Here is a 72,089-nt window from a genome sequence, read left to right as displayed (position 1 = left end):
TGAACATAACTATTTTTAATAAATGTTGTCGGTTACAAATTAATGTAAAGATCGAACAGTGGATGTTCAGTGGCACGAATAGCAATAAAGTTCAGTAAAAGAAACTGCAGTGTGAGCCAAGTATAATAGTGTGGTGTAGTGGGCATTTAGTATGGACAGAAACGCAGACGGGGTAGGTGCGCCAAGCGAAATGAAGAATGCGGCTGGCAGTAGCCGGAGTTTACGCGGCCAGATAACAGATGGCGTTAGCGGAAGACAATTGGCGTACTTACAATACCACGAACACGTCAACGAACAGATTGAAATGTCGAGATCGTCTCGAACACAGCAAGGGACAAAACAGAAAGAAGAGGGTGACTTTGTAGATGATAGTGGGTACGTGAACGAATCCACTGACATGTTTGATTCACAACAGATAAAGAAAGAACGGAAAGAAACTTCTGAAGTAGAATCGGAACACATCGATCCTGTAGAACAAAACAGTATAAAAATTTTAAGTATGAACGACTTATTTGAACAATTAACCAAACAAATTGCAGGACAGAATGAACAGCTTAAAACACACGTTGACGAGCAACTCAAAACACAGGGACGTCAGCTCAAAACACAGAATGAACAGCTTAAAACACACGTGGATCAAATTAAAGCACAGGTCGAAGGACAGGGAATTAAAATTAGTAAACAAATAGAACAGGTAGAACAAAAAGTGGGTAATTTAAGTTCTGTGGTAAATACTCTGAAATTCGAAATTGATACCATTAACAAAAATATGGATACTATGCAGGAGGAAATTGGAAACATTAATAGTAGATTCGATGTTGAAATTCTCAACATCCAAGAGAAAGTAGAACCTCTGGTTGAAACTAAGGTAGACGAAAAAGTTCTCGGTCTTAAAACTGGGATCGTAAACGAATGTCAACACGGAATATCACAGTTGAAAAAGGTAGTTTTAGACATTGAAAGGGATTTAGATAAAAAAAGTAACTGGATGTGTTCAAAATTGTGAACAAAATACTACGAAAATTCAAGGCAGAATTTTCGATCTGGAGAGCAAAATTAAAGATAGGCCTGGTGTTGTCTGTAATGGCACACCAATTACGAAGTTGTTAGAAGGCGAGGAACGCTTCGATCTAGCCGAGAAACATAACGGGTGGCATCCGTTAGATTTTATTAAAAATTGCGAGAGAGTATTTCCTGAGCACTTGTCTGATCAGGAAAAGATAAACGTTGTAATTAGCGCCTTAGCAGGTGATGCTAAGCGCTGGGGGATAAATTTAAATACCGAACGAATGACGTTCGAAGAATTTAGGCAGAGATTTACGGAAGAATATTGGTCTGAACAAAAGCAGGACCATTTGTGGCGGGAGTTTATCATGGCCAAACAGCATGATAACAGGGGCAGGAATTCTTTGAAAGATTTCTGCGAGCATTGGTACCGGAAATTGACGCATTTAAGAGGCCAAAGATCAGATTCAGAAATTATCTGGGAGTTATATAAAAAGCTTCCAGAAGATTCAAAGAGGTATGTAGGAAGCAATCATCGCAGCTTCCAAGCATTTCTAGAAAGGGTCGAAGACGAAGACCATTGGCGCGCAAGTCGTGCCAATTATCAAAACTTTGGTAACCATAATAACCGACACAATGACGAACGAAACGACGGCGATGGATTTCGCGTCAATGTAATACAAAGAGGAAGAGGCAGAGGAAGAGGCAGAGGAAATTATTCAGGTCGCGGTAGAGGGTATACCGCGCAAAATAATAACGACGCGGGAAACTAAATTCCGCGAACGTTGCGGGCCAAACGGAAGCGGACGATACATACCGGCCCCGATTTAAGAAGAGATACCGGACCGACCGTAATGTAATGAAACAGGTTAGGGACAGACATGGAACGACGCAACGTGTTGTGGAGAAACAAGCGTCAGGTGCGAGTCAGAATGAGTCATCTCTGCCGCACAGAGCGCTACATGTTAACAGGCGAGTGGAGCATCAGAGGGCAACGGCCCAGCCTAGCAGAACATCTGTTCGGAAAGAAGCCGCTAGCAATACGGCAGCAGTAGATACGAACATAGCCGTCAGAGCTAATGAAAATTTTACGAGTGATAATTCCGTGGCAAAGGAAACAATAAATGAAACTGTGAATACACAGAGAGGTGCGGTTAGCGATGTTTGCAATGAGATAAAAGGCGAGGATGAATTAGCAGAAGTAACTGATTGGCGTGTGCAGATCGCTGATCTGTACAAGGGCCTAAAGCAATGTGAGTGGGAGGATTTTAAGAAGGAGGATGAGGCGAAGAAATTAGTTGGTGGAAAGAGAGATAGTAGGGACGTCCATAAAGTGACGTGGCCCAAATTTGAAGAGGGGAGAATAAATAGCGCCGCGCAAAGTACGCGTGCTGCCGATAGGAGGAAGGTTAATGATAGGAAGGATTTGGAGGATGAAATCCTCAGCATTGACGAAGAAATAACTTCTGCTAACAGTCCGCCAATAGTACAAGCTGCTACCGAGAGGCACCGTGGAGAAGGGGCAAATGATTACCTGAAAGTAATTAAAGTCCACGAGGATTACACTGGATATGAAGTCACAGTAGATGTAAATAAAGCTGAGGATGAGGCCGTGTTGCCAAAAGAGGAGATTGAGTTAAAATCCAAGCCTGACGACAATACAGAGGAAGAACTTAGTGCCTGTCTCAGAAAAGCTTTTATGTTAGAACCTGATAGCGATCCAGAATGGTCGGATTCCGACGATAGATGATGAAAGATACGCAAATTCAGACGAAAATGAATGTACTAACTCTCCCTATTGTGCAAAAGTAGCGTACTTAAGTGAATCTGATGGTGAGGAAGAGAGTAGTGATGACTCTAGTGAAGATGAATTTTCAGGTGTAAATGAAAATGAATATACTTTTACTGAAAGAGGATATGAGAAAATCAGTGAAAATAATAGGGATGCAGTTAATTGCTATATTGTACCTAACGATGACGACGTATCAAAACAAAATCCAGACGTTGAAACAGAACAAAGAAAGAAAGAACCACCAGACGACTCAGTGTTTATTTTGCGAAGAGTTCAAGTAAGCAAAGACTTTGAACTCCAGAGGCCTAAAAAGCCACCAGACTTAAGTGACTGTTTGATGAACCATAAAAGACTGCCTTGTTAATAAAGAGACTGGGGGCAGGGTGCTGTATTTGTATATATTATTATTATTATGCATGACTTTATTATTACTGTAACTCAGTGTTATCTGGAAGTGAATTATTGTTTTGTTGAAATAGAGCCTGGGGCAGATTTATATCGTATTTTGAGAATGTCATGAACACTCTACATCATGAAACTACAGGATTTCCACCGGAAGAGATTTTGTTAGGTAGAAGTAGTAAAAGTTTAATTGAAGAAAAACTAGAGTTTCCACCTTGTACAAGTTTGGGATTGGATCAAAAGAAAGAATTGGTGATAAAAAGGGCAAAGCAAAAAGCTGAATCTAGATCAAAAAGACACGATAAAAATTTAAAAGTTTCAAAATTTAAAATTGGAGATTATGTTCTTTTAAAAACCCACGAAAAGTCTAGTGAGAGAAAAGGACTAAAAAGAAAGGATAAATGCTATCAGCCAGATAAAAGATGGGACTGTCAAAAAATGAAAATGGGCAGTGTATGAACCATAATATGAAGGACTGCCAAATACCAATGAGGGCAGATATATAGTCGATGGAAAATTGTAAATGAGATCCAGGAGATGTGACAATATGAAGTGAAAAGGACTGCCCAAATCCGCATAATAGGCAGCAAATATGTGTAGTTAATTTTCTGAATATATGTGTGTGTGTTTTGTTTAGTAAGTAAGGAAATGGATTGCTATTCAAAGCAAGCAGCGACAAATTATCTTATAGTGTATACAAAATATGCAATTGTTTTTGTAGTTAAATGTTTGTATTCCAGAAATTTGAATTATTTCTTTGAGAAATTTAGAAAAAATGAATAAATTGCTATTTTAGTAATGTTATGATGGGAAGCTGGACTGTGCAAAAGGCACTTGCGTAAATGACAAGTAATTATTCTTGATGTGTTAAAAAAGTGTAAGCCTATATACAGTGAGTAAAAGGAAATATGTAGTGTAAATCTTTTTGGACATTTAAGTAAAGATTCAGAACTAGTGTATAATTGTAAGATTTAATGTTCCCATAAAATTTGGACTTAAGAAAATTTTCTGGAAACAGTGGCATGTGTAACGACAACTGTACATACAATAATTTTTTCTTTATGAATTTAGATAAATTAATGTAAGCAATGTTTTGAACTTCTTTTTCGGTTCGTATCGTTATGTTAAAGAGACTGTGAGCAACTTTTGAAATGAATATTATTATTTATGTTAGATTTCTAGCAATGTGATAATCAAAAGGGAAGTATATTTAAGGTTAAAACTGTTGTAAGATGTGAAAATTGTAATTTATACACATGGTCCATACGTAGGTAATGCAGTAGGATATGTGTAGTTGAAAACCTGTGGTGAATACCCTACCTGTAGGGGAGCGGGAAAAGGTGGAGGCAGGCGAGGCGGGAAAACGCACACTGGCGCGGTTCGGCACAACGGGCTCAGTACTACAGTCGGAGGCGAGAAACAGTCGGAGTTGTGAATCGTTCAGAAGTACACGTACTGTACCGAGGCGGCTACCCAGGAAAAGTGGATTCCATTGAGCCTCGGATGACCGACGACCACTTGGCATGGCTATATTCTGAGTCACAAAATTGGAAAGATTACGACGCTAAGAAGATGGAAAGTGCCGATGTAGTGTGAGCCTTAGCCGTGCTTGCATGTGTGCCGTGCTGCCCGCTATCTCGCTGCCCGCCATCCGCCGCACCGACTTGCACAGGTCAAACATTTACTTCATCTTTAGAAGTGTATCTGTGTGGACCAGTGTCGAAACTGTTTCTAACTGTTCAATAATAACGTGACTTTTACCAGAATTGCCTTAGCCGTGACTTATCCTGATCACTGACCTAGACAGGATCCTTACCTCGTATTGTGCAACCCGAGTATCCTGAACTGAAAGTTTAATGTTAGTGTTAATGAGAATTATCAGCAGATTAATCTATGCAATAAAAGAGTCTAAAGTTCTGTGTGTTATTGCAAATGTTGGTAAAGAACAAAAGTATGACTAAATTGGAAGAGAGTTTTTTTGAATTGAGTTAGTGATGTTATTTAATTAATTTGAGACAGAAATAATGACAGTTAAATTATTCAGAAGTAAGACAAAAGAGTACCATAGATTGATAATTTTGAGTGTGAATTTGCCTTCAGTACTTAATAGTTTCAGTTTAACGACCATAACAGTTTCAGGGTCCCCCCCCCCCCTTCTCTTGTCCATTCTTTCAAACCTTGAAATGTGCTGATCAGATTTGACCAGTAAAGCTAAATTCTATATTAATCCTAAGTGTATTAGTGTTTTTCCATCCTTAATAGTGACATTGTGTGTGTACTTTCAAGATTGTCGATGCTAGGGCAATCTATGCCCGATTTCAGTCTGATCAATATACAAAATGCAGTTCGTAGTAATCATTGCAGTGTGGTGTTGTGTAAATTTAGCTTGTCCAAATTAGTACAGAAAGAGAAAACTTTAGTTCAGTGGATTTTTCTGGTTCGAAACTTTGCCATATAACGCATCATTACTACGTGTTACTATACTTGTACATGCACCCACTTGTACAAGGAAAAACTCACTCATTGCCTAAGTAGGCTGGCGACCGAATTATTAATTATAGGTAGCATCTACTGTGTGTACTTCTTGTCCATGCGGAAGAGTGATTATACTTTGCTTTTGCTTGATGCATCACTGTAGTTATTGACTGAGTACAAGTCCGATCTTGCTTCTATTAGGTACACGCGGTCAACTTATGTACTAAAATCCTTGTTTATAAGGTGAAGACCGTGAACTTATTACAGTACAGGCTTTATAGAGCTAACGTACGTCCGAGCAGGGAGGTAGCGTTACAAGTTGCCCTTGACCTAGGTTTCGATTTTTGTAAAAATACCCTCTTCAGAAGTAGTGGGCCCTAAATATGTATACAACCAGTTCTAAAATTATTTTTCCAAACATGGTAAAATTTTAATAGAAAAACATTTGTGAGGTAAGCGTACTCACTTCTTACATCACATGATGGTACATCATATGAGATAAAGTCGAGTGGCTCTTGTCGTATACAAAACTGACAAAACAAGAATTATCGCAAGCCATGGCTTTATATAGCAGCCAGATTATATATACTGTACTCCAGAATGAATGCTCACTAGTAAATGGCCACATGTAGAGGCTCTTGTCAACATAACACTGTAATAGGCATCACAGGATAAAATACTCGCATAATTTATGTGTACATCATGCCAAAGACTAAGACCGGCTGCTACAAATATACAGGCTCAAGCGACCAGGAAAAATTGGGCTGCAGAGGATGCTAAATACATGCACATAAGAACTGCGACTTGGATGTGTTGAACAGCAGCATTTTATATTGAAGTGAGCACGAATTTTTTCTCTACAAGACTACTGAAAATGTAATACACATACATTACGTATAAAATTTCTAATACATTTGCTGACAGAGCTGTATGTAAATACAGTGTGCAGAAGGTACAGTTCTGTTTACAAAAGATTACTGTTACAAATGCATGGGGAAAGAAGAGCAAATATAAGATAAAACAACGTCCTAAACTAACTCTAAACTCCTCCCCAACAGGCCATGAAGGCCCAACGGTACTGACAGGGCGCCGTGTCATCCTCAGCTCATAGGCGTCACTGAACGCGGATATGAAGGGGCATGACCGCTCTCCCGGTCGTATGTTAGTTTACGAGGCCGGAGCCGCTACTTCTCAATCAAGTAGCTCCTCAGCTTGCCTCACAAGGGCTAAGTGCACCCCGCTCGCCAACAGCGCTCGGCAGACCGGATGGTCACCCACCCAAGTGCTACCCCAGCTCGACAGCGCTTCACTTCGGTAATCTCCCGGGAACCGGTGTTACCACTGCGGCAAGGCCGTTGGCTAAAACAACGTCACTATAAAGAAAAGAAAAAACTCCCGCTTAACACTACGGAAGCTTAAGCGATAAGGAAAATGAGAAAGTAGTGGGCGCTATATACGAGGTATATTCGCGTAAGCACTGCGTCTTGCTGGTGTTAGAACAGCATAATTTTACATTAAAGCAATATGACAATTTCTTATAGAAGGCCACTAACAAATGAAACAATTTTGGACGTTTACATCAAATATAAAATCTGTAACACATTTATGTAACAAAGTGATACTGGGCTTTCTCTGGCTCACAGGAATAGATGTAACATTTTGCCACCAGAGCAACATATACGAACCGTTTCTTCCTTCCACTCCAATGCATTACAGTATCTTCATTTTTTATCGAACCCCGAAAGATAACTAATTTATGATTAACATAGGCAATTAGTAGATCATGATAAAACGTAACCTTAACAAAAGCATCCTACGTTCCACATGTAAAGTAACGACGTGCCTCTGTATGTCGTACAGCCTTTAAATGGCGCCATCGATACGAGTCCTCAAACGTCTCAGAAGCTATAAGAGACGGGTGACGATCAGCTCGTAAAATGCGGTGGCCTTGTGATTGTTCTTGCGTGTCTGTAGCTCTTAAGCCGCTCGACGTTCTACGTCCCAGTTCCGGCAGACCTGATACTGCTCCAAGGTTTGTTGGATTCTACTAAATTTCGCAGCTCCAGCTCTCTTAGAACCACACTGGTGTCCAAAATTAAAGTAACAAACCACTGTTTCCCCGTCATGTATCTAATTCACGGTATAATCATGTAAACTGTCAAGAGATGTCCGTATAATCATGTTCTGCACGGAAGGCGGCTTTCCGACCAACAGACAACCACGCCAACTGTAGTAACCACAACCAACAGCGGGAACGCTTTGGGCTGCGGATCGGAGCCGCAAGGTGGGGAAGCTGCCGGCCGTGGAGCACGCACCACCGGGTAAACACAGGACAAGTCGGACAACAGACCAACGACAACTGACAACGACCGACCATGACCGACTATGAGCGACATAACAAGGAAGAGATAAACAACGGAGGCTTGTGGAAACCACAACACCAAACACCAAATGTAAATCCACTCGGAACCAGAGCCAGGCAAATGTCAACAACGAGCAACGAACAGAACGCAGTTCCGCCGAGATAGAAACGAAATCCAGAGCGAGTACCAGAGTGGCTGGACTAGGGCAGAGCGGGTCCCTATATACGAAACCGGAGGGAGCGGCTATTGGCCGCTGTCTGCACGTGGCTTAGCGGTGGCGCCCTCGCTGCGCGAGAGCCGCTGTGCGGAATAGCCGCCTTGGAGGCGGAGCCCTCTATGGGCTGACCACGTCCATTTGTTCTGCCGCGCGTTCGACTTCCGCGGCGGAAGGTACTAGATCCCTCCCCCCCCCGAAATTGGTGCATAGGGGAAGAAATGCCCCGGACGATGCCGAGGCGGGCGGAACGAGGGCACGGGTTGTGAGGTGTCCGGAGGGACCACTGGGGGAGGGGAGGGCAGGCTGTCTGTGGCATCCATCGAGGTGTCACCAGAGGGCAGGGGGTCAGTGGGCGTCTCTATACCCCGGTGAGGCGGAAGGGGTGTCTGCAGAGCCGGCGAGGAGATGGAGGTTGAAGGGAAGCGCTCCACCTCGAGGGACGTGTCCGCACCAGGAAGCAGGGAAGGCGGTGGAGGAGGAATCAAGGCAGGGGCCCGAGGGCGGAGTTGGTTATGGTGGCGGATCTCGAGCCCTCTGTGTGTACGGTCGTCACTCGCCGCCCATGAGCCGCTGTCACCGTAGCGGGCGTCCATGCAGGTGTGCTGCCATAGGAGCGGGCCCACACGGCCATGCCCAGGGCGTAGCGCTGGGAGAAGCGAGAGCGGGGCCCAGAAGGGAATGGTGTCAGCAGGTGGAGGAGGGTCCGAGGTTGTCGCCCGTGAAGGAGTTCGGCAGGGCTATTACCGGCCACCGGTATAGTGCGGTAGGTGCTTAGAAACAAGGTGAGGGCCGAGGTGGTGGCCGATGGCTCCACTGATTTCATCAGCTGCTGTTTGAAAGTGCGGACCAGGCGTTCCGCCGCGCCATTGGATGAAGGATGGAAGGGGAGAGAGCGAATGTGTTTGATACCGTTAGTGGAGCAGGTGGTCTGGAACGAGGACGCCGTGAATTGGGGCCCATTATCTGTGACCAACGTCTGAGGAAGGCCTTCAATGGCCAACACCTGGGCCAAGGCGGTGAGGGTGGCGTCAGTGGTGGTGGACGCCATGCGAACCACATATGGGTATTTGGAATAGGCATCAATGATGAGGAGACACATGGAGCCTAAGAAGGGGTCTGCAAAATTGAGATTGATCCTGTCCCAGGGTTGACTGAGTGTTGGCCAGGGCGCGAAAGATTGTGGAGGACTAGCCTGATGACACGCATACACTGTGCAACCACGGACCAGGTTCTCAATGTCTCCATCGATCCCTGGCCAACAGACATGTCGTCGAGCCAACGCCTTCATGCGAGACATCCCCCAGTGTCCATGGTGTAATAAGTGCAGGACGCGGTGGCGTAAGTCTGGAGGGATGATCACCCGATGGGCGTCCGAGTCCGTGGACAACAGGAGGACGTCCTCCATCACCGAAAGTCTGTGTGAGATGTGACGCCACGGGCTGAAGTCAGTTTTCAAACGCCGGGTAAGGTAGGGAGGCCAACCATGGGTCACATAACGGAAGACTTGCTGCAGAATGGGGTCCCTGCGCGTGGAAGCGGCGATTTGCGTGGCTGTCAGAGGAAATCCATCGAGAGTCTCCTGGCGGGCAGAGTCGATGTGGAAGTACAGGACTTCCTGCTGGTCGAATGCCGGATCGGGTCCTGCTGGGAGACGTGACAAGGAATCTGCATTAGTGTGTTGACTGGTGGGCTTATAGCGGATGGTGTAAGTGTAATTACGCAAGAACAACGCCCAGCACTGAAGATGCTGAGCCGTCCGTTCTGGGAGGTGCGAATGGGGCCCGAAAAGCGACACTAAGGGCTTGTGATCCGTGAGGAGGGTGAACTGCGCCCCAAACAGGTAAATGTGAAATTTCTGAACTGCAAAAATAATGGCAAGAGCCTCCTTTTCGATCTGAGAGTAATTCCTTTGCGCAGGCGTTAACGTCTTGGATGCATATGCCACAGGTTGTTCCGACCCATCCTCATTCCTGTGTGCCAGGACTGCCTCAATCCCGTACGCTGAGGCATCGGCCGCCACCACCAAGGGACGATCCGAAGAGAAACGCGTCAGGCAAGGGGCAGGTTTCAGCATCGTCTGCAGGCGGGTGAAAACCTGATTGCAGGCAGAAGTCCACATGTAAGGTACCCCTTTGCGACACAGGCGACTTAGGGGATGTGCGATGCGGGTGGCTTGCGGTAAGAACTTTAAGTAATAATGGACTTTCCCCAAAAATACCTGAAGTTCGGATAAGTTTTGTGGACGGGGAGGGGCATCGATGACTGCGACATTGTGGTCCGAAGGACGAATGTCATCTTTACTGAGCCAATGTCCTAAGTACTCCACTTCTGGTTGAAAAAAACTGCACTTCTCCAGTCGACAACGTAAACCCGCAGCCTGCAGGGCGTGAAATAAGGTACTGAGGTTGCCCAGATGTTCCTGGCAGGCACATGCGCCCTGTGACTAAGATATCATCGAGGTAATTGACACAAGCCGGTATTGGTTGCGTAAGTGGCTCGAGATACCGCTGGAAAATCGCAGGGGCAGAGGAAGTGCCGAATGGAAGACGCTTGTATTTATAGAGACCGAAAGGCGTGTTGATGACGACGATGGCCTGCGATTCCTCATCCAACGGCAATTGGTGATAGGCTTCTGCCAGATCAATCTTAGGAAAAAGTACTCGCCACCTGCCAGTTTGGCGAGAAGGTCTTCCTGTCAAGGAATGGGATAAGTTTCGACCAAAGACTGAGAGTTGACCGTAGCCCAAAAATCCCCCACAAAGACGAAGTGATCCACTGGGTTTCTTGATGACCACTAAGGGCATTGCCTAGGCACTCGATTGTACTGGCTCGATAACCCCCGCAGCCTGGAGCCGATCGAATTCCTGCTTGACGGCTGCACACAAAGCTACCGGGGTAGGCTGAGCCCGACAAAAACGAGGCCGTGCGTTCGGCTGTAAAGTGATGTGTGCCTGGAAATCGGAAGCGCAGCCCAGGTCTGCCGAAAACAGGGAGGAAAAGGACGCGCACAGATCGTCTAGGTCCTGAAATAGAACCGTAGTTGAAACGAACTGCACTTCGTCTTGAATGGAAATGCCAAACCGTGTAAACGCTTCTAGTCCAAAAGTGTCCGAAGCTGATGGGTGGTCCTCCACAAATAGGGTAAGGGGCCGGGGAACGTTTTTGTAGATGGCCATGACAGAAAACTGCCCACGGAGAGGGATGGAACCGTCGCCATAGGCGACCAACCTCCGAGAGGGTGGGGACAATTCTGGAGACCCGAGACGTGCATACGCCGTCAGATTGACCAAAGAAACTGTGGCCCCCGTATCGACCTGGAAACGGATGTCCTCGTTAAAGATGCGTAGGGTGAGGAATAACTTTTGAGCCAATGTGTCGGTCCGAGGGGCGACGGCGTGTAAAGCATGGACGGCCTCCCGTTGGCCCACAGGGGCGGGCTGGGGGCGGGTCGAGCGGCTACGACAGACAGATCGAAGGTGACCCTCTTTCTCACAGAGCGAACAGGTCTTCCAGCGATGGGGACAGTCAGCTCGAGTGTGGGCCGAGAAGCACTGGGGGCACGACGGGAGGGGGCCACGTGGCCGACGTCGAGGAGCGATCGGCGGTTCGGACGCCATAGAGACGCCAGACAGCGAGGAATCTCGACAGCGGTGCCCTCTGGAGACTGCGCCCCGTCGACGGCGATAAGGAGTGGAGTGGGAAGTGGACTCGACCGCTGCCACCTGGGGCCGCGCCACGAGACGTTCGTTCGCCGCATGAGCAATTTCGAAGGAATGGGCAATACGCAGAATGTCTTCCAATGAGGGGTTGTCCAACTTTAACACCGCAGTGCGGACCTCTGGATCGGGCGCCAGTTCAGCGACCACATCCCGAATTAACGAATCTGCATATGACGCCTTGCACTGCTGATTGGTGCACGTGAAGTTGCATTTGCGGCTGAGGCCTTGCAAATCCGTCACCCAGGAACGGTAGGACTGACCCGGCTGCTTGTGGTATTGATGGTATTCCAAGCGAGACGCAACCACGTAGTATCGCTGGGAATAATAGTTAGTTAGCAACACACAGATCTCGTGAAAGGAGAGAGACACGGGGGGTCCGCCAACGGTGCCAACTTGCGGAGCAAGAAAAACGTGTCTGGTGAGGCCCAAGACAAGAACAACGACCGCTGCAGAGAGTCATCTGACACCTGAAAGGCCGTGAAATGTTGCTTCAGACGATGCAGGTACGTTTCCCAATCCTCTTTTGCGTCGTTGAACGGTGGGAACGACGGCGGACGTGGGAACGTATCTGAAAGCGGGGGACCTGGGAGAAGAGGTGGGAGGGAATCCCGTTTATTGACCCTTTCTGAGAGCAACTGCAGTGAGGTCTGTAAGACCTCCAACTGCTGCTGCTGCTGTCGCACGGGCTGCTGCTGTTGCTCTAAGAGAGTGAGTAATTTCTCTCCCATACTCCTATGTTCCATTTACCTCGTCGCCAAATGTAGAAACCACAACCAACAGCTGGAACGCTTTGGGCTGCGGATCGGAGCCGCCAGGCGGGGAAGCCGCCGGCCGTGGAGCACGCACCACCGGTTAAACACAGGACGAGTCGGACGACAGACCAACGACAACTGACAACGACCGACCACGACCGACTATGAGCGACACAACAAGGAAGAGATAAACAACGGAGGCTTGTGGAAACCACAACACCAAACACCAAACGTAAATCCACTCGGAACCAGAACCAGGCAAATGTCAACAACGAGCAATGAACAGAACGTAGTACCGCCGAAATAGAAACGAAATCCAGAGCGAGTACCAGACTGACTGGACTAGGGTTTTTTTTTTCTTTATTGTAATTTGAACACCCCATACAAGGTGGGCTGGCAGCGGAAAAGTGTACTCCGCTCTTCAGCCATAAGCAGTACAATAAAAGAGAAAGGGAGACAGAAAAGTAACAGACTGGCGGTTTAAAAAACAGTAGATACAATAATTAAAAAACATGAAGCCGTTCACACTCGACGAAACAAACAAGAAAACTGTCGGCACTGTGCACAAACACTGACGAGTTAGGCGACACATGTGAACGAAGGAGCGTGGACGGCGAAAAACACTGATGCACAAACACGACAGCACAGACACTAAACCGAGGGCGATGATCTCCGGCGCGCGAATGTTCACTATGCGTGTGCGAGTCCGGGGACCTGCCAAGAGAGGAGGAGGAGGAGGAGGAGGAGGGGCAGTGGGAAAGCGAGAGGGGAGAGCAGAGACGCTACAGGCAGGGGAGAGAGGGGGGAGAGAGGAAGGGGGAGGGGAAGCCTGAGGGAAGAGGGGTGGAGGGAGGGGGCGGGGGAAAAGGAAAGAGAAGGGAGGGGAAGAGAAGGGAGGGAGGGTGCCTAAGGGAAAGGACACCGGAAGTGGGGGGGGGCAGGGTCAAAGTTGATAGGAGGGGTAGATGGAGGGGAGGAGGACATCATCAGGGAGGGGGAGCTGGCGGAAGCCACCTTGGGAGAGAGTAAGGAGGGTGGAGAGATGGAGACCAGGTGGGACGTGGGAATACAGGCGCGGCAGCGGGCGGGGGTGGGAGAGGATCGAGGATACGAGCGGGTGAGGAGGATCAAGTTTACGGGAGGTGTACAGGATTGGACTAGGGCAGAGCAGATCCCTATATACGAAACTAGATGGAGTGGCTATTGGCCGCTGTCTGCACGTGGCTTAGCGGTGGCATCCTCGCTGCACGGAATAGCCGCCGCGGAGGCGGAGCCCTCTATGGGCTGACCACGTCCATTTGTTCTGCCACGTGTTCGACTTCCGAGGCGGAAGGTACTAGAACAACGATGACGTCAGGGCACCTGTCAAACTGGGTAGTGTGTGCCGGGTAGTCCCACATCCACAGTCGCTGGTATACAGTCACAGACAGGGCGGTAAGGCACAAAGAAAACGCTTAACAGACTCTCTGCGCTGGAAGGCCATGAGAGGAATGGAAGCAGCATGGTCACAAACTGATTTGACCCGATGGCTTAATGTGAATCGTTCTGTTGTTTCTCGGACGCGACGACAATTTCTAGAGACCGAAAATGTATCCTGAAGACCAGGGCAGGACCGATCATGTGTGGTATCAGAAAGAGGGGTATGTTATTTGGCTGCAAGGGCACGACGGTATCGCAGTAGTACTGCACGGCAGCTGGCATCTGACCTCGCAGCATCCACTGGACGAGTCGTATCGAGACAAAAACAGACAGAAGGTGTCGGCGAGGTGGTGCTTATTGTCGGAGACTTGCTGTATGTGTGCCTCTCTTCTGTCTTCACAGAGGGGATGTAACACCTATTTTTGACCTGTTTTGTATCCGTATCGATATTTCTATGTCAATTTGTAGTACTGCTTAAGTATAATGTTGCCTCTGTCATGGAAGTTCTTTGACTGTGTATACATGTTTCAGTTATGTGGATTTTTGAACGATATTGTTTAAATTATGCTTGTGAATTTAAATAAGTAATTAAGTGATTGTTCTGTAATGTTCTGTAAATGAATTGGCCCATAATTAGGGGTCGTAGGGTTGAATGTAAAAGATGTAGGGGAGCCCCGCAGCTACGGAAATAGCCTGATGGAGTGGAGAAGGTGTGGCTGGCGCACAAGTGGCAACTAATAATTAATGATAAGATGGTTCAAATGGCTCTGAGCACTATGGTACTCAACATCTTATGTCATAAGTCCCCTAGAACTTAGAACTACTTAAACCTAACTAACCTAAGGACATCACACACACCCATGCCCGGGGCAGGATTCGAACCTGCGACCGTAGCAGCCTCGCGGTTCCGGACTGCAGCGCCAGAACCGCACGGCCACCGCGGCCGGCTAATGATAAGAAAACTTACCTTTTCTCATACATACTCGTGTAGTTTTGTTAATGCGCATGGTTCCTAAAACCATAAAAGTTTAAGGGTCCTCATGTACCAGCCTAGTTATTTAATGAAGCAATTCAAAGCCTCCTTCAGAGCCAGTACAGTTAGATTTGCGTGCTGTTTAGTTGCTTCAAACCGAGTTTAAGAAAGAACTGTTTACTGTGTTGTCTATTATAATGCAAGCTGGTTAATGCACGGGCGTAGAAACACTGTATTAGGCAATGAAGTTATAGATTATGACCATTAGTAGACCCCCTGATTTAAATTCAGAATCATTTCAGATTTTTCCCTGTTCAGTATTGCTGTTAGTTTCATGTGTGTCGGTATCTGGTTTTATAAACTGTTGCACCTAGTCCATTTTAGGTACGTATTGCTGAGAGACATATGTTGCTGTTTACTATCTCATTGGCCATTTGCTTATCTGACTTACTAGTTTGTCTCCAAGGTTAGGTTACTTTCTTGTAGTGTAAACAGATATAAGGAAAGAATTTAGTGTCTGTGTGTGTTAAGGAAGGCTAGGTTAGCCTTAGCACTGCCTTCTGGTTTATCATTTTGCTTCACACAAGAATGCCTAATTAAGCTGGTGACCTGTTTTAATACGTAATGTAACAAATTGCTTTTTTGGCTTTTTTGCTGGGACAAGGTGTGTTCCTGACCCACTGTTTATTCTTGTTTGTACTCTGCTGGAGTGTTTCGGAAATGAATCCCAGTTTTATTGTTCTATTTCCATTACCTTATCACACGGTCACAACTACTTAAAAATTCCTCCCAGAGGTATAACGTTGGCATCGATTATCTTTTAAAGTGGCCGGTGTTACCGTTACAGGAAACGTCTAGAGTCGTCAACGTACCACCTGGACGTCGAACAATGGCCCAATGTTCTGGTGGTGGTTGGTTGGTTGGGGATGGAGACCAGACAGCGTGGTCATCGAGCTCATCGGATTAGGGAAGGATGGGGAAGGAAGTCGGCCGTGCCCTTTCAGAGGAACCATCCCGGCATTTGCCTAGAGTGATTTAGGGAAATCACGGAAAACCTAAATCAGGATGGCCAGACGCGGGATTGAACCGTCGTCCTTCCCAATGTTCTTTTCACACACAAGTCCCGACTTGGTCCGGAAAGTGATTCTCCAAGCATTCGCATCTGGAAGGAACGTGATTTCGGGCGGGACCCAAACATTGTGGAAAGAGACAAATATTGAGGAGGATCCATAATGGTGTAGGCAGGCATTATGGGGACCACTGGAACACCTCTTCAAAAAACAGTATGGGTGAAGATTTAACTGCTGTCAGGTATCCTAACGAGATCTTGGGACTACAAATGCGGTTGTTGCAAAGAGCTGTGAACCCAGACTTCCTATTGATGTACTATAATGCACGACCTCATAGAGCACAGATTGTTAATGTTTCTTGGAAACGGAAAATGTTGCACGCATGGCATAATCTGCTGGCTCTCTCGATTTGTATCTCAAAGAGCATGTCTGGGATGCGCTAGGGAGGCAAATTGCTTCACGTCAGCATCTAGCAACCACTCTCCAAGGCTTGCAAGGATCTCTGTGGGATGAACAGGCGTTATTGCCTCAACATGGCATCATTCACAGGGTGCCCCGTCGTGTTCGAACCGGTATTGGTGCCAGAGGTAGTCACACCCCATACTGAGCACATTAACCAGTTGTCGAAATGTGTGTGCAAATCCGTTAATTTGAAAAAAAAAGCACATTTTCATCCACCGCTATGCATATAGGAGTTATTTATGTTCTGTATTCTATACACTGTTTCTATTTTACTATCATTTGTTTATACTATTTCGTGGCAAAATAAACGCAACCTTGCAAAATTTCCATTTGTTACCTTAGCTTTGGACACCAGTGTACGTGTTAAATAGACTTACATTGGCAATATTATTTAGCGTATGGCTAATACAGAAATATCGTAAAATTAAATTACATATACATATGTTCATATTTACAGCCAAGAAAGTTAAGTTTGGCTTTACAACTGAATATCCAGTCTTCGATTCAGCGCACCGCATCTGAAGTTGTTAGCAAGAAGTCCTCTTCGGCACCGTGATAGGCTCGAATCTTGCATTCACTGACAATGTGGCGAACAGTCTGGTATGGAGCCCCGCAATCACAGGCTGGATTAGGCAGCTGCTTCCACTTAAAGAGAGCATCCCTGCATCGGCCATGGCCAGTACTGATTCTGTTGAGATTAGTCCAGGTCTTGCGTGCTAGGTCGAATCCACTTGGAAGTTTAGCACCAGAGAAGATGTTATGCAGGCGCACCTCTGCCACTGCTTCCCGCCGACCTTTACATTCTTCAAGGGGTTTGAAATCCTTAGCAACCGTGTCAGCAGGATCGCACATAGTTGGATGTCGTGATTTCAGTCTCTTACGATTTAAAAGTGGCAGGTCGCTATGCACGGGTAGGTTAGAATTCCTGGAGATCTTGTGGGATTCCCTCATAATGATAGTACATCGGCGTAGATCAGGAGGCATTACACCGGTTAACAGTGGAAGCTAATAAACTGGAGTAGATCTGATTGCGCCAGATATTATGCGCATTGTCGTATTCATGGCATTATATTGGCAAGACTCATAGTCTTAAACGCGATTCTCGGGTTTACCGTCGGGTTTTATTGGTGTGTCTCCACAAAAGCTCTCCAGCTGGGCGAGATGGTTTCGCAACTAAACATCATAAACAGCGCGCCCAATAACATCGTATTTGCATTGTCGTGGAATAATCTGCAAATGCTATGACTCACCGAACTATCCCTCTCACATACAGTACACCATATTTAAAAATGTTAATAACACTCAAAAAGTTACAACTCCCTAAAGTTGCCTATAAGTTCCTGCGGGTCAAGCTACCTCTAAAACCAAATTTCATCGGAATCGGTAAAGCTGCAGCATCGTGAAGACGTGACACAGTTACTTTCGCATTTATAATATTACTATGGAAGTATGAATTGGTATGGATTAAACGCGTTGAAGATTTATAAACACAACCGTTGTATTCTAGCTGTTACACGACACTGCCCTCGCATATCAGTAAAATGAAATGAAGTGCGTGTATGGAGGTATTGGCCGGGAGACGCCGGTCGGGATGTTGGTGTGTTTGGCGCAAGTGTTTTTATTTGACGCCACTTCGGCGACTTGTGCGTCGATGACGACAAAAAGATGATGAGGATAACATACATATCCATTCGTGAGCGGAAAAAACTCAACCCGGCCGGGAATCGACTCTTTATTTCCCACAAGAGAAGGTAAACTTTTATTTACAAATTTGAAGAATTACACTGCAACTGAAGAGTGCGCCCTGCGGTATCTCATATGATATCTGTGGATCGGTACAATTTTATTACTGTCAAAGATTTTCTGGACTTTTCCTTCGCACTTTTTTCCTCTAATTGCTTTCGTTGATTTTGTGTTGTAAGAGGTCCATGATTAAGGAATTTGTTGCTAGCGCACTCGAGCAGATGTAATTTCGGTGGATTGCTCACGCGCTGCCTGCGATATGTAAGGTATAAGAGAATCTCAGACCAAAGAGCAGTGTTGACTGCAGTAGGAACTGTGTACCAGTAGGAATAAGTAGTTGCTAGAGAGCAGTCATGTGTATCGTGTTGGCTGGGCCGGTCGTGTGGAGCGATGGCGGAGCCTGAGCGTTGTAGTACAAGGTAAAAGCAGCCTCGCGCATATGTAGTATTGTTATATCAAGTCCCGTGTAAATGCTTTTAAAAAGAAATCTCTTAATAATAATCCTTCTCACAAAAGGTAACTTTTGACAATCATTCATTTCAATTTAAAGAATTTACTAATTTCTCCAATCCTTGGTCATTCCGATTATTGAAAAGAAAACTCAGTTGTTTCTTTTTATACATGGCAAATGTATCGGCCAGCATTGCACTCGGCTGTGCCAGAAAAATTTCTAGTAGGAGCAGATATATATGCTTTATCCGGCGACCTTATTGAGGTAAGAATTTTCAATTTATTCAGAATGATCTTTCAGGGCCATGACGCAGCACTGCTGACGTCCAAAATTTACCAGTTTAAATTCACAGTCAGTTATTGAAAGGTTATAAGTGAGCCACAATTTTTTTATAGAGGAATTAGTCACATTTTATTATTGATAGGTTACGCAATTCATTTATTGGGAGGTTACGCTGAAAGTGAATGATATAATTATTTTTACTGTTGGGAGGTATTTTTTAACTATGTTACGGAGAATGTGAATGATAATTATTTATATTATTTTATCTGTGGGGAGGTTACACTTGTCGACAACCGGCCAGGATCGTATTTTTGTGAATTTCTGAGAAGTAGTCAGTTATATCTCTGCTCTTATTTACTTAATGTTAGATGGAGCTTGCATCTGGCGCAACTCATTTACTAAATTGTCACTCTTTCTTTCACAGATCATCGGCAATTTATTGCTCTTTGTTGTAATTGTATTTGTTCCATTTTTGCTTTGTCTTTGTTTGATTTTGTGCTTAACTCTGAGTTGTGAAAATGCCGCGAAAAACTGCTAACAGTACATTGCGATGTGCAATGAGTGAAAAAGCCGACTCGTATAATTTGACCGATAATACTAGTGACACTCAGTGTAATAGTGATAGTCCTCAAATTACAGATAATCAGTGCGTGCCGATCACTAGTAATGATTTTGATCCTAATGATGAGCAAACAAATTCAATTATGTCCACAGTAAATGTAACAATTGATAACGCGGCACGTTCCGTTACAATGAACGCTGTCCAGTTTGACACACCTGATTTGCAAAATTTACGTAGCGAACAGATAATTGTTTCTAACGAAGGTGAACAATGTACTCAAAATATGTCAGATTTATTTGATTCCGGTGTAGTGACTAACAGTGCACATCAAATTGGCAAACCTTTTCAAGAATCAGAGAATGGCCAAATGGTTACACAAAACGTGACAAATGCATATACGCCATCAAACAGCACAGAGAATAGAGTAGGTAATATTGGCATGGATCAAGTTATGGCATTATTGCTACAACTACATGAATCGAACAAACAACTTAATGAAAATCTCAAACAACAACTTAATGAAAATCTCAAACAGTCGAATGAAAAACAAGACAACAATTTCAAACAACTTAATGAAAATCTCAAACAGTCGAATGAAAAACACGACAACAATTTCAAACAACTTAATTAAAGTTTAAAACAGTCGAATGAAAAACACGACAGGTCGATCAAACAAATTAATGAGAACTTTAAACAGATTAATGAATAAATTGCAGCTGTTGCCGTGCAGTGTCATAATACTAAAGAACAATTACGTGAGGAAATTAAGGCTTGTGCTAGGAATAGTAGTGAAGAAATTAGATCCGTTGCAAAGGAATTACATAATACACATGCAGACACAACAAATTTACTTAGAGATGAAATTAGTGCAGTTGCTAAACAATGTTCAGAAAACGCAACACAGTTACGCGATGAGTTTAATGTCAGCAGAACTTTTACGCACACTGGATGCGAAAGTAGATAAGAAATTTGATGAACAAAACAGCCAAATTGACGAACGTTTTAATCACCACCTACAAAACAGTGAAACGCGTTACCATAAATTCATAAAGGAACAGAACAAAGTAAAGAAACAAGTCATGGAAACAATTACTGCACAGAGACAGGAAGATAAGCGTAAATTGTTTACGAAAGCAAAAACATACGTAGACAACAACATTGCCACAGCATCAGACGAAATTAATACTATCAAACAGTTGAACGCTGAACTGCATCATGAAATCTCCGCTCTTAAAACAAAAACAGACACACACATAGTAGACTTTCAGACAATGACCAGCAGACTTGAACAATTGGAATTAATAGAGGATCCCGATGCCATTAAAGCAGACGTTACGAAATTGAACAAAACCACCCGTAAAATCGAAAAACAAGTTAATGTTTGTGACACTAAAAATGACGATCAGGTAAAAGCACTGACTGAAAAAATCGATGAATTGGCCAGTCGAATTGACGTTATCGAAAATAACAATGACACCAAATCAGACGATACGTCACCAATTTCTTTCAATCAAACACCCGAATTCCAAAATTTACAGCAGACAATCAGTGAGATAAGTTCGTCCAGTTATACATTGCGTAGGAAAGTGTCGTCTTTACAGCAAGAAGTGACAGAAATGAAAAATGTTTCAGCCGCCAACACGTCACAGCATACGCCACATTGTGAACATTTGTCACATTCACACAGCCAGTGTAATTGAGGTAATTTACAGAGTGTACGTGACTTAGATTCCGAACAGTCACAGACAAACAGATTATCATACAATCCTGAACCTGCTCAGACATACAGACGATAATTTTGATTATAAGCACTTTCTATCCGTGTGAAAATTTAAGGTATTTAAGAATGACAGAACACAGATTCACCTTTTTGACTGGATACGACAATTTGCTTTTGACTTTTCACCGGCATCGCCTGTAACGCAGAAACTAAAATTTATTTGCAGCGCGTAAGTGACCTCAGGGGATTCATTACACTACGATGAATGTGTGCCGTAGCGTGCACAGGGCCCCGAGCTGTAGTAGTGCTATTTCATCTTTAGTTTTCTGCACTGCTGCCTTCTCTTTTACTATCCTTTATATCTATCAAAACAGCTCTTCAGCTATCGATCTATCTAGGATTAAGAATGAGTGAAGAAAACCTGATATGACAAGTTTTACCTGAAAGTGACAGTTTTCATTATACGCCCCAGAAATGACAAGAAATACCAGCATAATTTTAATAACAGACAAAATTTTAATCAACAGTATGTACAAAATTTTCAGCAATCGCACACACACATTTTGGCAACAATAGAGACTTTTCCCCACAACAGCAACAAAACCAGCCGGTTAGCATACCTAACCAACAATGTGGTTTGCAAGGTCAACCAAGCTATAATGTTTCGCCGCATACACGTATAGCGTCAGCTCCGACAAATTGTAACGCACCACAACAAGGAAATCAGTACGTACAGAAAACACATCATTTCAACTCCTATCGCAATGCGCCGTATACTAATGACTATTATGACAGACGTAAAAGTAATGAGCACAGTTTTCAGCGTAACAGTCGGTCTTACCAGCAGCAGAAGCATCCGCAACAACAGATTATCATGAATGAACGAGCTGGTCGGTATTATCCCGAACCTAATACGTCAGGAAGAAATAACAGAACAGTACAAATAGTTGAAATGCCACAGCATCCTCCTGCAAATAACAGCACGTCAGAAAGAATTTGACTAAACACAGTACAGGTTGCATCTTCCAGCAACGTAATCAATACTTTTGACAAAGAGAATCTTGTTCACGAAAATGTTATTACTTTGGATGAAAAGTCAGTTATTAAAAAAACCGTTTCCCACCCTGTCATTGAGTAATGATTGGATCGTCCACATTTTCAGCAGTAATCGACTCTGGATCACCTATGTCAGTTATAAATGAAGAAATATTCAGCGAATGTAACAAAGAGAACACCTATCCTACGTTACCATTAGGCAAAACTAAAGTAAAAAAATGGTTCAAATGGCTCTGGGCACCATGGGACTGAACATCTATGGTCATCAGTCCCCTAGAACTTAGAACTACTTAAACCTAACTAACCTAAGGACATCACACAACACCCACTAAAGTAAATGATGCAGTATCTGGTAAAGGAGTAGATGTAAAATTACAGACACACTTATCATTTTGTATTGCAGGTCATACGTTCCACTCAAATTTTTGGATCGTTCCCTTATTGACAACAGATGTTATTTTAGGTACGAATTTTCTGGTACAACATGACGCAATTATTGACTTTCAAAATTCCTATGTAATGTTAAAGGACGAGAATGCACAACTGGCATTAGAATTTCAGTACGCTTTATCTGCAGATGAACAGGCACTTAATCGAACAGAGGTCTTTTCTACATCGCGTAACACGGACTGTCATTCCACATTTTTCACAGATACGTATGTTCACAACTACAATACACCAGACGAAGTCGACAATGACGTTACGGAAATGATTTCTGATAAAGTAAAACAGAGCAACGCAAACACAGATGACGAACGTACTCAACTACGCAAAATTCTTTTACAGCAAGCTCCAGTTTTTGGCAACATCCCTGGTACTATGTCCGGTTCCTGTATTAATTTCAAGTTAAACAGCACGACACGTTTAAAGCCAAGCATTATCCCATTCCGTATATTCACAGAGAACAAGTTAAGAAAGAATTGCAAGCTATGCTTGACCAAGATGTTATTGAACCGGCAGTTAGTCCGTACATAAACCCGCTCCATACTGTTAAGAAAAAGGATGGATCACTTTCCCTCGTACTTGATTCGCGTCACATCAATGACATTATTATTAATGAAGCAGATCGCCCACAGACACTAGAAGAACTTCTACAGAAATTTCATGGTACTGCTATTTATTCCACATTAGATTTGAAATCGGGATTTTGGCGAAGTCAGCTCCATCCGAACTGCAGAAAGTACACAGCACTTCTCTGTTTTGGTGACTATTATCAGTTTTGCAAATTACCGTTCGGTTTAACAATTTCTTCAGCAGCATGATTGTTAAAAGGATGTATATGACACTGGACAACATGTACAATAGACAGTTTTTAAATATTTCAGTCCTCTGATGCAGTGAAAATAAAATAAAATAAAGAAATGTATATGAATTAATATATTTTTATTCCGAATCATTTTTATTAATTTATATGTTCTGATCCTATTTTTGAGCTTTATGATCCTTTTTAAACCAATACAGTTCTTTCTGCCTTGTTGGTTCTTGTCAAGGTACTTTCGAAGCAGCACCATCTGCAACTCTGCTAATTCTTTCTCATTTGAGAACAGCTATTTTTATTCTGAAAACAAAACTGACAGTTCTAAGCTGAGATGAGATGAAAAGAAGGAAGAACGCCGTGAGGGTGCTAGGCCGGGGGTTACTTCCCCTCCTCCTCCCGGATTACATACATATACTAGAGACGACTGAACAACCCAAAATTATGTATGAAACAGTTTCTCAACCATTTAAGGTGAGATACAACAACAGTAGCCTCCAGTTTGGTATGTACCATAGACCCCAAGATTATAAAAAAGATAATGGATGCTTATTGTAAATGTTGGCATCTTATTCTTCGTATATACCCTCAATATAATGAATATGCATCACATCACAGAAACGTTATTTATGTATACCCAAGAACTCCAAGCTGGCTGGTGTGGCCGAGCGGTTCTAGGTGCTTCAGTCTGGAACCACGCGACCGCTACGGTCGCAGGTTCGAATCCTGCCTCTTGCATGGATGTGTGTGATGTCCTTAGGTTAGTTAGGTTTAAGTAGTTCTAAGTTCTAGGGGACTGATGACCTCAGGTGTTAGGTCCCATAGTGCTCAGAGCCATTTGAACCAAGAACTGCAAAAGTGGATGCAGAGTGTTCAACGATTTAGCAAGGGTATTTTCTGTATACCTTCCATTGCTGCTGTAATGAATGTATCATTTTAAGACGTACATACAACAGCGAGCTAGCCAGTAATGCTTTTCAAAATTTTCAGTCAAATCAGTCTCCATAATGTCTACGTTGTCACAGTTTGTTGGAAAGACAAAGCAGGCCGCATTTCACAGTTGCTTGTATTTATGTGCCTACTTACAGTTCAATTCACGATCTACCCTACAGCTATATTTGATGGAATACTATAGTGTAGAAATGTTGCATTTGAATCGAACTGAATGTGGCGTCCTTCTGTTGACAACTTTACCAAATCGTGTAGTTCATTGTACACAATTTGAAACTTACATTCCACGTATGGGGCGCCATCAATCTATAGCCCCTGCTACCTTTCCTCTGCTTAATATTTACGTGTTTCTTTCTTTAAATAATAATAATAATAATAATAATATGTCTCTTGTAGCAGCTCTGTCGATATATGTAAGTTGTTTGTGAATGGAAATTGTTGCATATTTTTTCGTATACTTTATTCTGAAATCTAAAAAGATCTCTTACTGGTCAAATATCAAATACCTGATCAATTATCTAAATTCAACACAGGAAGTTATGCATATATGTATCCTACCAATTTCTTTAAATGTTTTGCACTAATATTTTCACTGAACGAGACTGCAACAGTCTTCGTGTTTTCTACTACATTTTGAACTTATTCAGAGTATCTACCAGCCTCAAAGTATTCTCAAGCGACAAGTTTTTCTGTCTGGAACGTTTATCACTCATCTTTTACACGATATTTCTGCAGACGACGACTACGTAAATATAAAGTGACGTACGCGAAAATACCCAGATTACTCTTCAGTTGTTGCCAGCTAAACTCGAAATTAACGCTCTTCCGGGAATAACTAACAGAAGAATAAAATGGCGACGTACAACGCGCTCTCCAAGTTAATCAGTGGTTAGCTTATTTCTCGCTTAGCTAGCCCTGGATTCATTCCGTGATTATGCAACTGGCCGTTAGACTGTGTTATTAGCATGTATTATTATTGCGTTTTGACCAGTGGTGACCCCAGTACAGCAGTCCAAACATAGGCCTAGTTATAAATGCAAAACAAAATTCGGGCACGTGGTGATTAACACGGAGACAAATATCCGGACACCCCTAAAAATATACGTTTTTCATATTAGGTGCATTGTGCTTCGACCTACTGCCAGGTACTCCACATCAACAACCTCAGCAGTCATTAGACATCGTGGGAGAGCAGAATAGGGCTCACGAACTTCGAACGTTGCCAGGTGATTGGGAGTGACTTGTATCATACGTCTGTACGCGAGATTTCCACACTCCTGAAGATCCCTAGGTTCACTGTTTCCCATGTGATAGTGAAGTGGAAACGTGAAGGGACATGTACAGCACAAAAGCGTACAGGCCGACCTCGTTTGTTGGAAATGGAAATGAGCGTTTGGCGTCATAGGGCGGCAGGCCCCTTGCGGGGAAGGTCCGGCCGCATTGGTGCAGGTCTTATTACATTCGACGCCACATTGGGCAACCTGCGCGCCGGAAGGCGATGAAATGATGATGAAGACAACACAACATCCAGTCCCTGAGCGAAGAAAATCTCCGACCCAGCCGGGAATCGAATCCGGGTCCGAAGGCAATCCGTCACGCTGGCCACTCAGCTATCGGGACGGACACCTGGTCTGTTGACTGACAGAGACCGCTGACAGTTGAAGAGAGTCGTAATGTATAATAGGCAGACATCTTCCCAGAACATCACACAGGAATTCCAAACTGCATCAGAATCTACTGCAAGTACTATGGCAGTTAGGTGGGAGGTAAGAAACTTGGATTTCATGATCGAGTGGCTGCTCATAAGCCACACATCACGCTGGTTATGCCAAACGACACCGCGTTTGGTATATGGAGCGTAAACATTGGACTACTGAACAGTGGAAAAACGTTGTGTGGAGTGCAGAATCACGGTTCACAATGTGGTGGTCCATTGGCAGGTTGTGGGATTGGCGAATGCCGGGTGAACGTCATCTTCTTGCGCACGTAGTGCCAACAGTAAAATTCGGAGGCTGTGGTGTTATGGTGTGCTCTTGTTTTTCATGGAAGGGTTTGCACCCCTCGTTGTTTTGCGTGGCACTACAGGCCTACATTGATGTTTTGAGCACTTTCTCGTTTCCCGCTGTTCAAGAGCAATTTGGGGCTGGCGACTGCATCTTTCAACACGATCGAGCACCTGGTCATAAGACACGACCTGTCGCGGAGTGGTTACACGGCAATTAACATCCCTGTAATGGGCTGGCCTGCACAGAGTATTGACCTGAATCCTACAGAACACCTCTGGGATGTTTTGGAACGCCGACGTCGGGCCAGGCCTCACCGACGGACAGCGATACCTCTCCTCAGTGCAGCACTCCATGAAGAACAGTCTGCCATTCTCCAAGAAATCTTTTAGCACATGATTGAACATATGCCTGCGAGAGTGGAAGCTGTCATCAAGGATAATGGTAGGCCAACTCCACATTGAATTCCAGCATTACCGGTGGATGGCGCCCCGAACTTGTAAGTAATTTTCAGCCAGGTGTCCGGATATTTTTCATCACATAGTGTATTCTGTTAGGGGACGAGAAAGACGCGGTGCAGCCAACCGGCAAAATATTCGTAGGCTACACGAAACCCGTAATTTCCGGTGAATGTCTCTCAGTCGGAAGCATTTGTGAAACGGGATTGGTAGTCACTCCCTTCGGTTTACTCAATAACTGATACAGCGAGACGTTGCAGCTTGTAACAGGTGTTGAAGATCCACAGTTGACATGTCTCTCGCTATGCATAGCTGTTGCGGGCAACCACTTGTGGGAACGCTATTCACAGTGAAAACAATACGTAGCTGCTCCAGGTAAGATACCGCAATTTATTTTTCAGCACTAGCAAAAGCATAAAACGTGAGACAATATAAAACATCAGCTACGTGGAAGAAAGACAACAGTCGGGAATACCAAATAAGAACAGCACGAAAGATGTTACACGCTCAGTGCGCCAGTTTGCACTGTTGTCATTATTTCTCCGCGTTAGCGAACTCAGGTGACGTCCTATTTATGTTAATAAACTGAACACATGTTTGGTAAATATATGTACTTAAAATTTGTTCTTTTTGTGTGTTCGTTCTACGTAATGAAAGGAGAACGCCGACAAGTTGTTCTGGCGGTGTCCTCCCTGTATGGCCCCACCATTTTCTTGAACGACCGTATTCATTCATAGAAAATAGAAATATGAAAATTACTGTAAAAAGTAGGAAGTTATTGTTTGACTCTCGAGCTGTTAACATGTATCATATTTTTGAGACATCTATTCAATGTGACAAATCAAGCGACCAGTTATATCGTTAAAAAAATAGTGTGTTGAGGAAACTTTTCTTGAGAATCGTAGTCAAGAGTTATTTACATCAAAACATTTTTTTTTTTGCTTGTTTGAAACCATCACTTTGGGAACTGATACTGAGAATTCTTATTTATTAAGTATTTTTGCAAAAGTATTTTATTATGCAAGTCACAAGTTTGACGAAACCGAATTTTTCGTAGTTTTGATTTTCAAGTGTTATGAAGAACAGTGCTCTGAAAGCGGTGAATTGCTTGAACTCAGTAAATCCAAAAGTGATACAAACAGAATTTTTTTAAAAAAAGTGATAAATAGTCGTAAATTAAAAATCTCTAAAAAGTGGTTGAGGTCAGTTTTGATCGATTAGCAGCTTGGTTTTGATCTCAACATACACATATTATATAAACTTTACCGTTGATTTTTAAGGACGTAAACTATTTCGGTGCTTAGAAAGTAGCACTCGAAGTTAATTAAATGCGTACTCAGCCGGCTCTATCAACGTTAAGTGACTGAAATATTACGGCTAACGCTGTTTCAATATCTGATGAAAGACATTACACTACAGCAAAGTTGAACAGTATCAATGATCGAATTTTTTTCAAGTCGACGCCCCATTGTTTCACGTAACTTTCTGCAGTTTGTAACGTACGTCGACGAATTATACTCCGCATTTTAAGCCATCCCTTCTCTCTAGACTAGATAAAACGATACTGTGCAATATATTCAGCTTAATCGAGAATGTTAATACCAGTATGAAGCAATATGTGACGTCTCCTGGCAAGACATTTACAAAATCGTTATAATACACTCCTGGAAATGGAAAAAAGAACACATTGACACCGGTGTGTCAGACCCACCATACTTGCTCCGGACACTGCGAGAGGGCTGTACAAGCAATGATCACACGCACGGCACAGCGGACACACCAGGAACCGCAGCATTTGTGCACCGCCGCAGTCAGTGTCAGCCAGTTTGCCGTGGCATACGGAGCTCCATCGCAGTCTTTAACACTGGTAGCATGCCGCGACAGCGTGGACGTGAACCGTATGTGCAGTTGACGGACTTTGAGCGAGGGCGTATAGTGGGCATGCGGGAGGCCGGGTGGACGTACCGCCGAATTGCTCAACACGTGGGGCTTGAGGTCTCCACAGTACATCGATGTTGTCGCCAGTGGTCGGCGGAAGGTGCACGTGCCCGTCGACCTGGGACCGGACCGCAGCGACGCACGGATGCACGCCAAGACCGTAGGATCCTACGCAGTGCCGTAGGGGACCGCACCGCCACTTCCCAGCAAATTAGGGACACTGTTGCTCCTGGGGTATCGGCGAGGACCATTCGCAACCGTCTCCATGAAGCTGGGCTACGGTCCCGCACACCGTTAGGCCGTCTTCCGCTCACGCCCCAACATCGTGCAGCCCGCCTCCAGTGGTGTCGCGACAGGCGTGAATGGAGGGACGAATGGAGACGTGTCGTCTTCAGCGATGAGAGTCGCTTCTGCCTTGGTGCCAATGATGGTCGTATGCGTGTTTGGCGCCGTGCAGGTGAGCGCCACAATCAGGACTGCATACGACCGAGGCACACAGGGCCAACACCCGGCATCATGGTGTGGGGAGCGATCTCCTACACTGGCCGTACACCACTGGTGGTCGTCGAGGGGACACTGAATAGTGCACGGTACATCCAAACCGTCATCGAACCCATCGTTCTACCATTCCTAGACCGGCAAGGGAACTTGCTGTTCCAACAGGACAATGCACGTCCGCATGTATCCCGTGCCACCCAACGTGCTCTAGAAGGTGTAAGTCAACTACCCTGGCCAGCAAGATCTCCGGATCTGTCCCCCATTGAGCATGTTTGGGACTGGATGAAGCGTCGTCTCACGCGGTCTGCACGTCCAGCACGAACGCTGGTCCAACTGAGGCGCCAGGTGGAAATGGCATGGCAAGCCGTTCCACAGGACTACATCCAGCATCTCTACGATCGTCTCCATGGGAGAATAGCAGCCTGCATTGCTGCGAAAGGTGGATATACACTGTACTAGTGCCGACATTGTGCATGCTCTGTTGCCTGTGTCTATGTGCCTGTGGTTCTGTCAGTGTGATCATGTGATGTATCTGACCCCAGGAATGTGTCAATAAAGTTTCCCCTTCCTGGGACAATGAATTCACGGTGTTCTTATTTCAATTTCCAGGAGTGTATATAAAAAATAATAATAATAAAAATAAAGATTTATCTGTATTATTATTATTATTTCATTACTGTATGAATGGTTGTAGATTATGTATAAAAGGAAATAACAATTTTTCATTTTTATGTTTGTGCAATATTTATGTATCTATATTTCACAAATAACGTCTGTGGTCGGCGAATGTATGTATCGAAGCAGACAATGCTAATTAAAAATAATTACAAATATACATATGAAATTGATATAAATAGTGAAGTTTAAAACATTACTGTCTCTGTCTTCTTGCACCGTTAAAGTTATAAGAGCCTGCAACGCTCTCTTGAATGCTTAGGTAGCCTTCGCTTGTCCTTTGATCGAGAAAGACGCCATTGGAGGCTGATATTTATAAAAGGTGTGTACTTTCAATTTATGTTGATTTTTTGAATATAGAAATTGTTAAAATTATTACCTGTAACAATTTATTGCTTGCTTGCCCAAGATTTCATTCCACAGTCTTATCCGTTTTCAGCATATTAGGAATATTTCATGACGAAGAGCTGTTCAGCGATCGCCGGAACCGCTGTCGCGGCAAATTCAATTTAAACTGAATGAAACCAATTTTCCCGCAATATAGCGGACGGGTAACGGTAAGTTAAAATTATCTCTTTCAGCTTCCTGGAGACTTCAGAGGGTAATTGTGGATTTTATTATGTCATTTTCAGGTGGACATGGGCAGCTGTTATTATGTTATCAATTACGTAAAGAATTCATGAGTGATAAAATTTTACTTGTTTGTGATCAAAGACTGCTGTGCTAAACCTGTTCTGGCTAATAACATAAAAATGAAATGTCATTTTTTTTTTAGTTTCCACTGCAGCTTTTACGTTTAGTGAACATAACATACTATAACATCCGTACAGGTAATAAGAGTAAATTTCAGTGTATACAAGAGATGAAAGTAGCGAAGGGCATTTTTTTATTCCATAATTAGTTACAGTAATGATACCATGTTCCATATCTAACACGCCAGATCAGTGTTATGAAATGTCGTGTGGCTAGGGCCTCCCGTCGGGTAGACCGTTCGCCTGGTGCAAGTCTTTCGATTTGACACCACTTCGGCGACTTGCGTGTCGATGGGGATGAAATGATGATGATTAGAACAACACAATACCCAGTCCCTGATCGGAGAAAATCTCCGACCCAGCCGGGAATCGAACCCGGGCCCTTAGGATTGACAGTCTGTCGCACTAACCACTCAGCTACCGGGGGCGGACTATCGTACATCCACAGCAGGAAATCTTCCAGTGTTGTGCGTAATAATAGGTCAAAGTGCATAAAGTTAAAATATTTTCAACTGCAGAAACTAATAGTGAGAATCGTATTTTATCTATTGTGCTCGCAACAATAAGCAATATAAAATTAATTAAAATTTTATGCCATATAAACTGCATATAAACTAAAAAGGGTGTGCGGTGGGGATTACGCGACAAATGTTAAGGAGAAATAAAACTTCGGAGAACCTTCGTCCCACCCCGACAACAACGGTATCATTTGTCAGCTGAAGAGTAGTCCTCGAAGGAAGGTAGTTTATTCACGTTTTAATGCATCACATAACGGGACGAGATAGCTCAACACCATATTCTTCTAGAGATGGTCTTTATTTGTGTCGCCTCACAGTGATATTCAGCTTACAATTGATTTTAGTTTCAAAGACGAGTAACAACAACGAATAAGTCACTACCAACCATTCAGGATAGCTCGTTACGGACAAGGCTACCAGTTTACTGCTGTTTGGTCTGTCTAGTGCCGTAAATGTGAGCTGTTGCTTCGCAGAAGCTCAAGTTCACCGAAGCTGGGTTTCACCGCTGGCTGCGCAAACAATGCTCGCCCTTCACGAAGCGTCGTTCGCTTGGCGGATACCGACGTAAGACGTTTGCTGCGCAATTAAAAGCCGCTAAACTCTGCGGCGATGAAAGGCAGCAGGTGAGATGATTTGCTCGGTGGCACTTGCATGGCGTCGCCGCTAGCTGAACGACGGATATGGCGCAACTGTTGAGTCACGGCAGGAGGCATGGTAGTGACACGCTTAAGCCCTGCAGAGACGTAGACATTTCTTGCGCCATTACTGGCGTAGCGAGTAAATTGCTGCGTGTGAACGGTTATCTTGCGTCCCATCTGGTGACGTAGCATCGCATAGCTAGTAAATGGCATGCAGCCAAACGAAGCTACTGTATAATCCGCACCATATCGCTGCCATTTGAGTGCATACGTCTGTTTATGTTTGCTATCGGTTGTGCATCGTGTGATAATGGAGTGATCTAAGGAAACTATAGAAGTTCTTACTGAGGAAAACAGACACGAAACATGTCTTTATGACACAAAATCACCCACATACCATAACAAACATGCTAGGAAACACTCACTCTTCAAAATAGTTCATTCATTGAAGGAGGTTAGGTATTCGTCTCATACTGAAACTACAGCAAAGATGAAAAGTTTGTGCACGACGTTGGTGTCATAACTTAATTAAAAAAAAAAAGCTTCGACAAAGAGTTGTCTGCTGACGTGTATGAACCCACGGTGTGGTATTTTAAGAAGCTTATGTTTTTGTGAGACCACGTTCAGGCAAGGAAAGGAACATGGACCGCAGAATTCATACAAGAAAGCGTGGACTACACTAAATACAGTAATGTCACACTCTAAGTAATTTTGTTTCCCTCTGTAGTTAGTACAGTAAGGGAAACAAACTAAGCTGAAAACTGGTTGGTATTGGCGAACTTCACGAGATACATTATACTAACGAATCTGCAATGTATATGAACAACTCAGTTGTCTGATGCGTTTAGTTTACAATTAGAAGACAGTGGGTTTGAACCCTACTAGTATCCACGTTTTTTTTCCTTTGTAACTCAGAATGAAATACGCTGTGAAGCTGAGTTAGTTTCCTATGATCTTGCACAGTGTCTCGTCCTGGCCATAAATATCCAGTCACGAAAAGTATAAAACACACACTGCAAGCTGTATATAATTGTTATCATTATTTTTCAGGGTGACTATCTTGTCAGTGAGATCCTAGAGTCTCCCGTTGATATTACTGAGGATTTCTTAACTATAGAGGAATGTTAAGTTGCACAAGATGGACAGCCGTTTCAAACAGCATCATCAGCGTCATCATCATACAGCAGTCCACGTGGAAGAGCTACGTTCAAGGGGACAAAAAATGAAGTGCTTACGATGAAAACGAAAATGCAATTTTGAAAAGAGCTGACAATGTACTGACGAGTATAAATAAACCAAAAACTTTTCCAACTGATGCTGAAGTATTGTTTCATATGTAACTCCTTCTCATCAGCAAATAAAAAGTAAAGCTCTGGTGATAAAAGATAAGAGAGAGATACTTAATATAGTTTGTACTGTACAAGAGGAAGACTTGGGCAATAACGAGTAAGAAGACTGTTTATTTGTTTATTTTGAGCAACAAGACTGTTTATTTCTTTATTTTGAATAACATTTGTTTATTTTCATTAATATGTAATTGCTTAACATGTATAAAATACTAATTTAATGCAGTCTGTTACCTTGAATGTGGATCATAATTACAGCAAATTCAAATTACAAAATTTACTTTTAATACCAACTAAGTTAATTTATGGTTCAAATGGCTCTGAGCACTATGGGACTTAACATCTATGGTCATCAGTCCCCTAGAACTTAGAACCACTTAAACCTAACTAACCTAAGGACATCACACACGTCCATGCCCGAGGCAGGATTCGAACCTGCGACCGTAGCAGTTGCGCGGCTCCGAACTGAGCGCCTAGAACCGCTAGATCACCGCGGCCGGCAGTTAATTTATGAATATCATACACTCTCCTGCATACCATATTAACTTTTTGGTCATAATCTACACCATTTATTTTGAAGATTTGGCTCTGTGTCAGTACTGAAATTTTTTTACAGGTTCCCACTGCCGCTGTACATACCCAGAAGTGTTGAAATATTCCTGTCGAGTGTCCCTGACTTTCCTAGCATATTTAACTGACTCTTGTTGATCTAATCTTCCTATGGCCATCAAATTATTTTGCTGCCACTCTCCTGGAATCATAACACAGTGATTTGTGTCTTCTTTCTTCTCCAGTTGTCCAACATGATTCTTCCCACATGTGTAGCACACAAGCAGACAGTGTGATTTTCCCTACAGTTTCAACAGGTAACTCCATTTTCTTATGGAGAATTATGAATCTATTTCTCAGTATTCCAAAATAACTTTCAGAAGTTCTTGCACTGCTCAAATGATAATTAAATATTTTCTGTTCCTGTATGAGATTTCCCTCATATGGCCTCATTATATGCTCTGACAAGTGAAAAGCATTATCAGCGATCAGCTACAGCTGCACTGCAGAGTGAGTTCCTGATAATAGCTCTGATGTAGGAATGTTCATTAAATTTTCACCATTCATTTAAATTTATACTGTGCATCAAAAAGTTCCAGTAACTCAATGCTGTTGCCTCCTTCATAATTGTGGTAGTATCATCCCATATATCTTGGTGGTCGGAATTCCACATGCTTCCCGTCAAAAGCACCAAGACAATTTGAAAAGTTCCACATGTCTTGGAACTGTTTTGATATAGGTTTCCATTCACTTACTGTTGATAGCATCTGGAAGACAGAAAATGTGGTGTGAATATGTCAGTGTGACTTTCACACACATTAACTGAAAAATAAGTATGATCTTACAGTCTGGAAACAGTGTGTATCAGACACATTTTTCACTAACAACTGAAAACAATGACATGAGCAATTTGGTCCCTTAGGAATTAATACAAATTTGAAGATTTTTGCTGGATTATGTGGGTCCTAACCATAATCATAAGATGCAGTCTAGAGGTAACGAATTCCCACAAGTGATCTGGGGGATGCGTCAGTTTGGGTCTAGAAATGCAGCTGGCTAGAAGTTGGTAGCTGACAATAGATAACACCAATTCCCACCATAAGGAAGCAGTAAAACACTTCATTGTCCTAAGTATAAAAGTAGCGTATAACAAGAAACCATGAACATGGTCACTAATGAAAACATGCTGCCTACCAAGAGAGTAGACTGCTATAAAGCGCGATATAAAGAGTTGCAGAAACAACCAAGATCTACGAGCTCACATGAAGGCGACATATTGTATGCCTCGACCAAACAAATCAGCGCCTTACAGTAAGGTTGAAAAAGTACATTCGTTCTAAGATTCTTAGACAACAAAATTATAAATGAAGAAAAATGTATATTGCCGGAAACACAATGGTCAAAAATACAAAGGCTTAAATTAATATAAAGGCGTATAAATATAGGTGAACAAAAGTAACACCTACAACCCAAAGAAAAAGCTCCAAAGTAACAATATGAAATTTACTAAAATAAGTCCCAGAAATGACGTACGACTAAACACCGACGTGCCAAATTCATCGTGGGTTATTCTAACTAAATTAAAACGGTAATGTAGTTATGACAGAACGCCCTATGGGAATACAATGAGCCGCTTAAAAATTACATGTCTGGCTCACAGAACTGTCTGTATCATGGTGAAATTCCTCTAAAGCCTAGTATCGACAAATATGCATCGTCAAAGAAATGATGGAAGCCTAAACGGTGACAGCAAGCTAGGTACTCACCACCAAAAGCATAAAACCACAGCGTCCTTTTATAGGTCAAATCGATCTCTTATATGACAAGCACTTCTACAAAACAGTCCCGCTGGACTAATGATAGGAGAGCACCCACTGACAAAAACTATCATGTGGAGGACAAACTAGTCTGTACTTGAAAAGGACGTCATATGTTGACCAATAATTGTAAAATACAACGCGTTAGGCACCTATTCGACCTCAAGTCAAGACTACTTCAACACAGGAAATCCAGTATTTCTAACTGAGCCCAAATGTATTGGTCCAATTATGCAATGAAGAAACACAGAAGTAGTAGTGGACCACTATTACTGAAATCGAGCCATGAAAATAATAATCATCAGACTACAGTAACAACTGTAGATACCGAAAAACGTGAAGGAAGATCAGTGAGAACTAACATTAAGTCCTCACCTGTCGTCTTATCCCATTTAACAGGAGTTGAACCAACAGTATTCACACGTATTACATCTAGATGGAGTCATCGCTATGAAAAGGCAGTGCACGACCGTAATGAAACTAGTACGTCACAGATCATGTAATAAAATCGGTAGGAAACTGAGTCAGTAAAAATAAAGTAACCATTCTACAAAAGGCTATATCAAGTGACATTTCATGAAGGAATCCTATCTGTGTCAGGACGTATACAACACTAAAATAAGCAAGATGCCTGAGCCTAACCATAACACCCCAGTGATGCCACATTGGTGCAGAGCTACTAAAAACCCCTCTACCCATTTCGTCATATCAGTAGCCACCGTAGAGCATAAATTACTCACCGTATTCATGTCTCCACATAAACGAAAGCATCATATAGAGCCATAAACCTCTGGATGTCGTGATTCCAATCTAAAAACACAAAGCAGTCAAGCCTAAAGTAAAAATTCAAGATGAATATCAAACCAAACGTGCTAAATGCCAACCTACCGTTACACTAGTGCTTCAGTCGTAGATTTGATAGCAACTAAGCACACCTGTAGTCCACGAACGTGGTCAAAGATAGTTGCACCGAGTCAAAAGATAAAAGAAGACCGTCAACGGCAAAGATCGATACACAGAGCGAAACGTCAGACACGACCTGCAACAAATGATGATGCCAAAGTAGGTGTTTTAGCTGCTGTCGCGGCTAATCCGCACATCAGTAGCAGACAAATTGCGCGAGAATCGGGAATCACAAAAACGTCGGTGTTGAGAATGCTACATCAACATCGATTGCACCCGTACCATATTTCCATGTCCCAGGAATTGCATGGCGACGACTTTGAACGTCGTCTACAGTTCTGCCACTGGACACAAGAGAAATTACGGAACGATGACTGATTTTTTGCACGCGCTCTATTTAGCGACGAAGCGTCATCCACCAACGGCGGTAGCGTAAACCGGCATAATATGCACTATTGGGCAACGGAAAATCCACGATGTCTGCGACAAGTGCAACATCAGCGACTTTGGCGGGTTAATGTATGGAGTGGCTTTATGGGAGGAAGGATAATTGGCCCCCATTTTATCGGTGGCAATCTAAATGGCACAATGTATGCTGATTTCCTACATAATGTTCCAGCGGTGTTACTACAAGATGTTTCACTGCATGACAGAATGGCAAAGTACTTCCAACATGATGGATGTCCGGCACATAGCTCACGTGCTGTTGAAGCGGTATTGAGTAGCATATTTCATGACATTCCATGGCCCGCACGTTCACCGGATCTGACGTCCCGGAATTTCTTTCTGTGGGGAAAGTTGAAGGATATTTGCTATCGTGATCCACCGACAACGCCTGACAACCTGCGTCAGCGCATTGTCAATGCATATGCGAACATTACGGAAGGCGAACTACTCGCTGTTGAGAGGAATGTCGTTACACGTATTACCAAATGCACTGAGATTGACGCACATCATTTTGAGCATTTATTGCATTAATGTGGCATTTGCAGGTAATCACGATGTAACAGCATGCGTTCTCAGAAATGATAAGTTCACAAAGGTACATGTATCGCATTGGAACAACCGAAATAAAATGTTGAAACGTACCTACGTTCTGTATTTTAATTTAAAAAACCTACCTGTTACCAACTGTTCGTCTAAAATTGTGAGCCATATGTTTGTGAATATGACAGCGCCATCTATCATAAAGCGAATAAAGTGTTCCAATTAAAACATTCATATTTCTTTACGTACTACACGAATATCTAATAAAAAATGGGGATTCCTACTGTATTTTAAAAAGCGCAGTCGATATCCGTTTGACCTATGGCAGCGCCATCTAGAGGGCCAACCGTAGCACCATCTTGTTTCCCCCTTCAAGCTAGACAAGTTTCGTTCTTTGTAGTTTTTTCGTGTGATGCTTATTTCGTGAGATATTTGGCCCGGTCACGATAAATGGACCACCCTGCGAATTTTACAGTCCGTCTTACAACGGGTGAGAGTATATATATATATATATATATATATATATATATATATATATATATATATATATATATCATCTTATGGATTTGGTGTTTTTCTGATCTCCGACATCACGCTCCAGGGAGCTTCTACCTACACTATCCCTCATTAATTTCGGTAAACCTGATGACTGACATCTAATTCCCAGCAGATAACATTTGTATTATGTCATGGCTACGTATCAGGAAGCAAAGGAATATTACAACATTGGTAAACGTATCATGTTTATGTGTTTGTTTTCCTCTACATGCAATATTATTCACAAGAGCCCTGCTTACAGACAAAATCGTCGCCTGAACTGTTATATCTGTTTGCCCGTGCCCAGTTGTTCCCTGTCGTGTTGTGACACCTGCAGTATAATTCAAGTAATGGTACGACACATACTATGTGGTTACTGGACTTCAGTCCCTTAATGAGATTTGACAGTGTGCACAAGCGAAATTACGTCTACAAGAGTGAATATAGCCACAGACAAGCGTGCTAGGCGGCCGCTGTGGCCAAGCGGTCCTAGGCGCTTCAGTCTGGAACCGCGCGACCGCTACGGTCGCAGGTTCGAATCCTGCCTCGGGCACTGATGTGTGTGATGTCCTTAGATTAGTTAGGTTTAAGTAGTTCTAGGTCTAGGGGACTGATGACCTCAGATGTTAAGTTGCATAGTGCTTGGAGTCATTTGATTTGAACAAACGTGCTACAGTCGTAGCATTCAGATAAGCAGGCTTATCTATGCCACAATTTGCGAAATATGTGGTAAGTCTATATGGGGGCAGCAATACACCCTTCACCGCCAAAAGACAAAAGGTAGCAATAATGACCGACCTCGTAAAACAAGGTAAAATAACTAAAAGTGACAAAGGATCCTTCAGAACTACTACTAAGAGAAACAGGCTCAAAACAGCAGCACAAATTCTAGCAGAATTGGTAGAAATGAACAAGAAAAACATATGTGCCGCAACAGTAAAGAGGAGAACCCCTTCTGAATGACATAAATAAACAGACTCTAATGGACTCGGAAACATAGTAAGTAGACGCATGAAGCGTGGAAGAAAGTGTTATTCAGAGATGAATCGAAATTCAAGATTCTTGGTACCAGAAGGAGGACATTTGTTCGTCGATTTGAACGAGAAATGGTGGCCCAGTGACGCATTCTACCTACAGATAAAGGCAGTGGTGGTTCTATTTTGGTTTAGGGATGCCTTGCAGCAAATAGAGTTGGTGACATGGTGAAAATAGAAGGGTATATGAACAAGAAGCACTACCGCCACATATTTTAGTATCATATGGTACGATGTAATCTGCGCTCAGTAGGGAAAGAGCTCACCATCTCAACAGCAGAACAACCCAAACCAGCGGCCGGCGTTCTGTAAGAAGTACATTGCGTCAAAGGAAAAAAAAGGTACTGAATGATATGGTGTAGCCGTCCCAAAGCCCTGATTGTAGTGATCCTATTCAAATGGTCTGCTGATGAAGTTCACGTAACAAGCAAGGAGCATTTCTGAAACGTCGTTAAGGATGTATGGAATCATATAGACTCGCAATACCTACAAAAACTTATGTATCGCATGGCTCGAGATGTGAGGCAGTCATTAAGTCCAAAGGAGGAAACTTTGATGAAAGTAAAATACGCTTTTTATGTTTATATTATACACTATGTTCAAGTGCATATAATTAAGTTTTTGGAGAAACAAAGTTTTGTTTGTGTTCATATTTCAAGTATCAGACAACAGTCACGGTTTAATGCTGTTATGTGCGCCACTGAAGGTGCTGATATGTTAGCTCCTTTGTTTTGGTAGCCGCGTTTGACTACCGTTGACCACGGAGGGCACGCGCGCCTCGTTGCCGGAAATACATGAAGCATAAAAGAACAGAACTTTTTCGACAGGTACATTGTTTCGACTTGTCAAATTTTACCACCTCTTTCCCTATCGAGTATCATTTATCTGACAGACAAAACGTGTTCCGTCTCAACCGCGCCCAGATGGCGTGGAGCGCTACAAGGCGGCGCCATTCCGCGTTTGATTCTGCGGTATTTGCTTATACTGTGAATGGCTACCGTGAGGCCCCTTGTGCATTGAACTGTGTACGAAACCGCAAGGATTAATTGCGAAACTATTATGTTGTGCGATGTATGCTGATGGCAAACTTGCCAGCTTGTTATCTGAAGTTGAGCTGAGTGGTTACCACTACATTATGGTCACGAGGAAACACACGCTGGACTTGACTTACCAGGCTCTGGTTCAAAATGGTTCAAATAGCTCTAAGCACTATGGGACTTAACATCTGAGGTCATCAGTCCCCTAGAACTTAGAATTACTTAAACCTAATTAACATAAAGACATCATACACACTCATGCCCTAGGCAGGATTCGAACCTGCGACCGTAGCGGTCGCGCGCTTCCAGACTGAAGCGCCTAGATCCACTCGGCCACTACGGCCGGCTATTAGGCTCTGAAGAGAAATTCTAATGCCATACCCCACTGAGCACTAACTGAGGACTGGGTATGTTACCAAATTACACATTTATCATTAACAAATTAAGAAATCAACAAAACATCGTTACATTCTCGATCGCTTACATAAAAAACTGGAATGCCCGATAGGTATTCAAAACAAAGTGGAAACAATTATTCACCTCTTCATCCTGAGTGCCTTTGATTGGACTTTGAGAGCTCAATAACATGTATGTCACCTGGCGCGTTTATTACTGCCTAACGCTTATAGGGTGACAATGATTAAACTATATGGCAAAACATAAATTAGTTACAAAATACGACGTGCACACACTTTATTCAACATGTAAACGTCACTACAGATATACGGATTTAGGTTACGACGTGTTCGATATGCTTGCCATCATTGACGACGATATGGCGCAGACGAATAGCGAAATTATGCGTGACCCGCTGAAGTGTCAGAACATGGATGCTGTCGATGACCTCCTGAATGGCTGTTTTCAACTCAACAATGGTTTTCCGGTTACTGCTGTACACCTTGTCTTTAATATAGCCCCACATAAAGGAATCGCATGTGTTCAGATCCAGAGAATATGGATACCAAACGAGACCCATGTCAGTGGCCTTCGGGTATCCCAGAGCCAGAACGCGGTCCGCAAAGTGCTCCTCGAGGACATCACTCTCCTGCTTCCATGGGGTCGAGCTTCATCTTGCATGAACCACATCTTATCGAAATCAGTGTCAGTTTGGATAACCGGAATAAAATCATCTTCCAAAACCGTTCATTAGTCACCGTGCCTTCAAAAAATGTCGCACCGATTATTCCGTGACTCGACATTGCACGCCACACATTCCCCCGTTGAGAGTGAAGAGACTTCTCGACCGTGAAATGCCGATTCTCAGTCCCCCAAATGCGCCAGTTTTGCTTATTGACGAACGCATCCAAACGAAAGTGAGCTTCGTCGCTAAACCAGAAACGTATGTGCATATTAATTCCCAACATGCCCCGCGGCCAATCGTGCTGTTTGAGAATCCTAATGCAAACCGTTGAGAAGCTATGATGATTGTATTTCATGTAGCTCAATAACTGTGATTCTGTGTATGGCATGCTCTGTGTAAGTCTACAGAGGTCACCTGGTGGTACGCGTTCCCTTTCTTCAATAAGAGACTATCACATGTCGTGGTGAGTCTGTGGTGCGACAGAACGATCTGTGGAGCTTGTCCCACATATCCATGATGGGATTTACATCGGGACGCACCAACAGCCATTCCATTATTTCAGTGTGCAGGCTTCCGAAGACATCCCTGCTGACGTCCGCCACATAGAATTCAGGACACCACAGTATACAGCAGGCAACACATGGTCCAACAAGATCTATTCGACGTACTGCCTGGAGGTAAGGCGACCATGGACAACGACAAGATCCGTATGGTTGCCAACACTGAAGCTTCCCCCAGTTCGTAGAGCCGTCTCCACACACCAACAAGGCTATCGAGTTGGCGCCATCTAGACTCGTCTGAACAGCACATTTCACCAGTGATGAAGTTGCCATTAGATATGGGAAAGGCAGAACTCAAGGCGAGTTGCAAGATGTTGTAGTGGCAAGCGAGTTACTCGAACAGGACATCTGGGTCGTAAGGTCCTTTCTCGTAATCTGTTCATTACAGTCTGATAGGACACAGCGGCTCCGGTGGCCCCTTCTGAGATCGTCTTACAATGCTCTACCGGTATCCACACGAGACCGCAACGAAGATATCTGTCTTCACATGGAGTTGTAATGCGTCGGCGACCTCGTCTAACAGGCCTTGTGTACCGAACTCTCTCCCTGTAGCGTGTCCACAACCTATGCATGACACATGGAGAGGCGTTGGCATGTGCAGCAACACGAACGAAATTAAAAAAAAAAAAAAAATGGTTCAAATGGCTCTGAGCACTATGGGACTTAACATCTAAGGTCATCAGTCAACTAGAACTTAGAACTACTTAAACCTAACTAACCTAAGGACACACACACATCCATGCCCGAGGCAGGATTCGAACCTGCGACCGTAGCGGTCGCGCGGTTCCAGACTGAAGCGCCTAGAACCGCTCGGCCACTCACGAACGAAAGTCTGTTCCTTTTAGATCAAACAGACTGCTCTTGCAACTTGCACTGCATGAAGATGATGTGCCTGGTTGAATACAAAGTCCGTAAATGACAACTGCCATCTGTGTACTTCACTAGGAAAACTGGAGCACAGGTACTCAGTTCCTTTTGAAGGGTCACCTACAGTGTAATGCACGACAAAGCCAACAGATGGCGAATGATTTTAACTATTGCATTCATTGAAAGCGAAGATCCCAACCCATACAATAGGACCACAGGTGCTGCCTGAATCAAAATAGATTTAACATACCGGGTGTTGATGCACGTCTTCCCCTAACCCTTCTGAACAGTGTGTGTGTAATAGATAATTACTTTGTGAACAGTGCACCAATATGAGTATTTCAGAATAGAAATTGAGTCATACCATAGCCACGTTACTTTGAATAGTGCAGTATCACCCATTCCATCCATACTGAAATGGTCATGGGCCTCTGCAAACTTGCAACAGGTCACCTTTCGGTTGATTCTCGCTTTGCCTTGGAGGCGACAACCACAGGGTCTGTGTCTGCAGACGCGGTAGAGAGTGAGAGGGTGCCATGAAGAGCAGTTTGTGGTCTCCCTTCAAACGTCCCACCAGCGTGGTGTGGAGAGCAATACCCTATGGTGCTCGCTCACCGTTAGGATTCCTAACAGGCTCTGTGTCTGGCCCCGGTAGCTGAGTGGTCAGCGCGACAGAATGTCAATCCTAAGGGCCCGGGTTCGATTCCCAGCTGGGTCGGAGATTTTCTCCTCTCAGGGACTGGGCGTTGCGTTGTCCTAATCATCATCATTTCATCCTCATCGACGCGCAAGTCGCCGAAGTGGCGTCAAATCGAAAGACCCGGCCAACGGTCTACCCGACGGGAGGCCCTAGGCCCACGACCGGATCCAGACAGGCTCTGTGACAGCTGCACGACATATGGATAAGATGCTGCAACCAGTAGCTGTGCTGTTCATGAACGACCACGCCCATGCTTTATTCCAACAGAACAACACTCGTCCTCATATTGCTGCCACCTCCCAAGTGTACCTAGGGGCTGCCATTGCCAGCAGCATTGCCCTGTCTCACCCCTGTAAAGAATGTGCGGGGTATCATGGAGAGTGTCATCACGAATTCACCTCTACATAGCAATTTGTGGGATCTGTGGTCTCAGGTGCAGGAGGAATGGGATGGAGTTTCGCAGAACTACATGCGAGACCTGTAAAACTCCATGCCAGAACCGCAGAACGCTTGGTTTCACAACCATGGAGGCCTGACACCATACTAACATGTACATTTTGTGGCCTTGTAGCTTAATTGATGCTCGTCTGCAGTTGAAAGTGTAATCATTTCATATGTAAAGTATGCCAACAATGATCACGGTCCGTCTTGTCTCTCTGGGTGTAGCTTTTTTCATGACGATGATTGTATATTTAAATCAACCGACACCTTCTTTTAGTCAAGTTACGCCGCAAATTTACTCACTCCTGCGTCTAATTCAGTACCTCTTCATTAGTTACACAATCTACCCCTTAAACCTTCAGCATCTTCCTGTAGCACCGTATTTCAAATATTTCTGTTCTCATTTTGTCTGAACTGTTCACCGTCTATGTTTCACTTGCATATAAGCCAAACTCCAGAGAAATGCATTCACAGAACACTCACTAGCATTTAAATCTATATTCGATGCTAACAACTTATTCATTTACAGAAACGCATTCTTGCTGCTACCAGTCTGCGTTTAATATCCTTCCTGTTTCCTCCGTCATCACTAAATGCGTGGGGGGTCGAAAAGTTTCTAGACTAACAAAGAAAGAATGACAGAAATTTCATAATACCAGTTTATTTTTCAGTACAATACCCGTGTACACTAATACACTTACGGGCACACTCAGATAACTTCTGAAAACTATTTAGATAAAAGGTCTTCGAATTCGAGTCCAACCAAGCACTCACAAAATCAATCACTGCATCATCATTGTCAAATCTTCATCCTTTGAAGTCTTTTCTTAGGCTTGGGAAAAGAAAACAGTCTGATGGAGCCAATTCTGGAGAGTGTGGTGGATGACGTAACAATTAGAGCCCACAGTCACGCAGAGTTTCCAGTGTTGAGGGGACTTTGTGCACCAGTGCGTTTTCCTGACACAAAGGAACTCCGCGCGTCAATCTTCCGCTCAGTTTTATCGTATCTCTTCTCTCAAACGGCGGAGAAGAGTGCAATAGTACGACGCACTGATAGTTACGCCCTTTTGCAAGTAATCCACTACAAATACCCCTTCCGCATCCCAGAAGCCCGATGCCATCCCTTACCGGCTGATTTTTGCACCCAGATCTTTTTTGGGATAGGGGATGAAGGATGTTTTCATTGTTGTGACTATCGTTTTGTCTCAGGATGATGGTTCAGATGGCTCTAAGCACTATGGAACCTAACATCTGAGGTCATCAGTCCCCTTGACGTAGAACTAATTAAACCTAACTAACCTAAGGACATCACACACGTCCATGCCCGAGGCAGGATTCGAACCTGCCACCGTAGCAGGCGCGTGGTTCCGGGCTGAAGCGCCTAGAACCGCTCGTCCACAACGGCTGCCTTGTCTCAGGACCGAAGTGGCGAACCCACGTTTCGTCCATTGTTACATACTTTGCAAGAAAGCCGTCTTCATCCGCTTCAAATTGGCGGACGATTTCTTAACAACACTGCACACGCTTCTGTCTCTGAACTGCATTGAAGACTTTCGGAACCCTCTGAGATGATACTTTCCTCATTCGCAAAATATCCACAATGTCATAAGCACGTGTATGGGAAATTCCAAATCTGGTTTCAATGTGGTGCAACGTTCTTTGACGATCCTGCAAATTCTTGCTGTGGATTGCAGGCACTGTCTCATCACTGGCAACGGTGACAGGCCTTCCGCTCCTTGGCGCATCTTCCACACTCGTTCTTCCACGTTTGAAGTCGGACACCCAGCTTTTCACTGTTGCATAGGACGGAGCACTGTCCTTAACTGTATTCCGTATGTCCTCCGGAATTATCTTGGACGTCATTCCCTTCAAATGGAGATATTCAATCACAGTGTGGTTTTTGATTCTCCCGATATTCGCCATTTTGCTTATATTACGGTATACAACGCATTCTAGTGGCAAAACTAAAACAGCTGGAGCTGCGAAATTTGACTTGCATACCCACATAGGGTCACCATAGAAGCAGGTGGTATTCTTTGGTGGAGACATTACGGTAACTATCTCGGGCTCGATACGTCTCGACCGCCCCTTGTAATAAAATTCATCTAATACTCATTTCTTGATCTAATTCCATCACTATTGCTCAAGTGTCCTCCTTTTACTTTTATTAACGTTCATTTTATAAACTCATCTCAAGACACTGTCGATGCAGTTCAACTGCACTCTGTAGGAATCAGCATGGGTTTCGAAAAAGACGGTCGTATGAAACCCAGCTCGCGCTATTCCTCCACGAGACTCAGAGGGCCATAGACACGGGTTCACAGGTAGATGCCGTGTTTCTTGAGTTCCGCAAGGCGTTCGATACAGTTCCCCACAGTCGTTTAATGGACAAAGTAAGGGCATATGGACTATCAGACCAATTCTGTGATTGGATTGAAGAGTTCCTAGATAAGATAACGCAGCATGTCACTCTCAATGGAGAGAAGTCTTCCGAAGTAAGAGTGATTTCAGGTGTGCCGCAGGGGAGTGTCATAGTACCGTTGCTATTCACAATATACATAAATGACCTTGTGGATGACATCGGAAGTTCACTGAAGCTTTTTGCAGATGATGCTGTGGTGTATCGAGAGGTTGTAACAATGGAAAATTGTACTGAAATGCAGGAGGATCTGCAACGAATTGAAGCATGGTGCAGGGAATGGCAATTCAGTCTCAATGTAGACAAGTGTAATTTGCTGCGTATACATAGAAAGATAGACCCCTTCTCATTTAGCTACAAAATAGCAGGTCAGCAACTGGAAGCAGTTAATTCCATAAATTATCTGGGAGTACGCATTAAGAGTGATTTAAAATGAAATCATCATATAAAGTTGATCGTCGGTAAAGCAGATGCGAGACTGAGAATCATTGGAAGAATCGTAAGGAAATGCAATCCGAAAACAAAGGAAGTAGGTTACAGTACCCTTGTTCGCCCATTGCTTGAGTACTGCTCAGCAGTGTGGGATCCGTACCAGATAGGGTTGATAGAAGAGATACAGAAGATCCAACGGAGAGCAGCGCGCTTCGTTACAGGATCATTTAGTAATCGCGAAAGCGTTACGGAGTTGATAGATAAACTCCAGTGTAAGACTCTGCAGGAGAGACGCTCAGTAGCTCGGTACAGGCTTTTGTTAAAGTTTCGAGAACATACCTTCACCGAAGAGTCAAGCAGTATATTGCTCCCTCCTATGTATCTCTCGCGAAGACACCATGAGCATAAAATCAGAGAGATTAGAGCCCACACAGAAGCATACCGACAATCCTTCTTTCCACGAACAATACGAGACTGGAATAGAAGGGAGAACTGATAGAGGTACTCAGGGTACCCTCCGCCACACACCGTCAGGTGGCTCGCGGAGTATGGATGTAGATGTAGATGTAGAAGTCCTTTCCGTCTCTAACAGTAATCGGCAAATCTCAAAGTTTTCATTTCTTCTACCTGAACTTAGTTTCTTTCACAGCTTGCTATACGTTCATATTAAATAGCAACGGAGGTAAGTCACAATCCTGTCTCTTTCTCATGTCACCTAGTATTTCGTTTTCATGTTCCTCAGCTCTGGGAACTGGATAACTAACTTTACTGCTTACCGTTACTGCAACGTTACAGATTTAATTAACATACCACGCTAATTTCAAAGAAGCTATAGTGGGACGCGAGACACTTCTAGTTTGGCACACTTTAGGTCATGTACAGCTGTGTATGAAATTCGAGTGAGATATTGCAAATGTTTTTAAGTAAGCTATGTCTTCCGCTCTCATCGAGTAATTGGGTTTCATTTAGTGTTTATTCACAATGCAAGTGTAGTGGGATGTGGGAAACCGCAAAAAAAAAAAGAACGATACCCATGCAGGGCAACACATTGAAGCTCCTTAATCCGGTGGGCAGATTTGATCCGTGGTCAATGAACTTTTCTGTCACGATAGCGGCACTTTAACTCGCACGACTATCCAGTGGGTAAGCATTTGATGTGTATGTTATTAGTGAGTTCCATAACGTGTGACTTCTGCACGTCCTCAGTGCAGCGATGTAATCAATGTAAATATTTGTTGTTTGATGATGCTTTGCTGCAAAAGCCTAAAAATTATTTTACCACTTAAATGAAAGCATGTGTCGAATTTTATTACTTATTCAGCATCCGTGGGGGACATTTGGGACAGGACCTATTAAAGGAACATAGGCATATATTTTTCTTAAGATGTATCTTTGTTTTTATGGCACGTTCTATATAGCCGATCGAATCTCACAGCAGATAAATCATAAAAGACGGCAGTGCATATGAAGACAGTTATCAGGTGCTGAAATCTATACTGTGCCTTTTTCTCCATACAATTCTGTTAGAAATGGTTTCCTGACACCTCACTGTCAGATCGGTGACCATCTGACCGTAGACCGTCGATCACCCCAAGTGGCTCTGCGGATGTGACTTGACGTCCGTCCGTCAGACACTTTGAAACTCCCCCTTAGAAAAATTATACATGACTGTGCTTAAACTGACACACAATATTTTTTAGCGCAACGCAATCTGACTTTCAAAAATCTCTACAAAAGAATGGCCCTGACTAACATTAACCTATACCTTTCACAAATCACTTACCTCACAAAAATCTTCGTAACTCGAACTACTGCAATACAGCGAGCGCCACTACTGCCAGCTAAATAGAAGATTCAAACTACTGAAGGCACTAACTACTTACTGAAAGGCATAGTTAGCAAATGAAAGATTTTGATAGAGAACAAACAATGTATTTACCTTAATATTCATAATATATATAGCAGTTCATGACATCCAGTCTTACAAATTTCAAAACTCCACCATCTCTCTCCCCACATCCACCTCTGCTGGCGGCTCACCTCCAACTGCGCAACGCTACGCGCTGTTAACAGCCAACTGCCCAACACTACAATGGCAGACAACAATGCAAACTAGCCACAGACTGCACACAGCACAGCCAGTGATTTTCATACAGAGCGCTACGTAACGTTGCCAATAAGAAAACATAAACAGCCTACTTACATAGCCTCCATGATCCCCACAAAAAATTTTACAAATTGTTTTGGGCCAATACAGATTTGAAAAAATTTTTCATAATTACAATAACAAAGAAATCAAATGCACACACTTATTGATACAATGTTGGTCAAAAGCTAAAATTTTCTCACAGACCATAAAGACAGCCCTGATCGTTCATCACAGTAAAATTGCAGTGTTTTCCTCAAAGTCTTAGCAGTAAAAGAGAATGCACACGGAAGTAGTGGATTTACATGCAATCTTGAAGAAGTAGTGTTGTCCTTCCAACGGAAAGACAGTGCTGACTCTTGACATGCAGACAGGTAATGGGCCACAACAGAGCAAACCCACCACAGAGTCAGTCGAAGTTTTGAAGAATATTGGTAGGCAGGTCATCACAGAGCAGATCAACTGTAGTCCTGGTAGAGATTACGGTATTGGTGGACCATCAAAGATGCGGACCCACTATAGTCCTTGTAGAGATAATGGTATTGGTGGGCCATCAAACGTGCAGACCCACTGTAGTCCTTGTAGAAATAATGGTACTGGTGGGCCATCAAAGATGCAGACCCACTGTAGGCCTTGTAGAGACGGCCAGCAGCCATCTGTTGCGACTGTGCAGGTGCACAATCACCATCAAAGAGTCTTGCGGAGACTATAGCAAGTTTATAAACCACCACTTGTGCACTAACAAAAACATTTTTTTGAAATGTCCTTAGAACCAGCAATGCTGTTATCCAGTCCCTTGCTGAATTATCAACCCACGTGTAAGCACAAACAGTCCCAACTTCTCACATACTGTGCATATATTATGACCAACAGAAACATGTGCAGTGAAATGTAACTTACAAGTTACTTAATTTGATGAACTGGCGTCAATTACAATTTTATAACATAAGAATACAATAACAAAGGTACAACATACAACACTAAGAACATAATAGTATAGATAACATTTATAGTAATACAGGCTTTAGAAAAGAATAGAAATAAACATGTACATCAGTGTTACAGGAATTATGACCTAAGTAAATATATAAAATAATGAGAATAGTTTTTGAAACATTAATTTCACACATGAGCATTAAAACAGAACAGAATAAATAATGTCTAAACATCTTTACAAAGAAAATAACATAGTATTTGAAAAATTCTACAACATAAATCTTATTAGCTAAACACAAAAGACAGGAAAAACACAAATATACAAGAGTACACAAACACATAGTAGAATAACACAGGGGGAAAGGACAGGGTTTGTTTTCAGTGTAACATTTGGTACTGCAGTATTTTGCAAACAAAACCTTTTTTTTTCTTGGAGATCTCCCTTCGTTCATCATTATTCCCAAAAAGTCTATCTATACCTGCTTTCTGTACTTTTTTCGTATAACTTCTCAATGCATTTCTTCCAATTCATCGCAACTCATTCTCTTATATAGTCTACCCCCTCTTAAGCTAACTTAAATCTACTGAGCTCAGATGCTAAACTAAGGGATGAGGCAATGCAGCAGCACAAAACAATTAACGCAAACAGCAATGACAAAAAATTCAAATGGCAAAGCAAGCTACAGCAAATCTAAATTACCAAGCAATGCAACATTACAACTAAATGAGCCAATGTGCAGCAACAAGAAAAATAAATCAGTAGTAAAACTAGCTTAACAGAGTAATACAAAGTGAAATTTAGTAGCACTATGCCTGGCAAACAGCAGCAGCAAATGCAATAACTTATATCTAAACATGACAAAGCTCAAGCAGAAAAAATATTACACTAAAGATTGCCATGTCTAATACCTATGTCACATCTTAATACTAGAGTGATGCATCACGAGAACTTACACTAGCAGATAAGTTACCAAAGTAAAAAAAATATTTATGCAACTCCTGTGAAGGGAAATGTCTATTTATGTGCCCTCGTTTTCTTGGAAGTAAATCATAAATTTCTTATTGACTGGATCTGTAGGCATAAAATAACTATATTAGTACATCTATTAAATTTTATTTTAACCAATGCTGCAGTGCAGCTAGAAACTAGATATTAAACAAATTGAGTAAATAAATACATAAAGCAAGCCATATGGCATTTCTCTCAACTAGCAAGACAATAGCTGTGAAATGTTTCTCATCGTTTCATTAGGCATTTTAGGAAATATCATAAATTAAGAGCTCCACAGTATAATCATATGTTTTCAAGGTTGAGCGTGTCGTATTTGCGATGCCTTCTACAGAGGAATGTCAATAGCGAGGATAATGGCCTTTTTTTTCTCCACCTGTGCCTCTGAAAGGCACACACTAGTGCCTTTCTTCCAGGCGATTGTCGCGCAACTGCCCACGTAATGCGTCGTGCCCACGACGCATTACGTGAAGGTCACTTAACTTTCTTACTGAAATATTTACAACACCAGTTTGCACTACAGTGGCAGTCTCATATACAAAATTTCACAGGTCGAGAATTTGCATTGCAAATGTGTAGAAACAAAATCTTATGAATATAACAGTGTCCAAAAAATTTTCGACGGCATTGTGATACATTCACACATTTCATAACTCTTAAAGTACCATTCTTGGTTTCCAACATCCTTTTTCACAAGTCAGAGTCCCTAACCACTATTTAATTACTCCTTACCTTATTACACATATATATATTTGGCGACAATTCTTCAATATTTCATCATAATAAATATGCAGCATAGTCAAATTCCTGATACAGCATCAGCTTATTGATCATAAACATACCTCAACAGCATAATACACATTGTCGTCGTAAAAATAACATCAAAACACCTCAGTCAAATCTCAAAAACGTTGTAGCTTTCTGCATTAATGTCAAAACCTAAAAAAAAATACTCTGCTCATTTCAATAGTGTCATCTACCTCAAACGTACTTTAAAATCATGCTCCCATACCAAAGGCATCATTCAAAGCTCTCATAGTATCACAATGGTTCCAAAAAAATATGAACAGTTCACAAAGTACAGACAAAATACAAGTTCATAAGTGTGAAGTTACCCAACTGTGTGATTGCGTAAACATGTGTCACTGATGTAGTAAAAAAAATGTTTATCTCTCAGTTAAATGATCAGATAGCTGTGTAATTCGTGTGTTAGAGAAATATGGTACCGATGTGTAAAGTTGTATAAGCAAATACCATATTAGCTAGGGCTCCTTGTGCTTGCCAAACACATGGTACACAAAGTAAGCGTGTACCCCCCTGAGGATTAATGTAATTATCCCCCTCAGGTGTTACGGATTACAGCAATGGAACGAAATGTATCACGGAAAACTTTCTTTGTAATTCAAAAATCTTTAAAAATAAATGTTTTAAGTATAAAATTAATCACTCAAATATGTGTACTGTAGTGCTAAACTGTGCATCTTGTTGCAACTTAATCTCTGTGGAAGTGTCGTAGTTATCATCCTCCAAAAGCTAAGTTCTGCAGAAGTCAATGTACTTACCTCATGATAAACAAAAGTGAAATGCTTTGCGTATAGATATCGTAGTTATTACGTACCTTACCATGATCAAGAAAGTACTATAATGTAACATATTGTTGTGCTACGGAAAAGGCTGTCTCATTGTAGCTATACCACAAAATTTGCTACTAAAACATGTTTTACTTTTCAGAATAATACAGAAAAACTGTGCAGATATAAAACAGAAACACTGAAAAAGCAACATTGTAAATTGTCACTCATTAGTAGCGTCGTGATAAAATCGTGTAGCTGTCACATAAACTAACCACTGTGTCATCTGGTATCTCACAGAAAGTACTTTAAATCCAGAATGTATTTTCAAGTAAACCAAAATGTTGCATTAAAATCTCATTAGCAGTACCAGTGTATGTTCTAAGTATGTAAGCCTTATAGTCGTTACGTAATCGTGCAACTAACAAGCAAGAATGTACACACACAATAACACTGTGACGTCTGTTCACTATAACAATGCATTCGTAATTTCTGTTTAAATAAGTTCTCTTGGTTCTTGATTGGATATTTAACTTCAAACATTGTTGCATATTAACAGATTCTAAGTCTGACAATGCATACTAGAAATGTGAAGTGAAAAGTTTTATGGCAAAGACAAAGTTAAAAATCAGATTATCTCTCAATAAACGGTTTTACATGTCAAATGTGGTGTAAACCTTTACTCTTCCTAGTACGCAGAGGTTCAATTTGAACGGAATTATCATGCGGTATACGTCGGTAAGGAATACTGGAATTTTTCTCAAGGTTAGCGTCTATGTTATTTTTCTCTGAGCCAGCTGGCGCATGCGGCTGCCTGCGGTGCGAGTCATTGTAACGTTGCCAATAAGAAAACATAAACAGCCTACTTACAACTTGTGATCGTCCTGAGCTTCCTTGTCTCTGCAGTACTGAACATGTACCCCAGATAATGTCGATTTTGGAAACCCAAATTATTGCGTTATCTCCGATATGCTATCACAATGCGCTTTGCAACGATTATCATTCCACACTCAGTGTCAGTTCACTCGCGATGTGATGGCATGTTCACTTCGCACATTTCTGTGAAAGTCCACAGATAACGCTTGTACGATTGTCAACTGTCGAATCTGGCTGCAAGGTTCTGGCGTCATACACATCCTCAGGTAGTATAAGCATTTCCGTGAGTTTTGGCCACTCAGCTTATCGCTGATGTTAGTTCATACACTACACTGATTTCGTAAGTAAAGTGAAACAATTATTACAGCTGAAGGTGCGCTAGCTAGGCGCCTTTTACAAGCAGTGGAGCATCCAGTTCACATGATTTTCAAGTCTAGTCTGAACATACTTTTTAACCCCTTGACGGAAACAGAAGGGTGTTATGGGTTGAATCTGTGTATCTGTTTCTGGCATCGTAGCTCCCAAACGAAAGTTTTTTTATTTGGAAGCTGGTTCAATCAGGATGGTTCTTAACTATGTTCTGTGACAGTCTGTTCAGTCAATTAAATTTCATCAGCCAAATTAAGTAAGCGTGCTCCCTTGATATACGCTACGAAATATGTAACAGCTACATCAAGTTACGTAGTACCAGATTGTAGACTCAAAAGGAGCTTCAAAAAGCCACAAGAACAGAAGTTTATCTTTTACGATTGCGCAACAATGATCATTTTTGTCTTTTTAAGTCACCCATTTCAGCACCTACAAAGCAATGAAATGGTGATTGTGACTCTACTGCAAAATTTAAACATATGCTCTCACAGACCGTTTTGTACACCTTTGTGAGGTCTACAGTTCCGTACTAAATCAAATGATTTTGCCCTAATAGTTTATTCGGCTTACTGCAGGACAGTGTAATGGCAGCCCACTTTCTTCCGACTTGATTTAGAATTATGGCTTATTGCTTATGTTACCTAAATTAGCTAAATATATACTAAAATGTAGTTAATGAAGATATCTGTGAGTTAAAAAACGAAACACACAAACTACATAAGTGAAAAAGATCTCACGTCACAATTTCGTGTTTCGTCCCTGGAAGTCTTCGCATGGATGTGGGGATAGAGTGTCGATAATACCATGTCTGCTAGCAAACTACAAAGTTCAAAAAGCCTAAAATAAAACTTAAATTAAAAGTAAGTAATACTATGTATTGATCCTTTCAAGTTGAATACAAGTAATAATATTTTGACATCTTGGATATTCGGGAATCCAGCCGCATGTTCGCGTCGTTCTCGCACGATATTTCAACAACGTGCCTCGCTGTCTTCTTCGGGTGCTACCTGAGTCTGGTACTTTGGTCGATCGAGTCCAGTATTTATGCCTGGAAGGAGCTGGGCGTTCCCTAATCGGTCCGCGCCGAGTCGAGTGTTCCCTCTGTGGTCCGTGCCCGCCAGACTCGGCTTCAATGGACCCCTCCAGTCGCAGATGTTCCGACTGCCGTCAGCGCCCGTTTTGGCCGTCTCCAACGGTTGTGGACGTCATCTGAGGTGTGTCAGACCCGATCTGAGATGCTGGGTCCTCTGTCTCGTCACTGTTACTATGATTTCCACTTCTGTTTCGTGTTGGGCGCTCCATAATCGGTCCGCGCCATGTCGTGTGTTCCGTCTGCGGTCCGCGCCCGCCAGACGCGCCCGCCGTCCGCGCCCGGCCTTCCGTCTTCTGAAGTCGAGTTCATGCTCTGGGGTATGTCAAATCTGGTCTCTAATGTCCGACACCTTGTCTCACGGCTGTTCTTTCGGTCTCTGTGGAGACACCCTATGCACCCGAAAATGCAGTTGAAATCGTAATTGCTGGAAATCCGCAAAATTAAATAATCGTTTCTGAAATTCAACCTGATGACATTGTTATTTCAAGCCACCAAGATTCTGAAAACTTGATACTTAAGTGAGTGAACTGTGATGTATTTTACTTCTCATTGTCAACTACGTCAAAATTTATTAAAAGAAAGTTTGAATCTATCACAATTTGTAAATTTTTCATAATAAAATGATTGCTGTAAACTTAATATTGTGTACTTACCTGATGGTGACCATAACTTTCTCTTCAGGGGTAATAGCCATTCTGGAATTTGTGTTTTGCTTCTGTAATATATTTGAAACAGGCGACACTATATAATCAAATGTCTCTGTACTCATTCTGAAATAATTCCAAAATTTATCCTCATCTTTTCTCAAGTCACTGTACAAATGATGAAATTCTCCTAAAGCCCTCCTCTCCTTGTTGATTTCATGCACCTATTCACGACTGCGTTGAATTCTCAGAGCACTGTTTTCTAATAAAAAGGAACTTACTGGGTCGAGGAAAAACGACATCGTGCCGAGACTGCTCAATAACTGCTGGCCAGATCGCGCGCGCGCTGTATCGTGCGCAATGTGAACGCTCCATCGCATTGCATCGCTTTGGCCATTATGCCTCGCATCGCGTCGCGTCGCGTCGCATCGCATCACAGGCAGTGTAAACGTACACTAAACTGGCGAAACAAACATTATGTAGGGTCACAGGACACTTATCCCATTTTTTTTTTTATCTTCTGTATGTCGATAAAATTGGTTCTGAGCTGGGAATGCAACTCAGACCGCCCTTAACGCGCAATTTGATCCCTTCGTGACAATACAGCTCGACTACAATTTGTTGTTTGTTCAAAACTGCTGTTGTCTCAACATCTCCACATATTGCGTGTGAATGGGTTCGAATACTGGCCCGGCACTAAAGTTTTCATTATGTATTATCAAGCACTAGCATGAGAACACCTATCTGCTGGTGGATAATAATTTTGATTTTTAATGTATTTTCATTTGTTGTCAACACTAACGATATCTGACGTTTCTGACTCCCAGTGAGACATAGAACTATTTGCGAGATCACTATAAGTTCAAGGATATTATTCCGAGCTGGTGGTGGACAAAAATTCGGTAGCTGACGTTTCTTTGTGTGTAGTCAACAACGATATGTGTGGGGTTCGATTACCAGTCAGCACTGAACTCTTCGTCACATTATTTCTAGTTCAAACATGCTCACATGTCGCTGCTGGTGTAACAAACCCATATTTAATGTTCGTCTTCTCTAGAATATAACAGCGATAGGTGCCGGGTTGGAGTCCAGGAAGGAAAAACTTTATGTTTCGTCCAGTCATTTCAGTTAAAACATCTCGCTACTGCCGAGAAAATCCGATATGTCACATTTGATTGAGCTTCGATAACAATCCGATTAGGTTCTGGTTTCGAATCGCTGTCCAACACAAACCATTACCTCACGGCATTTCAAGTAAGTTACTTGTGAAGAAGCAATATTTAACATCTCTCGTAGTTCGTTAGCAGGGACACTAGATGCTGGGTAGGAATTCGCGTCAGTTAAAAATGTTTACGTTTTGTAATTTAAAGTTGATATTTGCTAACTGATACTGCCTAAAGTCGTGGTATATCACTCTCTGTATGCTTTGTCAGGAATGACTGTTAGTTTCCGTCAGTCACGAAATCTTTGCTTAGTCTGCATGACCTCGGTTTGAATCCATATGCAAAACGAGACGGTTCGTCGTGTCATTTGAAGTTCATACATATTCTCAACTAGCTGCTTGTGAATAACTTAAATTTTTTATGTCATTTTGTGTTAAATAATAAGTACGGTATGTTACTTTGAAGAGGAAATCATGTATACGACGTACTTACTACGTGCGTTACCTGTTGTTGTTGTTGTGGTCTTCAGTCCTGAGACTGGTTTGATGCAGCTCTCCATGGTACTATATCCTGTGCAAGCTTCTTCATCTCCCAGTACCTACTGCAACCTACATCCTTCTGAATCTGCTTGGTGTATTCATCTCTTGGTCTCCCTCTACGAGTTTTACCCTCTACGCCGCCCTCCAATTCTAAATTGGTGATCCCTTGATGCCTCAGAACATGTCCTACCAACCGATCCCTTCTTCTAGTCAAGTTGTGCGAAAAGCTTCCTTTCTCCCCAATCCTATACAACACCTCCTCATTAGTCATGTGATCTACCCATCTAATCTTCAGCATTCTTCTGTGGCACCACATTTCGAAACCTTCTATTCTCTTCTTGTCCAAACTATTTCTCATCCATGTTTCACTTCCATACATGGCTACACTCCATACAAATACTTTCAGAAACGACTTCCTGACACTTAAATCTATACTCGATGTTAATAAATTTCTCTTCTTCAGAAACACTTTCCTTCCCATTGCTAGTTTACATTTTATATCCTCTCTACTTCGACCATCATCAGTTATTTTTCTCCCAAAATTGCAAAACTCCTTTACTACTTTGTCTCATTTCCTAATCTAATCCCCTCAGCATCACCTGACTTAATTCGACTACATTCCATTATCCTCGTTTTGATTTTGTTGATGTTCATCGTACATCCTCCTTTCAAGACACTATCAATTCCGTTCAACTGCTCTTCCAAGTCCTTTGCTGTCTCTGACAGAATTACACTGTTATCAGCGAACTTCAAAGTATTTATTTCTTCTCCATGGATTTTTTACTTTTGTTTTCTTCACTGCTTGCTCAATATACAGATTGAATAGCATCGGGGAGAGGCTACAACCCTGTCTCACTCCCTTCCCAACCACTGCTTCCCTACATCTGGCGTAATAATGAGAGTGGTAACATTTCAGGTATGTCGTTTATTGTAATAAATGTGAGCTTACAAGCCTTAAGGACAGTCTTATCTGTGATAAGGTATTCCCTGATATTTGTAGTATCGTGGTATTACTTTGCATCTTGAGTTATTGCGACATAGAGCAGTGTTTCCTAGTGGTGTTTTGTTTTAACAATTTTCAATAGTCAAATGACTGTACCGAAGAGCAATTAGAGGACCTGCTAGACAGCTGCGTTATGCAAGTTGCATGCGAATAAGGCGAAATGCAATTCAGGTCGCTCGGATACTTTTGAGCACGACTGTACGTGTGTATGTCCAAGATTTCTCCCAACCCACGGATCAATTTCAACCAAATTTGACACAGAAAGCCTCAGAAGTACCAGTACTGTTGGGTCTGTAACCTTCTAGCTCCAATAGGAGTGGAGACAAAGGTGAAAACATGTATTTCAGTCCCTGGTATGTAGATTAGTCTGTATGACTGGCGTGTTGTGTGGGAACAATGTTGGACTGCCAAATCAACTATCATTGCTAGGCAGCCTACATTTCATGTTCAAGAAATGGTTTTCCGTGCCATAAGATGTAGGTTGCATTGTGTGAGAGGTGTGTTGTGCTGGAATAGCAGTGGCCTGTTTTATCGATTTACTTTGCATGGCAGCCTATATGTCAGGTGCAAATAAATAATTTTCGAGCCCAGATGTGTAGCCTGCCCTACATGACAAATGGGTTGTGGGAGTAGTATCAGCCTGAAATGTATTGCAGGCGCTACAAATGCTGTTGAGTATGGCTGGGGAAAGGCTGAGATGGATAAAGGAGGGGAGAGAGTGAGGGAGAGGAGAAAATGGACAGAGAGTGAGGAGAAGGGGGAGATGTGTGAGGCATATTGGAGATGTAGAGGAATGGTAGGGAGGTATAAAAGGAAGAGTGGGAGGTGAAGATTGATAGAGACAGAGGAAGAAGTTATGGCCGGAGGGAGGAGGGAAGAAGACATGGGCAGAGAGTTGGGGTGGAGGAAACTGACAAAAAGAGGGGGAAGGAGGAGATTAATGGGGAAGAGAAAGTGGGGAGAAGGAGATAGACAGATAGAGATGTAAGAATGAGGTGGACAGACGGAGGGAGGAACACGTGGACACAGAGAGGTCGAGGAGGAACTGTGTTCAATACATGTGGCGAACACATACACGAGTGAAGCTGCAGGGAAAGGTTAACCAGCAATAAATAACTGGGTACAGTAACAAGTCTATAACAATTTGGGGTTATTCGCTAGGAGCGGCCTACTGTGGAAGAACCACTAGTTGTTGTGAAAGCAGATGTCAGGATGAGATTAATCGCAAGGATCTTAAGAAAATGGCGTTTATGAAGTAAATAGCTTCCAAAAATTTGTTCGACCGATTCTGAATGGTTCTATACATTCTGGTACCCCTTGCCAGGTAGGATAAAAAGAGAAGATTAAGAGAGTCCAGAGAAGAAGTGGCGCAGCTTCTCACAGGACCATTTAATACCTTTTATAACGTAATGGAAACACTCAACAGACTCCATTATCAGACCGAATGAAAGACTCGTTATCCGTCATGGGGCGTTTTAATGCTGAAATTCTGAGATCGTATGATCTCGCTGGGAAAATCAAAGATATTAAAGATCAAATGGATGTATACTGACAGTCGAACTCCCTACACATTATCGGGAGTGGATCAGGAGAGGAAGAAGGGGATGGAGGAAATGGGGGGGGGGGGATGATTCTAGTAAAAGACACTCTCTTCGGCACACACCGTATGGTGGCTTTTGGGGTGTAGATATAGACGTGGATGTACTGCATACATTTCTCTTCATCATAGGAACTCCAAGAACCCATACAAGTAATAACAGTAACTTGTTCGATCACCCTGCCATATACAATGGTCTTGGATCTAACTGGACATTAGCATTGCAGATCCACACATTTTTCCTTGACCTTCAGAGTAAATTTCCGCGCGGCAGCTGCAAGTTGTTAGTCACGCCTTAGACTCGCGGTTGAGTCAGCTCAGACTGCCGGCGCCTTAACGTTTCCTCGCAACACTGGCTCCCTTCACTGAACTGAAGTCATGTGAAAAGGCCAGCACTCCGCACGCCACTCTGTGAACGTCTATCGCTGCCGAACCTCTACTGTTCTAGGATTTTTTTTATCATTAGTCTTTTCACTGGTTTGACGCGGCACGCCAGAATTCCTATCCTGTGCCAACCTAGTCATCTCAGAACGACACTCCCAAACTACCTCATCAATTGTTTGCTAGATGTATTCCAACCTCTACCTTCCGCTACAGTTTTTACCTTCTACAGCTCCCTCTAGTTCCATGGAAGTTATTCTCTGATGTCTGAGCAGACGTCTTGTCATCCTGTCCCTTTTTCTTGTCATTGTTTTTTATGTGTTCCATTCCTCTTCCATTCGCCGGAGAACCTTCTCATTCGTTAACTTACCATTCTATCTAATTTTAAACATGCTTCTGTAGCACTACATTTCAAAGGCGCCGGCCGCGGTGGTCTCGCGGTTCTAGGCGCGCAGTCCGGAACCGCGCGACTGCTACGGTCGCAGGTTCGAATCCTGCCTCGGGCATGGATGTGTGTGATGTCCTTAGGTTAGTTAGGTTTAAGTAGTTCTAAGTTCTAGGGGACTGATGACCACAGCTGTTAAGTCCCATAGTCCTCAGAGCCATTTCAAAGGCTTTGATTCTCTTCTGTTCTGGTCTTCCCACACTCCATGTATCACTACCATACAATACTGCGCTCCAAATGAACATTTTCAAAAATTTCTTCCTCAAACTGAGACCTGTGATTGATACTAGCAGACATCTCTTGGCCAGCAATGGCCTTTTTGCCAGTGCTAGTCTGCTTTTTATATCCTCCTTGATCCGTCCGTAATGGGTTATTTTGCTGCCCAGGTAGCAGAACTCCTTGCTTCGTCTAATTCGTGATCCCCAATTCGGATGTTAAGTTTCTCCCTGTTTTCATTTCCGCTCCTTCTCATTGCTTTCGTCTTCCTTCGATTTACTCTCAAACCATATTCTGTACTCATTAGACTGTTCATGCCATTCAATATATCCTGTAATTCCTCTTCACTGAGTATAGTAATGACATTAGCGAATCTTTAAATTTTCACCTTGAATTTTGATTATATTCTTGACCCTTTCCTTTATTTCCGTCATTGTTTCGAACAGTACGGGCGAAAGTCTAGATCCCCTTCTTACACTGCCAAGCACTTCGTTCTTGGTCATCCAGTCTTCTTGTTTCCTCTTGCTTCTTGTAGATACTGCGTATTACCTCTCTTTCCCTGTGGTGTATCTCCATTCTTCTTAGGATTTGGGATTTGTTGCACCATTTTATATTATCGAACGCTTGCTTCAGGTCGGCAGATCCTATGAACGTGTCTTGATTTTTCTTCAGTCTTGCTTCCATTACCAACCGTAACGTCTCTGCTGTCTTTACCTACCCTAAAGCCAAACTGATCGACATCTAATACATCCTCAATTTTCTTTTCCTTTCTTCTGTGTATTACTCTTGTATGTAACAAGCCGTTAAGCAGATTGTTCGTTAATTCTCGTACTTCTCTTCTCTTGCAACCTTGAAATTGCGTAAATGATTTTTTTTCCGAAATTCTGATGGTACATTGCCAGCCAGCCTCATACGATTCCCGGCCGGATTGGGGATTTTCTATGCCTGGGGACTGGGTGTTTGTGCTGTCCTCATCACTTCATCATCATCATCATCATCATCATTCGTGACATTGCCTAAATAAAGAAGCTGGACTGTGTGAAAAATTGGGACTTTGTATGGGCGCTGATGACCGCGCAGTTGAACACCCAACAAAACCAAACATCATCGTCATCAAACCAGCCTCATACATTCTACACACTAACGTGAAAAATCGTTTTGTTATCACTTCCCCAATGATTTTAGAAACTCCAAATCTCTTCTAAATTCTGATTCTCATACTGGAGCCCCTGTCTTCCCTATCTACGTTTGTTTCTTCTTCTACCAATTCATCAGGTAGGTCCACCCACTCACAGAGGTCCTCGATGTACTTTTTCCACCTATCCGCTCTCTCTTCTGCATTTTAACAGTGGAATTCCCATTGCACTCTTATGTTACTGCCTTTGATTTGCATTTCACAGAAAGTTGTTTTGACTTTTCTATATTCTGAGTCAATCCTTCTGACAATCATTTGTTTTTCGGTTGCTCCGCATTTTTCACGTAGCCATTTCAGCTTAGCTTCCCTGCACTACCTTTATATTTCATTCTTAAGTGACTTGTATTTCCGTATTCCTGAACTCTGAGCATTTTTATTCTTCCTTCTTTCGTCGATCAGCTGAAGGAATAATTTCTTCTGTTACCAATGGTTTCTTCACCATTACCTTCTTTGTACCTATGTTTTTCTTTCCAACTTTTGTGATTACCTTTCTAAGAGATGTCCGTTGCTCTTCAACTGAACTGCCTTCTGAGCTATTCATTACCGCAGTATCTATTGCCTCAGAGACTTTCATGCGTATCTCTTCATACCTTAGTACCTCCGTATCACACTTCCTTCCGCACTGATTTTGTCCTGGCTATTTTCTTAAACTTCAGCCTACTTCCCATCATCATCAAAATGTGATCTGAGTCTTTATCTGCTCCTGCGGCGCGAGGGATTAGCCGAGCGGTCTGAGGCGTTGCAATCATGGACTGTGCGGCTGGTCCCGGAGGAGGTTCGAGACCTCCCTCGGGCATGGGTGTGTGTGTGTTTGTCCTTAGGATAATTTAGGTTAAGTAGTGTGTAAGCTTAGGGACTGATGACCTTAACAGTTAAGTCCCATAAGATTTCACATATATCTGAACATCATCTGCTCCTGCGCACACTTACAATCCAATATCTGATTTCGGAACTCTACTTGACCATGATGTAATCTAGTCGGAATGTTCCTATATCTCCTGGTCTTTTCCTAGTATACCTCCTCCTCTTGTGATTCTTGAACAGACTACTGGCTATTACCATCTGAAATTTGTTTCAGAACTCAATTAGTCTTTCTCCTCCCTCATTCCTATTACTAAACTAATATTCTCCAGTAACTTATTTCTCTACTCCCTCCATTACAACCGCATTCCAGTCTACTGTGATTATTAGATTTTCATCTCTCTTTATGTACTGAATTACCTGTTCAATATCCCCATATACTTTCTCTATTTTTTCATCTTCTGCTTACGACGTCGGCATGTATACCTGAACTACTGTTTCCGTGTTGGTTCACTGTCGATTCTGATGAGAACAACCCTATCACTGAACTGTTCACAGTAACTCACTCTATCCCCTTCGTTTTAAAGAAGGACTACCGCTTTTAGTGCGGCATTTGTTTACAACGTGACTTTAACGATGTGAAGTGGCTCTAGGGCAGTTACCGTTCAGCATTCGCCTGTTAAAAAGAATTTTTGTTAGTCCTCTTCAAGCGCATCTCTATAATACTATTTTTGGTTGTCCCTTTGTACTTTACACCATCGCTAAAGTGTCCTTGTAAAAGAATTTTTCCTTATTATTTGCACAGATTAGCTGAGGATGAGTCATCTAGTGGCGTGAAACGGGTCGTGACTTTATTGTACAGCTAGTGCGGGTTATTTCTTTCAAGATGTGGGCGTTTGGATGCGGTTGCCTGCAACTTAAAATAACATACCCCAGATCACCTAGCAGAGCAAAGCGGATGTTTTACAGATTTTTAAATTTAAAGAAAAATGTAATTAATATATCCACTGACACCCAATTTAACAAGTATAGTTTAAGAGAGAAGGTTGTTCCAAATTATGTCAAGTGTTTGTTTCGTAAAAATAGTTGTGATATAAGAACTGGTGTGAAAAATTGTATGTTGTTTTTCCTTCGAAATGAAATAGTTCCCCTATATTCCAAAAAAGACAGGGTAAATAGGGACCTATATCTAGATCATTAGTATTTATCTAGGCTGTTGATTGGGCAGCATTTTCAGTGGATTTCAGAGCTTATTGATGTGTACCCAGACACCGTCAGGCAACATTTGAACGGGAACCGGGATAAAAATTATGAAAACTTCGTGATTTGAAACAGCTTCGTTGTAGTAATTCAGTAACAAAATGTGATTTTAAGTTTTTTCCAAAGACATGTAACTTAACGAATACCGTCTGCGATCAAGAAGAAAAACTGTTAGTGGATAAGGTCTCATCGTTCAATACCTTACAGAAGTTACTGCAATGACTGTTCAGTCAGTTAATCTTCCATATTGTTTCTGATTTGGACAGAACATTATTCACGACGCCCAGCGCAATGGGGTGGCAGTACGAGAAAATAAGATAGTAAAGAATTACTCTGGCAGCTCATGTGTTCCGAGTTACCCACCTCCCACAGGATCTACAGAGAACATTACTACAAACAGAATTAATGAAAAAAAGCAAACAAACCCAGATCAGCCACGATTATATCTGAGGAGCAATACGTTAATAAAGCGGATCAGTTCACAGAAGAGAATCACACTGAAAAAAGTAGGTACGATCTAACCGCCAGGTATTTAAAAAAACTATAAAGAGCACGAAATCCTTTCTTGGTCCATTTAAAAAGAGATCTATTATGCCGATGAACACCTGTGCCCCTAGACTTCGAGCTATGTAAAAAAGGTTTGCCCATCCACACAATTATTAACGTCAGGGATGGACCTGGTTTCCACCAAGAGAAGCTATTTTCAGAACATTTGAACAGGAATTTTAAACACCCGGCTAGCTAAAACATTTAGATTCTGGAGGGACTGATTAATAGAGTTTCTGATTTTGCAGTTCTAGGGAGCACTTCTCTAGTTTCCTTTGACATAAAAAATATGTGCTCAAGCATATCTACAGACTAACTACGTCGCATAATCAGCTGGACTCTCAGGGAACATAGCGGAAGCCCTTTTCACAAAACTGATGAAGTGCTTTAGTTACTGAAATTGTCTTACTGGCTTGCCGGCTTTTTATGACATATTTCGAGCACGATATGACGCAGAACTTAAGCAGTTTTTCTAGTAAGACTGTTTTTGGCGCAAATACATAGATGACGTCGTTCAGGCATAGGAGGGTTCATTTCAAGACTATGACACTTTTTAGGTGAGTTGAAAAGACTGCATGACAGTATCCAATTCACTATAAAAAAAAGTAGTAAGGGACCTTCCCCTTTCTGGATCTATGTGTCAAAATTGATGGTAGTTCGATTATTTATGTTATTTTTAGGAAGCCGACCACTTCTGACGTCGATATACACAAAACATCTAACCATCCAGTGCAGTTCAAAAAGACACGATTCAGGGCTCTGCTCCACAGATTACATAGTGTCCATTATTTCCGGGAACCTCATGATAGGTAATTCAAAACACTACAGTTCATAGCAAATTCAGATAAATATGAGGTTGATTTTGTTGGTAACAATTAAGAAAAATATATTACTGAAGTTGAATGCGAAGTATTATGCTGGCCGCATCCAACTGAGTTCTGGAGCCTTGGCATAACAAATAGTAGATCATTTACTGATAATAAATTCCGTATGATATCATTATGCGCTAATACTTCCAGCAGATCGGGAAATGTTGACAGCGAAGGATACAATTCTCGCTCGTTACATCCCAAAGAGTAATAGCCAAAAATTCAGGCAGAGAGAGACTGCAACATGGGATACAGTTAAATCATCAGGGATATATAGCATCACTTATGGTGATTGTAATGCTATATTTATGAGTCAGATGAAAAGAAACTTCGGAACCCGCTTTAGAGAGCACGCCAACGATTCCAGCTAAAAGTCGGCACTAATCGCTCATTTGCGCGAAACTGGTCATCTTACCATCGCCATGCGGAAAAATACCCACATACTACTCTTCGAAAACAAAAGTCTTAATATTTAGTACAAGTCGAGATATATCGAGCTCTAAAAAGATAACCTTATTCTACCTTGAATGCACAGACAGGTCTGCGACACAAGGGTCTTTTGGTAAATTTTGATCGGCTAAACAGATAGGCATTACTCCTATAGCCCACTATTTTATTACGACAAATCTTTAGTTTCGCAGATTAGCCCTTTGCGTTTGTCCACTAACGTACTCGTACTATTGTAGTTGTGAAAGAGGGAACTTGTATTATCACTCGAGTTTTATTAATATTTTACATTTTAACTGTCCACTTTCAGTATTTTTATAAATGGGACTCACTTTTTTAATACATTTTTTTGAGTAGTTTATCACTCGTACAGCCGCCCCCCACCATTCGCGCCATCTATAGCGTCAGTTATGTTCCCATCGCCTCTGACGCCACCTGTAAACATCTTTTGCTTGCGGAGTGGTCAGTACTGCCTCGTCTGCCTTCATGCTTGTGGAGCGGTAAGGCTCTTCTCGGTTACTGGTTCAGACTTCGAAATTGTCTCGATGCACACTAGCCTGGATTCGCCCGTTAATTTTTTATCCGGATTTCATTTTTATGGGTTCTGCTATCCCCTTCGTTATAAATTAAGGGCTGTCGCTTATAGTACGCCATTTGTTTACAACGTTTGGCGATTTCTTTGTTTCTTTCCTTTGCTACTGCCTTTATCCCGCATTGTGCACAGGGTCGGCAGGGTTAAGTACGGATTTGGCATGATTAATTTTAAGGGGTGGTCGGATGCCCTTCCTGCCGCCACCCCGTTAGTGTACCCCAGCTGTCTGCGTCTAGTGGAAATCGTGAAATAGTGTGAATGTGTTTCAGATGTCTGCGAGTCGTGTAACTGAGGCGGGACATGGGGAACAGCCCGGTATTCACGTAGCAGGATGTGGCAAACCGCCTAAAAACCACATCCAGGCTGGCCGGCACACCGGCCGTCGTCGTTAATCCGCCGGGCGGATTCGATCCGGGGCCGGCGCGCCTACCTGAGTCCAGGAAGCAGCGCGTTACCGCTCTCGGCTACCCTGGCGGGCTTACAACGTTCGGCGATAACCTGTTAAAAATAATCTTTATGAGCACCCTTCAAGCACAGATCTTTAATACTACTTTTCATTATTCCTTTTTTTCTTTACACCATTGTTAAGGATTCTTTGCGAAAGAATTTTTTCTTATTATTTGTACAGATCATCTGAGCATGCGTCATCAAGTGGTGCGAAATCGGTCTTGACTTTTAATAAAAAGTATTCTACAGCCAATGTGGCTTATTTCTTTCGAAACGTGGAAGTTTTGATGCGGTTGCTCGAAATTAAAAAAAAAAAAACAACTCAATGTCTGTGCTACCGTCCTATTCATAACGAATCGTACGCTGTTTCAGTGTTTTCTGCTGCTGTTGATATTGCTCTATACTCGTCTGACCGGAAATCATTGTCTTCCTTCCACTTCACTTCATTGACCCCCACCATAACTAGATTGAGCCTTAGTATTTCCCTTTTCAGATTTTCTAGCTTCCCCACGAAGTTCAAACTTCTGACTTCCGCGCCCTCACTCCTAGAACATTATCCTTTCGTTGGCTATTCAGTCTTTTTATCGTGGTCACCTCCCCCTTGGCAGTCCCCTCCCGGAGGTCCGCATGGGGAACTAGTCCGGCATGTTTGGCCAATGGAGAGATCATCATGACAATTTTTCAATTACAGGCCACAAGTCCTGTGGATACACGTTATGTGCCTTTAACACAGTGGTTTCCATCGCCTTCTGCATCCTCATGCCGTTGATCGTTGCCTATTCTTCCACCTTTTAGTGCAGTTTCCTACTCCAAAGGCAAGAGAGTGTCCTGAACCTCTGTCCGCTTCTCCGCCCTCTTTGACAAAGTCGTCGGGGGGATGAGGGTTCTGCAAGGAGTGGCCGCGCGGATTGCCCGAACCCTCCCGCCGGAGGTCCGAGTCCTCCCTCGGACATGGGTGTGTGTTGGTGTTAGCATAAGTTAGTTTACGTAGTGTGTAAGTCTAGGGACCGATGACCTCGGCAGTTTGGTCTCTTAGAAATTCACACACATTTGAAAATTTTTGAACATTTAGAATGAGGGTGACTTCATATACCGGAAGTCTTCGGCCGCCATTACTGGTGATTTTTATTCAAAGTTTAAGCAGTGGTGCGGATGTAATCTGGGAAATAGTACGTTTTCATTACTAATCAAAGGCGTTACGCTATTTTTTTAGTTGAACTCATTGTTCTCTATTGTTCGTTGCATTTGTTAGGGGAGGACGTCCCGTAACACGAATTCAAGTTCTTTAATTACACAGGACAGCTAACCCTCCGACCGAACACGCTGAGATACCGTGCCGGCGCCCTAGACACATCGAGATTACATCGGGTGTCATAAAAATAAAGAAACCACGTAACATTTTTTAAAACATCTTCATTACACGTACACACATACTATCTAACTCATGCAGTTTTCTGTGTGTAAAAGACATCTACGTTATTACAACCACTCGGTGTGCATGAACGCTTTACGAAACTTAGTTCACATAAATCCGTATTTCCACCAAATCCACTCTCCCTGTCTGTTTATCAATAGTGTTATCTTGGAACTCTTCCATTTGGTCCGTGTTTGCATAGAAAAACAATAATATCAGAAATTGAGTTCGCCTTGATGCAAAACACCTTGTTATTCCTTTATTTCTTTACTACCCCAAACTAGTTTCGGCGACAAATATCACCATCATCAGTGGGGTTTTTTTAATCTGAAACATGCAGAAAATGGTATGGTTGTACAAACACAGTAAAAGATTATTACATTTTTACAAGTCATCTTTTAAAATATAGTTTTATATTAATACTTTCATACTACCTTATTTATTGTATGTTACAGCATGTTTTAAGCAATTATTGGCGCCGTTTGTGACATATTTTATGTGCTCTTATTTTTCTGTTGCCGTCTTTTTACTTAGCGAACATCATGTCATCTGCAACCATGTGAGCGGCTGTTAGTAAACAAATACTAAAAGGTGGCATACGAAGTTCAAATACATAAATAAAGTAGTATGAAATTATCAATATAAAACTATATTTCAAAAGTCGATTTGTAAAAATGTAATAATGTTTTACTGTGAAACTTCCTGGCAGATTAAAACTGTGTGCCGGACGGAGGCTCGAACTCGGGACCTTTGCCTTTCGCGGGCAAGTGCTCTATCAACTGGGGGCGTGAGTCGTGCTTGGGTAGCTCAGTTGGTAGAGCACTTGCCCGCGAAAGGCAAAGGTCCGGAGTTCGAGTTGCCGGCACGGTAGCTCAGCGTGTTCGGTCAGAGAGTTAGCTCCCTCTGTAACAAAAAAACTGAGTTAAATGATCAACAACGAACTTAAAAACGGATGTCTTACGACGTCCGCCCCGAGTAGATGCAACGAACAAATCGAACAAAAAAATGAGGAAAAAAAAAGTCCCGGTCCGGAACACGGTTTTAATCTGCCAGGAAATTTCATATCAGCGCACACTCCGCTGCAGAGTGAAAATCTCATTCTGATGTTTTACTGTGTTTGTACAACCATACCATTTTCTGCATGTTTTAGATTGAAAAACCCACTGATGATGGTGATATTTCTCGCCGAAGCTAGTTTGGGATAATGAAGAAATAAACGAATAACAAGTTGTTTTGCATCAAGGCGGACTCAATTTCTGATATTACTGTTTGTCTGTTTATCCCCTACATCCCAGTTGTAGTGTTCGGAAATGCCAGGCAAAAACGGCGATGACAGTAAAAGACAGGGTCAAGTCACGGGGAGCACTCACACAGCCTATTTCCGTAGGAGACTGACCGCGGAAAGAGAAAATCTGTGCGTGTTCCAGTCCCAATGTTGTAATGGAACCAAGTGTTCCCTTCACATGGCTGATCGTACACCAACAACAAAGATAATCTGATACCGAAAGTAAGGTACTTGTTCTTAAAACAGATAAAACTGATCCACCAATAACGGTGTTACTACAGAATTCCTTGGCCACAATCCTAAGTTTTAAAAAACGTAAGTTGAATAAGGAAAATAAAATACTTCTGTAACTTACATGAAACACTCCTAGTTGCGTTGAACAGAGTTGTATAAGTCACGTATCGAAGCGAAAACACTGACGTATGGCAACTCCAACGTGTTAATGAACTCTATTGTTATGTAGAGCTTTCATATTCATATATTCTGCTGACTAAGGAGGTTAACCAATGAGTAACATTACTACGCTCTTATTGGACCAAGGGACCAAGCTAATGGCGAATGCTGAAGTGCGTGCCTATGTCATACAAGTGCAATATTGCGGCACTCAACGATGATATCAATACCCCTGGACTCCCGTACACACAGAAGAGCGTCTTCTAAACGTTGAAAAACTACAGAAAGAGGAAACTGAAGGCGAAGATACATTAAGAGTCTATTCTCCTCAGTCACCCTACAAAATAAACGAGTTTTACGGTTTAGTTTTGAAAAAAGTAATGTCTTAATCAACGTAAATCTTTTTACACAATGTTTACTGATTGTTAGACAACATTTTCCGTTTATTTAATAAATTCAGTGATCATTAAGCCCTCCATCCTAGGCGTTAAAATTGCTCTGTCCAAAATTAGGTATGTCCATGGCGAAAACCCTGCATTCTGCAGACTTACCTGAAAAAAGCAAACAGTTTTCTTAGTCTGTAAGATATTTTTCACGGGCTAATAGAATACTTTTCTGATATTTGAAAAATAATAAATTGGCGCACATTTGAACCAAAGATACAGCTTCGTGACGTATTGTTGATCAGGTTATTTTGCAATAACTAAAGAATAAATTAAAATAAAAAATTAGCCTACTACTCCTTGTGCAGGTGTGGAAGGAGGAATTTAGCCAAATTTGAAAAATATATCTTTATTAGTGTGCCCACAATCAATTCCGTCAGCTTGAAATAAACTATATCTTTTTGTTTTCAGATAAGTTTTCCATACAGCAGGACTTCCGTGATGGGCACACTTCATTTTGGACAGACCAACTGGAATGGGGGGGGGGGGGGGGGGGAAGGGGGCTTAATGAAAGAATTTCTTTTTAAAAAATCAGGAAATATTGACCAAGAACCAATAAATTATGTCCGAAAAGATTCTCCTTAGTTGCTTCATTACTTTTCCCAAAACAAAATCGCTTATTTTATAGGCTGAATGAGAAGAAATGGCTCTGAGCACTATGGGACTTAACTTCTGAGGTCATCAGTCCCCTAGAACTTGGAACTACTTAAACCTAACTAACCTAAGGACATCACACACATCCATGCCCGAGGCAGAATTCGAACCAGCGACCTTAGCGGTCGCGCGGTTCCAGACTGTAGCGCCTAGAACCGCTAGGCCATTCCGGCCGGCGAATGAGATGAATGGACCCTTCAATAGGAAATCGTATGCACAGTTCGAGAAAGTGTGGTGTCACCGCCACACTTGCTAGGTGGTAGCCTTTAAATCGGCCGCGGTCCATTAGTATACGTCGGACCCGCGTGTCGCCACTGTCAGTGATTGCAGATCGAGCGCCGCCACACGGCAGGTCTAGAGAGACGTCCTAGCACTCGCCCCAGTTGTACAGACGACTTTGCTAGCGATGCTACACTGACAAATGCGCTCTCAATTGCCGAGACGATAGTTAGCATAGCCTTCAGCTACGTCATTTGCTACGACCTAGCAAGGCGCCATTACCAGTTTATATTGAGATTGTAATTCATGTATAAACAAGAGCGATGTTCTCCAATTATGGATTAAAGTTAAGTATTCCGAGAGCTCCGTACTTTATTTAGTAGACTCAACTCCTTTTACTGTTCCAGACCTCACGCCAGTCTGCGTGAGCTTAAACGCGTGCATTTCGGCCTCCTCTAGCAACACGGTGTTGGCTCTTCTGCCAACACATCAGAAAGTGTTCAAAATGGCTCTGAGCACTATGCGACTTAACTGCTGAGGTCATCAGTCGCCTAGAACTTAGAACTAATTAAACCTAACTAACCTAAGGACATCACACACATCGATGCCCGAGGCAGGATTCGAACCTGCGACCGTAGCGGTCACGCGGCTCCAGACTTAGGCGCCTAGAACCGCAC

The sequence above is a fragment of the Schistocerca piceifrons genome, chromosome 8 (assembly GCF_021461385.2).
Source record: "Schistocerca piceifrons isolate TAMUIC-IGC-003096 chromosome 8, iqSchPice1.1, whole genome shotgun sequence".
Taxonomy (NCBI): Eukaryota; Metazoa; Arthropoda; class Insecta; order Orthoptera; family Acrididae; genus Schistocerca; species Schistocerca piceifrons.
This window is presented reverse-complemented; position numbering follows the sequence as displayed.